The sequence below is a fragment of the Stegodyphus dumicola genome, chromosome 6 (genome assembly GCF_044657685.1).
Source record: "Stegodyphus dumicola isolate Sdum_Otavi_A_Nest chromosome 6, ASM4465768v1".
Taxonomy (NCBI): Eukaryota; Metazoa; Arthropoda; class Arachnida; order Araneae; family Eresidae; genus Stegodyphus; species Stegodyphus dumicola.
Genome location: NC_140773.1, coordinates 34,885,749 through 34,957,837, shown reverse-complemented (window position 1 = coordinate 34,957,837; position 72,089 = coordinate 34,885,749).

Here is a 72,089-nt window from a genome sequence, read left to right as displayed (position 1 = left end):
ATCGGGAATAATACCCTGTGCACCTGGGCTGTATCAGTAGTAACAGAGAAACTTTTAAGTACGCCACCTCGGATTGGGGTCCGGTGCGGTAGCATGATTAGTGTACATTTATGTTATGGAGAATTTTGTTATGGTGAAAACGTCATGGCACCAATATATTATGTAGAAATCATGGTACCAATAATGTTTCCTACTCTGTTCACATAACACTTAAGATTTTTTTAACAGTAATATACTAACATCAATAAGCCCTGTACATTTGCGTTGTGTTTTCGGATTAACCCTGAAATCAATTTGAGACTGAGACGGGTGAAAATCATTGAGCACACACACAAAAAGAAATAAATAAACATTGACAGATCTAGAAAAGTAAGCCTATTTATTAAAATTTTTAAGAGTTACTTAGTCCAGTAATTTGTAAGCAATTAATATTCAATCGGTACTGTTAACATATTGATTATTACACAGTGCAGAATTAACTTAGTAAGCAAATCAGATTCAAGCTGAACTGTAAAATATTGCTTTCAACAAAATGCATACCTCTACAGAGTAATATTACTTCTATCTTAGACTCAATAATATCAAACTATTATTGCTATTACATTCAGATAAATATGAATAGATAAAACTTTGGATAAATTAACAATACCCTCCCCGGAGAGAAAAAAAAAAAAGAATAATTAACAAGTTATACATTCCAAAAAAACATTTCACACAGAGTAATCAATACCAGTGTAATTCTGGTTATTGCACATAGTAACTTTCTATTTTCAAAAGAACGATTTAACCGGGTAATATGTTAATTAAAATCAGCTATTACATCCTACAAGCAATTTAACTCAGAATAATCAATACCAATGTAATTCAGGTTATTGCACATAGTAACTTTCTATTTTCAAAAGAATGATTTAACCGGGTAATATGTTAATTAAAATCAGCTATTACATCCTACAAGCAAATTTAACTCAGAATAATCAATACCAATGTAATTCAGGTTATTGCACATAGTAACTTTCTATTTTCAAAAGAATGATTTAACCGGGTAATATGTTAATTAAAATCAGCTATTACATCCTACAAGCAATTTAATCCCTAAGAGGAGCAAAGAAGCTCAACTAATGACACCTTTACCAATCAATCTTCACCAAGAAAGAAACTCACAAGTTCAATTAAATAATTTAATGAAGAATAAATTTCCTTAACCAATCTGACTAATTTACATTCACAGTTTCAATTAACTAATTTAAATAATGATATATTTCCTTGGCCAATCTAATAATTTACTTTATGGACAACAAAATGATTTCATTAGAATTAGGTTAGTTTACTCAACTACAAAATTTTTAATTCAACTAATTAAGTTATTTCAATCACTATTAACTATTTTAGTTGTTAGAATTACTTATTAGGAATGTCTAGTAAACTTTACTATAAGAATTGCCTATTATAATTTTTTTTCTTTTTTTTTTTAAAATATCCGACCAACAAATAAAAGAAAACAAATAAAAGGAACTTATCTTATGAAATACAAGCTGCAGATGAACAGGAGGAGGAGAAATGCCCTCATATTTAAAAATTATCAAGATGCCAAGGAGGACGGCTGCTTAGCGTAGTAGAAACAGAGAAGAGTTCAGGGGTGGATAGTTTTCCAAAAAGTCCGGCTATTTTTTTTGATTTAAGAAGCACTACGGAGGTTCTCCTTGATGTCCAATCCAATATTGAAGTTAGCATTTTTTCGTGGGACACCGGAGCTAGCGATGCAGAAGACTCTTGATGGCGGCAATTAATTCTTAAAGATTTGGATTATCGATGTAGATGATACTCTATTCATGGAGGAGAGGCTGAAATTTCTTCTTAACGGCACTAGAACTAGGCATCACTCTTCTTTGCATTTTCCTATTTTAATTATCTTTGAGTAACTTACATATTAAGGCACGGCAATGAGGAGCCTATAATTTAGTCGAGGTCATAATTAGTGCAACTAAGTCCCTCGTTCAAAACTCCAGGGCAAGAGGCCCGTATATCCAAAGGCGGAAAAATGCATTTTCCGAGATGAAATTCCGCTGCCAACGAGACAGCGTCAGATGGTAAGTAGAAAGTGCAAAAAAGTGTAAAAAAGTGAGTTCGTCCCCTAAAACAACCCGTTAAAAGGGAGAGCGCCGGACTGCCAAGTTGGCGCAACCCATTTTTCGCCGAAAGTTGAAATAGTTGCAACCACAGCATACCCTCATGTTATCAAACTCGCCAAAACCACTATTTTGAAACCTCAACGGAAAATCTATGTCGCCAAACCCTCGCCAAATAACCACCACCTGCGACCGGGGGAGATTAGGAATTTCAACAACCCTGCAAGGGTCCCAACGAAAGAACGCTGAAAACTCGCAAAAAGTGACTTTTCAACCGGAAAGAAGGCATTTCATCCCCCTTTAACTAAATCACAAGCGAAACGAAGAAAAATCTACACATTAAAGCTCATAACTGAAATGCAATTAAAGTTAGAAAAATGAAAGTTATGTCAAATTAAAGAGCTAATTTTTCTGCAACTAATGATATTAAATACTAAGAAATCAAATTAATTTTTGACATAAAAAACTGAGTTTATTACGTAGAAACAAAAATACTTATCCATTGTTTGCGTGTACAAGATTGAAGACGCAGTTCGCGTAAACTCGGAAAGCCAAAATATATTACACTAGAATTAATAGGCCCAAAAAGAATATAACCAAACTTGTGTAGCTCAAATTTTGAATAATTACAACTTAAAATTTTGATTTTTATGAATCACTTAATTAAATTAAATTCGCTACACAACAATTTAACTGGTGACCCACACTTTGCCTGATATGGGGAACTCTCAGTTTGGACTGGTCCGTATAGTGCCTGATAGGCCGAAAACGGTAGAAATATATCGTTATTATTACTATTATTATTGCCTTTTATGGTAAAGAATAAATCTCTTGCTGTAGGAAAGTGACCATGAACTGAGTTCATTATTATTTTGGTATGTGACGGCGGACCCAGCTAGGAATAAATACCTCTGTTTCAGCTAAGAAACGTTTTCAAAACCCAGCGTTGCTATAAATGTGGAGAAAAATCACAGAATTTTGTACACTGCAAACAGAGAACAAACCAGTTTATTGTTCCTGTGGAGGAAATCACGCAAGTAGTTATCGTGGTTGTAGTCGCTACCAGAAGAAATTTGAAAAACCCAAAAAAATGGAAGAGCCTTAGTAAAACGTAAAAGCTCTTAAACTCACCAGAGAAGATTTTCCAGCACAGATACTCACTGAAAATTCAAGACCCTACCCCGAAGAAGTTTTCGTATAGTACAACAGGAGGAAAGGGCACCCAGACCTGGTATTGCTTAAGGCAGGCTTCACAGTTAATTGCCTCAATACTTAGAGGAGACCTGAGGAGGCATAACCTTCCGATCAAACTACTAGGACGGTCTTTGCTTTACAAAGTCTGAGATTTTTACACAAAGTCAGTGGTGGATGTCACACCCATCCACTCAATTAAAGAACGCGTATTTGACATCGACCGTCACCCCAGTGCTGACCAAGGCTAGTCATTTCTCCAAGGACAACCTCCGATATCAAACCATGTTGTGTCCCCACAACCAAAGAGCAGACAACATAGTACAATATGGTCCCTGTCGAGCCCGAACCTAACACCGATTAGAGGATGATTCTAGTTATGTGAAGAATGTTTCTGTTAATTTTACCCGAGGAGTCGATTCTGTCCATTTATTGACCTATCCAAAAAGACACGATCTAAAAAAGGTCCCAGTCGACCCCGGGGAGAAGTTTTCGTACAGTCAAAAATTAAAAGAAAATTTGAACCCTCTCACAGAACAATTTTCAGAAGCCTTAGATTGGACTAAAGACAGTAAAATTCAAAATTTCTCCAGTAATATCTTTATGCACTTCGACAAATTACAGAAGCTTGGACAACAGCAGAAAAAATTCTTAGGATGTTTCAGAACCACACAAATGCTGATCAAGTTCAAGAAAGAAGAACAGGAACCGTTTTTACCGGTAACTGATTAGGCCCCCGAGGTAGAGTGTAGGACAGTTTTTCCCTTCCTATTTTAATAGTATATTATAATTTAATAGTGGAACTATAATTATAGTTCCTAAATATATTTAATTTCATCCTAAATATAAGTAATGTAGTGCAATATACTAGTGTGCTACTATCCTATAAATGTATATATTTTCCTTTTCTACAATATTTGAGACTTGCAATTGTGTGAAAGTGTACGTTTTTAAACCAATTTCGTTTTGAACGGAATCAAATGCTATACTTTTTCTATGCTCAGAATAGTTTCAGTTTGAGTGAAATATTTCACAAGATTTCGCTAATTACCAACGAAAAAATTTGATGTAATTCGATTGTATTTGGTTAACGATTAGAAAAATTAAAATCGATCTTTAAGTATTATTAATAACTCATTATTTCTTTTCTATTTAAATTTTTCTGAAATACTTTCATAAATATAAAATGAATTTCAGCTTCTGAGGCATCTTTTAAATAAAAAATCACAAGCACTTTGTGATTATTGCTCTGTTTGGTTCATTTTAATATAGAGCACTTTTTATTTTAATAGTTAAATGCGTTAATATTTCTGCTGATTTCCGTGTACCTAACTTTCTATGAGAATTTCTGAAAGGGGTAAAAAAGGGAAGTTGTTAATATTGCTTAAAATTTATAAATGAATTACTAATAAAATGTAAGAAAATAATTCTTTTAAGATATATTCAATTTTTGAACCCTTGATTTCAACAACACATAGTCTACTTCAAGTATGCATCGTATGGACTGTACTCCATACACCTTTATGTATGGTGGTACATGTTTACAATACCTTTCATATTAAATGGTAAAATCTAACAGATGTGTAATAATTTAGCGACTTCAAGACATGCTTGGGATAAGCAAAAAAATCTGTCATTCAATTTTAAATAAAAATTGAAAATCAGGAACGTTTTTAGTCCTTGTGCCTCGGATTTTGAAAGAACAGCAAAGAAGACACAGAAAAGCTTGATACAAAAAGCTAGCTACTACGAAACAGACAACTATTTCTTAGTTTATCGTAGTTGAACGTGAGAGATGGTTTTTACAATAATAGCCAGAAATGAAAAAAAAGGGCACAATGGAAAGGGCTGTCTTCTCGCATATCAAAAAAAGAAGAAAAAAAAAAGCACAAATATCTAAACCAAAGATTTTGATGATGCTCAATGTATTTTTTGTTTACTAATCACTTATGCACCATAAAATTGCACCTGAAAATTAATCAATAAATCTGTATTTTAATTGTATTAAGGTGCATTGTATTTTAATTTATATTGTATTAAGGTGCATTGTATTTGTGCATTGTATAATTAATACAATTAATTATTGTACCTTAATACAATAATTAATTGTATTGATTATTGTATTAAGGTGCCTTTTCGATTAAGAAACAGAATAAAGAGTGTTAGGTAGTATAACGTTTTGACTCTGGGCAATGGTTTCTTTTACATGATAATGCTAAGCTCCCATTCAGTATTGTCGTTATAAAAATATATTGCTAAGATTCAATTGCAATGATAAACAACCCACCATATTCCCCAGACTAATCACCAACTGATTCTCTACTATTTCCGATTCTTAAAATGGCCATTAAAGGACAGAGGTTTGAAAACGTCTCAGATATTAAATCAAACGTTAGACGTATTTTCGGAACGGTTAGGCTTTACACCGACAAACAGTGTTTTGATGACCTGAACAAGCGTTGGAACAATTGTGTAGACTCCTCTGGTGATCATTTTTATAAAAGGAAATTTTATTTGAAGTTTCGTAAGTGTTTTCGTATTAATAACGAATTGTTTAGTTACATTATCGGAGCAACTGGTATATGTTCTTATTCTCCGCTATTTATAATGAAATTCCAATTCGCAATATAAATAAAACTTAACTCCATTTGGCGGCTATCGGGAATATTTAGAAATGGCGAGACTTTCAGGACATTTAAACATTCCGCTGCTAAAATCTACGGCTCGAAAACTGTTTAAACACTGCGGAACTCGAAAATCTTATCTCCGATATGATAGAGATCCGTTAAGAGGATTATAACCGAATACTTCTTGAGACATATCGCCAGAAGCTAGGGAAAACATAAAAGAAATGCGTTCTGGTACAGAAAGCGTAATCTTCGCCGATCACCTACTGAAGTCGAAAGAGGATTACGGATGCTATGTTTCTTATTGTTGGCTTATTAATTACAGACCCTAAACTATAGCAGTCTACAGACAGACAGATATCAAAGGTATAAGATAAGTGGTTTTATACGCTTTGCATTAAACAACCACAAACAAGGTGTATCAAATATCCCCACATGTGCTATGAAAAGGAAAGATTCTGAAATAAAATATATATTACGTTGATTATATGGTTTAGTTCTCGAAATCGCTATTGGAGTTAGATTCCAATACAGATAAAAGGCAAACGCCATTGTAATTATAGAAGTGTTATGATAATAAAATATTCATTTCATAGAATATGCCACATTTCGATTAGATTTTGGAAGTGCAATAACATAATCACTGTCTTAAAACTACGATTACATGCCAAACTGTGGCTCTATCAGTGCCCAAATAGATGAGAGCAACGAAAATTTATCGTTTGACCTGTGTTCATATTTCGGCGAATGTGAAGTTATTTCGTGTTTTCTTCAAGTTTAAGGGGAATATAAGTCATTTTTATTTGAATAGCCTTCGCGAATGCATTTCTCTTTTTAGGCAGATGGCCCTCGAGTGCATTGCCATAAACAAGTAAATCGAAACCATGGCAAAATCTCAAGCTACACTGATCAAGTTGAATAATTTAAAAATAAAATCCAAAAGAGTAAAATAGTTGGTAAATCTCAACTCATTGTCTAGAAAGAATGTTCAAATGCTAGCTAGATACGCCATTGAGGGGCACAAAGTATAAATAATTAATTTAAAAGTAATTCACAAATATTTTAAGAATTATAAATGCTCACTCTGCATATTATTGCATTGTCGTTTTCTGCCAACAGTTTTCTTACTGGATTTCTTTTTAGAATCCCAAAATTAGTTTTAAGAGAAAATTAGTTTCACTACTAGAACCAGCAACATACAAGGGAAGTTCGATTCCACTATTTAGTACGTTTTGTAACGTAATGCGGATATAAACAGCTTTACAGATATGCATTACGGTTTTAACAGTTTCGAGAAACAAACTCAAATAAATGCCATTTTCACAGAAACTTAATTGGTAAAATAACGAACATTGCAGTAACTCATTAAGAATTCATTTATAAAAATTATCCTACATATCCCTTAATAAACGTCATTGCCTTCAAATGCGTGGTTCCATTTATGAGAACATTTCAGTGTTATTTATTCTTAATATCATCAGCTTAGTTATAAGATATATGGAACATGTTTGTTCCAGCATTTGATCTCACTGAGAAAGGAAGAAGTATAATTCCACGAAATGTTTTATTAACCAGCGAAAGAATGATGATCCTAGTAGATTTGTTTACTGATGATATAAGTATTTAATATCAAATAAATGGATAAAAAAATGACGTAGATAAAATTATCATTTGACACTTTATCTAATTTATGCTGAGAGCATATTTCCTTAAAAGTAGGAAGAAGCTTATAACTCAATTTGTAAATTATAATTGAAACTTCAATTAGATGGTAGAAAACTGATGATGAGAACCATAATTTTCTATCAAATCGTATTCGAAAAATTTAATAAAAGGTTCCAGTAAAAAATAATGAAAATAGTGAATAACGTTTTTGTATTCCTATATATCGTTCAAAAAGGTATAAATTTTTGGATCAATTTGCTTTAGCATTAGTCATGACAAAGCACACAATATTTATCTGCCTTAAATTAAGAAATTAAGGCATGTCTTCGTGGAACATTTAAAAAAAAAAGACTCATTTTCACATTACATATGAGAAAAACCATTTAAAGACCCATGCAGAAAACCCATTTACTTGGATTTGAACATAGGTTGAACTCCCAATGTTTAGTATCCTCTTACCGCTTGTTAGAGGCTTGAAAACCTAACTTGATCAATTACAATGGAAAAAAATCATAATAATTATAAATAAGCCCTTTCTTCTTCTATATCTCTCTGCCATACGTTAGATATTTTACAAAACTTTCTGAAATGATAATTTGTGCATCTGAAATCGTAAAAGACAGAGTAATAATTTACAATAAAGGTTGCAAACTGTCATGAATTTTTTCAACAGCTATGGGATACAATCCGAATGTTGTTTTCTACCTTCTACTTTTATCTAAAGCTTGTCAATAAATATTACACATAATTTATATCTAAATATTCTCGAGAAAGATACTTCCTAAGATGATCTTGGATATTTGCTTAGAGTTAGGACATTTCTCAAAATATCATTAATAATTTCTAAACATTCTTTAGGCACTAGAGGTATGGAATTTATGAAATACAAAAATATTATTTTTCTCTTTGGAAAATTCCAGTAGATAAATTTCAGTTAGTGCAAAAATCATAATGTTACACTATGTCAGATATAAGACGTTTAATCCATTTTGAAACATTCGTGGTGATATTAACTGATAAATGTAATGAGCTGTGGTGAAAATTAACAGTTGGGACTGTATTGCCCAATGAAAAATTATGAAGTTGTAGAGACATTAGGTATTTTGGAAGCAGGAAAGATGGAAAATTAGCAATGCCTTTGCCGGGAATCGAACTGTGGACCTCTGGAATACCGCCCCAGTGTGCAAACCACTACGCCGCGAAGGCACGCCAAGAAGGTGGGAGAAATACCTTATACACTAATCATGGAAATGTTTTTAAAAAAATGTTTGATTTGTAATTTCAGCCTAAATCTTAGCTGTACACATTTAGATTTGGAGATAAATGTAACCTAAATGAACCTAAATGAACAAATTCGTTGTGCTCTACGTTCATGGGTTTTGTACGCAAATATATATATTATTCGCTTATATATTTAAATTAACAAAGTGTAATGTTCGTTTAATTGCTGGGTGTTTTCTTCTATGTGGATCTTGTTAGAAGTTATGTTTCATAATTTCAGATCTCATTCACATATTTGAAACTATTATAAGAAACACTGAAATTAGAAATATACTTTTAGGTTCATTTGCTAAACAGAAATCACTGAATCAATGTTTTTCGAACACCTCGTAAATGTATAGAACAAAGTGTTCACATGTTCAGCATCTTCACAGCACAGTTTTCAAAGTTCACGACATCGCGCAGCTCTTATGCAGGAAAATTTCGGAAGTTCAAAGAAATTCAAATTAAATTTTAAAATTATTGATAACAATAAAATAATTCGAAGGGTTAATAATAATATTATTAATTCGAAGGGTATTGAAGTACATTGTACTGATATTAAAATGTTGAATTTGGACTTTTGGATGAGATGTGTTAGTTTCACATTTGTTCTTTGGAGCAAGTCTGTTGATAACCACAAAGATTTTCTTTCCGCATTGAACACTTTAGAGGAAAACATGGAAGCTTAAATCGACTATTCTCTTCCTTTTCAGATATACTAGTTCGGAAATCTGATAATGAATTTTATATAATGGTTTTTCATTAACCGTTTGCTCTGTTCAATTTTACAAACGAGAAACTGCAGCCTTTTATCTTTCTTTCATCGTGCAATTCGTTAATGTTTCACCTCTGTTATATTGGCAGATGAACTTTTACTGCTCTGAATGGTAAATTCTTTTCCTTATGATTATACTTTTATCATCAGTATCGTACATAAACAACTTTTCAGGGTAAGCAAGCACACACCGTAAGAGAAGAAAATGAACCCTTTTCACTAGCTTTCCATTGGTGAATAAAAAACACAAACATCAATTTTCATTGAAAATGATTTTGCTCACACATATTTTCTCACAGTTTGGATTTCCTTAGAAGCTTCATAAATGCCTATCCCTGTGTAGAATCTTATTAATAACGCACTTTTCATTCTCTTCCTGTTCAGAGGAATAAAAAACCTATTTCGGGACCAACTCCGCTCTTTTCAACAACACACTGCAGCTACCAAGTAAAACACTTTAGACCTTCTATTACATTTATCCCCGTAATAGCGGCATTGAAATCAGTGTTTCTTTTTATTCATCCTGTAATTATAATTTCTTGGAAGCATCTGAAAATATTCTACATAACAACCTTATCATTCAAGTAAATCCTATTCTTCTGCGGTGATAAAAGCTTGTTTTTATTATCACCTCCATTCGTTGGAACTATTAGCATATCTTCCTCTCGTAGCATAGTATCTTCTAAAGTATTGGCAATAAAAATATCATTTTAATGAAGTTGCAATCAGGGTAAGCAATTCCGTAATAAATTTGATGCACATTCTGCTTACGTTTAACATTGAATTTCTCATTTGTTTACTAAATTTACAATTTAGAGTTATTTCTTACTTATAATTGAGAAACACACATTAAATATGCATCGATGTATGGCATAGTATTGTAATCATATAGCATTCATCAATTAAATTCGTTTGTTCAAAAATGCTCCCAAAATTCCGTTTTTTTTTTCAAATACTACGACTGATGCAATGTACCTAATCTTAAAAAAAGTATTAGGATATAAACCTTTCTTTAACACTGATTATCAAATTCAGTTCACTAATATTTTCATGAAAACAAAAATAACGTTTCGTTACTGAGATCGATAAAGCAATGGACAAATTACAAAGTGTACATATATTTCATTTTATGGATATCAAAGGACACAAAAACAATTTGAATTTAATAAATATTTCAATTCCTAAGAAAAAAGGTATTTTGAGCATTGAGACATTACAACTGTCAGACACATTTATTCTAGCAGCCGAACACTTGTTGGACAGCATTCTCCGGGAACTGTCAGATCCATCCATCATTATGCCTCTCACCACTCAGAACATTGTCCGGGGTGACATAAAAGCCATAGAATAAAACTGTACCCGCAAGAAGGGCAAAAGGATGGGCATATAGAACCAATATTTACGCAGGAGTTGATTTCATACTCTTTCATACCATTAGTTTTTGGCTAACTGTAAGCCTTGCCCTAAACCCGCATCACCCAGGGCGGCCGAAAGTTTCCATATATATATATATATATGTGATGTACCAGCTTTAGTCGTAGCTTAAATTATCAGACGATAAGTTTAAAGAAAACAGGATCCATTTATTATTATTCAGGAGAAATAGCAGTTACAAAATCAGATATCCGGAGTAAATAAAAAGAATTACTAATAATTTTGTGTATGAAGTTTACTGCATCGTGACATTTAAGAAAAAGCCCCGATATTCCTTTGCGAGTCTTTTTATAGCCTCTGAAAAGGCGGAGCTTCCAAGAAATGACGTCAGCCTCGTCAGCCAATCCAATTCACTTTAAATATTTCCAGAACATTCTATAACTGTACGTGTAGAAAAGGCGGGAAAAACAACTTGACTGCGGGGCTGTGGATTTAATTCCACGTACTTTCAAATAAGAGAACGTCGCCATTAAAAATGAAAAGAGCATACAATTAGAATTTTAAGTGTGTTCTTGACTATGGAATTTTATTATTACAAATATATACACAAACTACATTAACATCTTGCGAAATTAAGAAATTCAATGCCCTTAATATCTAATAAAATTGAACATTTAAAATCTAGAAATTCATTTGAATCACTTGTTCCTAAATTAGACAAAATTAGTTAGGAGTGTTTGTTAATTAAAGGAAATGCGCAAGCTCCACTTGTGTTCTCTTAAGCAGAATTTTATGAATGCATTCCTGGTAAATGGGAATGATGAAAATTATAATGAACTCTCATTAACTGAATCTCCCATCGTTTTTTGTTTCAACAACACAAACGAATGAAATGGATTAATCAAGAGACTGATTAGCATAGGGAAATGAAAAGAGAGGCATTCATTAAAAGGAAGGACTAAATTATTTCCATGCAATTTTAACAGAAAAAATTTGGAAAACAAGGATTATTGATTGATATATGCTATCGTTTTCCACTGTTCTCCTTAAAGGCTTTTTTAATGTAGTTCTCATTCAACTCTTACATCTCCAAATCGATCCTATTGGCATGGGGTTTAATTCTTTATATTTAAAATTCGCAATTAAGCTTTAAAGCTCTTGTGCATTTTTAAAATGGTTAGAACTTCTTCTGTCAGTTAAACAACATACTAAAAAAATTTACTAAAAAAATTTACTAAATATTTAAAATGAAATATATCTTATTTGAATCTAATATCTGGCTTTACTTATACAGGTACAGATGAAAGTACTGCATGATCATGGACACCAACTGACTGCATGATCATGGGGCATACCCATCTGGAACTGTAACTCCCAAATTACTTTAGTAGCGAAGTGTTCGTGTTAAAAAATATCCTGAATGCTTGGTTATATGATTATTAATAAGTGCAGATTATATAAAATTTGTTACGTGGCTAGCCTTCCTGCTCGTAAATGTCCCTTCCTGAGGTTGATTTGTCTAACTTTGAATATTATTTTCTTATTAGGAAGCCTCTCTCGAAAATGACTTTCAAAGAAAATAAATATCAGCAAAAAATAGACATTTCCGTTTATTAACATTGACAACGGTAGTTTGGTTTAAAAAAATAAATATTTGACGTCGGCTGTATTTCTTAGAGTATTATCTGTGATTTTATGCAGATATGCTGTGTTTTTGTAGCTATACATGTTTTCGTGGTTGACGCGTAGAAATTATGAAAAGTAAAAGTGCTTTCAACAAAAACTAAGCTTAAAGTACTGCTTGATGATTTTCTATCTCTTAAGTTTATCCCGGATTTCGAACGTTTAGAAAAAAAAGGGTAAGTGAAATACTTTTCGTAAATTTAGAATTTTGAACCTGAAAATTTTTCTAGTCGTTTTTCAACAGCCTCTTCTTATTTTGATATAGGTGATGACTAGTACCGAGGGACAGCCAACATCGCAGGTCTTGAATGAATGAGCCTGCGAACAGGTATAGCTATCAAAATCACCTCTTTCTGTATAGACGCAAATACATTTCTTGCGCATATGTAAATAAGAAAAGGGCTGTGAGTTTTAATGATATGTACTGAGTGCAGTTTGGAGTCATCATCGAGGGGAATAAATGGATTAATATACTACATTCATCTCCTATATTCCACTTAGTCTGCTAGGAATGCTCTAAGGAAGATTTAAGCTTCTGTGTGCGACTTTAACTGCTAGATTTTAACAAGAGTACCATTTACATCCTTTACACTCTTTAAGTTAACATGAACATGTCTTTATGTTAACTTGACTAGATGTTAAAATATGACGATCATTTACATTCTTTGCAATACTTTGATAAGGATTAGGTTAGTTTATTTGAATATGGCAAAACACATGAAGGTTATCTGTCTAAACGTAAGAGTGCCTCCACAGAGCACTTTTTAAGGGAAACTGGTTCATATCTAAAGTACACATAAGGAAAAATGCGAAAATCATCCATGCAACCAGCAGGTTCCCTTGAATTCGACCCGGGTCGACTTACCAATATTAATCGGCCTTAACTTGAGACATTCGGTTAGGGTATCAGGACTTGTATTCCTCTTTACTTGCCTTGGAAACATGAACTGTCCTGACTCGGAACAGGGAGCTTACTCAAGCTATGTTCAATAAATTGTGAAGTAGACAATACACACAGGAAGGGTATACGAAACCCTTTATTTTTCTATCTTTACAGAGATTTCCGGAACTTCGGAATACAGAGACCAACCACTTGTGGTCTGGACGTAAGAATATAAAACTACTAACTAAAACTCTAACTAAAACTAACTTTGCATTAATATACAAGTGCCTAACTTTAAGATTGGCCGTTATTTAACAAAATCCGTATGTAGTACAGAGAGCTGCTAAAACTACGATACGTTTGAATTTATCAAGAGGACTAAACCTCTGGCCTTGAAGGCAACCAGCAACCGAGTAAAAACTACTATGGCAAGCGGCCTGCTTCTAATAACTCCTTCCTCTCTCTTGCTTGGCAAAAAGCCACAACTTAAGTACTTGGCGTTAGCAAGACAAATTTGCATAAATAAGTTAAAGCTTTTAATTCTGGCCGGAAGTAGAAAATAAGAAGTGATAGTAAAGATTTAAAACAAAATAAACGTTAGTAAAACTTAGGATCCTTACAAGGGAATCCGCATTGCCTTCATTCCCTGCATTGATTAAAGTCTGCTGTCACGCAAATTGTAGAAAGGATTTGCGCAAACATGATATTCGGAGATATTGGTAGACCCAGCAAAGATAACGAAGTTATTTATACCCCTACATATGTATACTGCAAAGTGAAACAAACCTAAAATATCGGTATGGTTATTGAAAATCAAATAAGCTGATCTTTTTGTGAAGTTCCAGAAATATGATATCATAAAATTTTCGATACTTAAGAAAAGCTTCGAAATTGCATCGCTCAAGCATCTTCCATTCCACGATATGGAATGTAAATACTATTCCCCGACATGTCCGTCGAAAGGTTTCTTCCAAATGCACGTTTCATGGTTCAAGATTTTTGAAACTGAAGATTCTCGGTTTCTTTTGTAGTTAGGGATCGTAGTGAAGTCCTTAGCTGGATCCGAATCAGTATTCCCTGGTGCTGAATTTCCTGAGTAAAGCGTATCAAAGGAAGAATGCTAAATAATTTTTAATTTCAGTTTTGATTGTTCCCTACGTTTTAATTGCGCCTTAAGTGTGTCAGCAGTATGCATCAGTCTGAGTAAATTTATCACTGAGTTGTCTTCCAATTATTGCTTCAGTTCTTCAGTCTTTTGCGTTAAAATGCATATTAATTCAGAAAAAACACTAATGCGGGTTCCTGGATTAATGATTTATTATATTCTTGTGTCTAGGTTTCTGAATTGAAGCTCCTGATTTTCCGAATTCTAGATGCTTGTGCTGTTGGAAGAGTTAAAGCATTACCTTTAGAAAACTTATTAGTTGGATCTGATGTTGTTTTTCTGCTGTCAATGTCTCGCGGTAACGCTGCCCAGAGAGAGAATTTCTAATTAAGTCTCAGGTTTACTTTTGATGATCGGTTCCAATATTTTAATCGTGCTACAGTTGTGATGGTAGGGAAAGTCTATCAGTCAATCGTTGTATACTTTCTGGTTCAATTCCTATGTGTTGGTGAGCTTTTTCTAAAAACTTAGGTTTCTGCATTAAAGATTTCTAGTACTCGAAATTTCTAGGTTCCTGCATGTTTCCGATAACCAGAACGCTTCTCCAGCAAACCTGTTAGCTGAGTTAGATGTTTCGTAGTCTGGAGTCGAAGTTGTAGAAAAATGCACCTTGAAGATGAAACAGCTAATTAATTCTTTGGTTCCATTATGATAATCAAGTCAGCGAACTCTCCTGGAGAATTAAGTTCCAGTTTTAATTGTATCATTGCCAGTAATTGCTCTGAACATTGGATAATGCAAATTCGTCATTTATTGAGAAAACTTGTTACAAATTTGTCAAACTCCTAAATCTTAGAGACTTGTTTTTAGTCTCCTTTTCATGAACAGGTCTCGCTGAAGATTGCGTTTTCTAGGATATTATCTCTTTAAGAATGCGAATGTTTAGCTTAATGAGCATTGTCTCGAATTTTCAAAATTTATTATTATAAGATAAAACAAAAATTAAATGCTTAGCCAGTTCAACATCTAGTTACGAAAATAGTTCCTTTGTAATTATGAGATATTCGTGATTAGAAGGTAATGGTTTTATTTTACTTGACATCTAAAAATTTTATAAAATTGAAACCAGATCACAACAAATTTATACATTTGCCATTTTTGAAAACTTTGAAGCATTTTGCAGATGCATAAATTCTACAGATGCACTTCCCATTGAATAATAAATATGGATCTATATTTTTTGTGTAAGTGATGTATAATTTTGTTATTAAACATCAAAACATTCACTCCAATCAAATGTAAATACATCAGAATTCAAAACCAGCAGAGTCCATTATTTATCGAGTCTCTCCTTCTTAACCTAGCAAGAATTGTTTTCGAATCTTTGTAAGAAATCCATTTGCGTTACCTCAGGTTATGTTCCACAATCATAATAGTAAGACCTAAATTAACTTGAATGATAAAGAAGGAAGTTTAATAAGATTCCCCACATCATTTTGTCATATATGCACAAAAGATTGCAATTAATTAATCGAAAAACTGATCAGGTTCTTACGAATTTGAAAGTTTCTCAACTTTTTAGAAGGTTTATACAGCGCGGCTTCTGTTGAGGGATTTAATACCATATTTTGAGTTTCAAAAGTGAAGCTGGTAGAAGTAATTTTAGCAAAAGTATTGATACCAATCTATTGTTCATATGATGGGCATAATTTGGTAGCAATTGGCTAGCATGATATCGGTTTCATTTCTATACATATAAAGTATATCACTATATCTATGAATGCAAATAAGAACTATGGGCTAATAAATAACACGTATGAACGTTCACTAGGCACATGACATTCTCAACTGACCACGAGATAGTAGGTGCCTGTGAAAAGTAATCGAAGTTTATGTTGACAAACAGAAACAGCTTTGTAATGTTACATTAATGTGTATGGAGTCTTGTCTGTACAGTTACAACTGTTTACACGCACCCACAGAATTTACATTTAATTTTATACGCGTTTTAGGTGTATATTAGATAAGTATTTGTTATTAAAACAACTTAATTTATTCATACTTGAATAGAAAAATCAGATATTGTTTTAGATAGTAAAAAAGTGTACTAAACATTCTAAATTTCTGTTTTTAATTGGAAACAAACTCGGTTTCGTATTTTTCATAATCACTCTGAAACTCCAATATATGTTGCATAAGAAATTAAAATTTATTCTGCTCAGTGTAAGTAAATAATTAATTGATGCGATGCTGGAATTTTAATTAACCACGTATTTAATTCGCAGCTACCTAAAATTAAAATGCTTTCAGAAGCGCTATTGTGTTCGGTATGCAATCAAGTCCGTACTCTTTCCTAATCGGCTTTTGCCTTTTAACATTCACAGTGAAAAAAAGTCAGACCTAATTAAACATTAGAATCCGGCCTAATTTTAAAGCGTTTCTCAGTTTGAAAGATGAAATTTACCTCTGAATCTGCAATCCAACAACAAAATTTGAAAAAAACTTTGCTGTCTAGTTCTAAATACAATTTTACTTTAAACAAATGTCTCTATTCTTCATATTACTGAATGTAACAAAAGTTTGTAAAGCAAAAGCAAATGGCAAGTTCCATTAAAAATATCAATTTAATTAGCGAAACACACACTTTTAATAGGTTTTTTTTTTTTTTGCAGGTTTTAAATCTGCTGGCTTTGTTCATAAAAAAGTCATTAAAATTATTCCGCAATTCAGAATTTAGCCTCAAAATAAACATAAAGGAAAGTTAGTTGCTTTTGGAAAATTTCTTACGAAAGTTTTTCGTAAGAAACATTTTGCGCAATATACCAGATATTTTAGCTACTCATTGAAAAGAGATTTATTTGCATGAAAATTATTTAAAAAGGGATAAATTTAACTGAAAATGCCTATATTTCTTTACGAGATTCTTGTAACATTTGGTTTAAAATGAAAGCAATTATGACTTCCCCCTGTTGTAATTAGCACAAGTATAGTCGATTACGAATCCTGCTTACGACATTGTCAATTTTGTACTTTCTTACTTCGGAAATCCCAAATGACTCAATAATAGTACCTTAAAAGAAAAGTTTGCTTATTATTCTTCTATAAACTCGAAAATGGTCGACCAATTATCGAATGCTTAAATCTTCCAAACCCTAGTAGTTTGTTCCAGTTACTATTTCCAGCAGGTGAATTAGTTTGCACCATAAGCTTTTGTAGTGTTCCTCAGATATAATGCATATGCATATCAATTTCAATATGTATAATGTATTAACATATAATGTATGTAACACATCAGTTTCCTTCATAAAGTCCTTCAGGATGGTACTTCTTCTCATGGTGCATAACACAATGCGTGTTGCCCTAACCCAAAAAATACAATATTAAATTCGTGACATTTTTTAAATAAAGATGTCAAAATGGCGTCTGTTGGGATTAAATATTACTATTACAATTGTTACAAACATCTTATCAGGTGTGTAATTTCCTACTTCCGAACATTTGAAATTCTTGACTACTTGAAAGCACAATCATCTATTAATGTTGGGGAATTTGGTGCTCTGCATGTTATACGTGAGATTTCTTAATAACTTGCATTACATTAAAACCTGAAGACTTTTCATTAACAATCTTATATAGGTCTTAATGTTATTTTACCTGTAAAAATGCTTACAAATATAATTTAAAATGATTTTAATTGGTATCTTGAGGTAACTTTTGTTCATTTTTTGTGCAAGGCTTGCTTCTAAATATTTGTTGTTTATACAAAGGTCATTTGCCAGTGGCATCAATATGTATTTTAAGATGTAACCTTAAGATGCAGAACTCCATCTCCCTAATTTAAAAGATTAAATGCAACGCCTGAGGGCATGGCTCTCCAAATACATATGTATATTTTGGGGAAGAAAATGTAAAATAATATCTTTGTATACCCCAAAAATATGTGTATATTTTCAGAACCACCCTTAGGTCTGCTTTAAATGTATGACTTTATTTTAATTAATCCAGTTGTCTTGTACTTTTGGTATTATTATAACTGCTGTTTTCGTCAACTACCACCAGAATGCTCGTTAGTTAAAATGTTTGCTTAGTTAAAAAGTCCGTTGCTAAGTTTTGAGTTTTTCAGAAAGTGCTTGACAACACAGTCTGACCGTCACGCTGCCTTAGGTGCCCTGCTATTGCAGTTTGTCCTGCCGCGGAAAGCTTTCGCTAGCCAAAATTGCTTCGCGAACACTTATTTATTGGAGTGCCAAAGATTATTTACGCATTATTAACTTTATAATTTACTTTATAATACCAAAGATTATTAACTTTATAATTTACGTTCTATTTAATTTGGACATGTATTTTTGTCTTCTGCAATCTTGCGCAGTTGTTTCTTTTAAACTTTGTGAAACTGTCAAATCGGCCACTTAATATATAATTTTACTTTAGTTCTTTACTTCAGCTATAACCCTCTAGTTAGATGGCAGAGAAACGAAAAGTCATCTGAAAGTGTCAAATGATTTAGAAGGAAATTTTAAAATATTAAGGAAAATTTAATTAATTCATTCCAGTTAACTTAAAAGATCTCTAAAAAGAAATTAAACAAAAAGGAGTAGCCTTTAAAGCAACTCAAAGCTTAGCAGAACTGCCTTGAACTGGGCTGTACAAGCTTATCTCTTAAAAACAATTTGTCACAACAGCATGAGAGAAAGAAGTGATTTTAATTTATAAGAGTTTTCCTAATACACTTAGGGCGACGGATATTTAAATTAAAAATAAGCATTTTATTGAAGTATGTTAATTTCAGTAAATTATTTAGATTTACAAGCTGAATATAAATATCGAGTGCGCTAACTTCATCTGAATTTTAGGTTATGGCATGTATTTTAATCTGCAAAGGCAATGCTTATATCATAAGGAATAAATTCAAGCTTGACATTTGCGAAGATGACGGATGCTTCAAAAATACAAAATCCATGAACACGATTTAGGTCACCGAACACAAAACTTAGTTTGCATTTTTTTAATTCCTCAACTCGGTTTTCCTTCTTTTTCAAAGATTATCTTTTAAAAGAACGCCAGCAATTTTTTGCACGGATATTAGTCCATTCAGTTACAGTCAAACTTGAATTCAGTTATACATTAATATTAAGTTGTGACGTTTTATAATTACAGTGTGTCACAATGAGATATGCGAATTGATGAAGAAGGATATTTCGGCTTTTTAGAAATATCAGCATTAAAGTCTTAAATGTTTAGTTTCGCATGATTTTACATTACACTGTTTTAATGAACATTTATTTATTTCACCCTTATATCCCAGATATATATTTCTTTTAAAAGGATGTTTATCAGTTTACGTTTTCTTATTTTGCGAAGCAAATAACAAGTGCTGAAGCAGCAGAAAATTAATGAGAATCAATGAAGGTTTTCTGCATGTATTACAAATTTTCAGATGAAATAATTAACAAGCATTCAAAATTCCGTTTAACAAATTAACTGAACGGAAAACTTTTCTCTGCAACATTTACTTTATGCCAGAAGAATAGTGTAACTGCGAAAAACATTTTGCTGTAGGAAAGCACGTACTTTTTCGTAAAATGTTAACATTTGAGTGACTTTATTTTGATTTTATTATCTGAAGTCAAGGAACCACGTTACGTAGAGTGGTTTATCTTTCATTCATGAAAATATGGAAGTTAACAAAGTTTTTAAGCAATGTACTTAAACTCATAAACTTTTAAATTTTTACGTAGGACTACGCTTCTCAATGACGGTCCTAGGAACAAAAGAATTTTAAGTCGCAAAGCATGTCTTAGGAAAATGTATCTCAATAAGCCCAAAATTTATAGTTTTGGTTTATATATTATTGGATAGTTAAAGGAGACCATTGAAAGTTAGAAAAGTTTTGGAAATTGGAATTGTGATTTAACCACAGTCGGATCTCAAAGTTATGCAAAAATACGCAATATATGAAGACCTCACAGGTACGCACAGACCAATTAGTTATAACTTGCTTCAGTTCTAAGTTGAGTCGATGGAGAGCGATTGTAGGAGCGACGCACTGATTTTGTTTGTACAAAAACAAATATAATAAAGATGCAGTAAGAATACAGCACAATAGACAAGCTTATTAAAGAAAGATTTATTGAAAGAAAATAATAAAGAATGTTTAGCTGTAAAAAGGAAAGAACGCAACAAGCGATGATGAAATTATTATGAAAATAAAATCGACTAAAGTTGTTTATTTTCAGCATCTATCGTTGCCTATAATAAGCTGTCTATCAAATAAAAAAAGTTGGGTCAGTTGTGTATACAATGTTTAAAAATCTTAGAAACTAGTTATACGCACCTAAACCCAGCGGACGTTTGTAACAAATGTAACAGACAGCCTTCTTCCAACATTTTTAATTATACCTAATGTATCACTAAACATAACAATCTAAAAATATACTGATCCGTAATTTCATGATCAGAAACATCACAAACACAGTTCAATTGCGACAAATGTGCAAATGGATACCACTGAATGTCGTTATCCTTCCAATGGCTATATATAAAATTTTTAAAAAACTGAGTATTCAGCAAGACATGGAATAAAATCATAAAATAAACATTAAAATGTAAAAAAATAATGCAGCTCAAAATTTAAATATCATTCCGATTAAGATGCTTTGCAATACTCTAGTATTCGCAATAAAAGTTGTGTGTTCTTTATTTTATGAAAACTAAAAATGTAAGCAAAGATTGCATTTGAAAGAAAGATAATGAGTATTCCCGTTTAGTTAATTTCTTAGAGTAAATAATTACAATTAAATTAGTTCTTTATATCAAGAGTTATTTCAAAATATTTCAATGAAAAAAATTAAGTTACTTTCATAACAATTTCAGCAGTAAATAATAATTGAAATTATATACCCCAACTTTGTAACTTTTTCAATCTAATAGTATAAACAATATAAAGCAAAGGTTGATCGTTTTGGTGCTAAGCAGTATAAAAGTGCAATTTATACATAAATACAACTAATATATCTGCTTAACTAAAATAAAAAAATTTGTTTCATGCTAAATCTGAACATAATCCAACAAAAATTATACTTTTAACACATAAATGATATAAACTAATATTTTAATTACCTGATAAAGTCTGTATCTAATTAGCCAATAATTCCATGGCAAATTAAATATATATTCATTGCGATTGAAAACATTTAATTGTACTATATAAATGCAAATTCGAAAACGAATATATAACATAAATATAATTCAAAAACAAGTTTTCAGTTTTCTTTCTTCTTTCGCCGGTAGGGTAAAAAATAATAATCAATAAACCTGCGAATGAATTTTGCAGTTGTATTTACTAGTTGAATGAACATCCGATCATTGCTTAAAAAAATTTCCATTATAATATATGCACTTTGAATAAAACTGAGAAGCGGAATCAATAGCATGCGACGAAACACTTTAAAATAGAGGGCCGAAACTTTTCCTTTGTGTTCATGAATTATTTATAAAAGTGCACGGAGTTCTTTAACGCCGCGATAATATCCTTAATTTAGAAACCATGGATGGAAGAATGGAAAGACGAACTGTGATATAAATTTTGTAAACTTTGAGTACGAGAATGAATGATTCTAGTCGAAATTAATTTCTGCTTTAGCAACTTTTCTCTCAACGGTATATTTCACAAAATTCCCTGCTACATCTCTTCATAACAGAATGATGAGTTATTATAATTTGTTGTGTACTCTCTCTAGTGGAAGATCCGAGAAGAGTAACTTCCGTGACTCTAGAAATACCTGTTCTGTAAAATAATTTATGCATATACGTATTCATGGAGAATAAATACATTCTAGGCAAAGAAAGTATATGTTGAAACAAGCTCGGTTTGATAAAGTTAGGTGTCAAAGAATATTATCAATCGATACAAGTTTGAATAGGTTTGAAAAATTACACAGATTACTTGGTATGTAAATGTATTTTCTAGGTAGATTTTAGAAACGTGGTTGTAAAGATAAGTACATAAAGTAAAAGCTTACCGTGATAGGCTGAAAATAAAAATAATAATTGTAACTTTCAGTTAGAAATATTTTAATGAAAGCTTTATGTTGTTTATGCGCTTCTGGCGTACAGTTTGGATTATCTACTAGATTATGTGTTTCTAAATTACTAATTTGAAAACTTTTGTACAAAAGTGCAGTTATTTTTCAGGTGTTTTACCCATATCCATTATGAGAAATTAATCACTATTCAAAATCATAGTATTATTTTTATATTTATTTAATAAGACACAATTTACAGAAGGACTGCATTTCCAAGAAGATGGATGTCTGATTTTTTAAAGACAACCTAGTCCATAGTTACATTGCACGTGAAATCGTAAAACCACACTGCAGCTATTGCGATCCCCATTATTCCAACCTGGAATCAAGTATCGAAGTTTTGTAATCTTATCCACTTGGCCATTAGTTCGTAAAATTACCAGCTATTTTAAATCTTTAATTTAGGGTTATAGTTTAATAGCAAAAACAGGTGGTTTTGTTTATTTAAGCTAACATTTTATGAGTTTCTAACATTCCCTAACAGTTTCATTTCAGTCTTCTAGCAGGAAAAGCCATTTACAAAATTAGTTCATGAAATGTGTAGACTAATCTAAAGGTCTGACAAAGTCATATCAGTTGCAGCACCGACGCCTACAGGTCTTTAAGAAATATTGATAAAATGTGTTGCTACGGTCATAATTAGGCTTTACGTATTAATTAGTATCTATTATATTATTAAAACCTTCATCTCTTGAAGATGAAAACGAAACGAACATTCAGCGGGTAAAATAAAATTACATAAAGCATTTAACTTTTCTATATGTAGGCGCTATATAGATATGAAAATAATTACAGAAATGTAAGGGTAATTGCATTTCATTCTGCTATTTTTAACTTGAGCTTCCAACAGTATCGAGTAAATTCCAAGACTGCCAATGAAAACTAATGCTTATGCTATACTTTAAGCTATTTGGTTACACGTACAGCTGTATTCTGTATGAAACTATGATGTACCTATCAGGCGCTATTGTTGTTGTTATTGACTCCGAGATTATTAGTTCTCTTCCGAAAACAGATCTACGAATTATCATAGCCAACAAAGGAAGAGCGCGCCAGTCGCCAGCGGTGGACCTAGGCACACGATGTATGTCCAGCTTACATCCCTGAGATCTGTTAACCCTCTTTCTTCTGCCATCATTCTTTCGGAGAAATTTTGGCTCAGTTGTAATTTATGTGCCCATATGCCTTAACGCCTAAAATATCTACGCCTCTCCAAAATGCAAAACTGGACTTAACGCAGTAGCCGGTCAAACCTACCATAATGTTGATTAGGGCGGGCTGTACTAGATGCTCATTTCTTACGCAGTCGGTGTGGTATATGTTCCAGGTGGTCACAAATATGTCTACGTATGATTTATTTCCTTAACTATTGATTTTGAACCTACATTTCCAATGGCAACCTTTTTTAAAATTAAAGAAGTAATTCTATGATATAATTTTCGACTCAGCGGATGAGAGATGTCTTGTGAAATAAAGATTAACGTTTTACATAGTCCTGTCAGAGCAAATATTTCAGATAGTCTAACCTTTATTATTCTTCAGTATGTTAAAAGGGTGGAGGGGGAAAAACGTTTTTTGCAGTGTGCAGAGGGTGACATAAATAGGTCATGCTAAAGAAGAGATATCCTGCTAAAACACGTAACAAAGGGTAACTGGTTGGCGGCACTTACGCTATACTCGGGAGGTGTCCGCCGATAACATCGCGGCAAAAACATCGCGGACGAAAACGTCGCTGAGAAAACAACGCAAGGCGAAAACGTCATGCTACAAAACATCGTGGGAGAAAACATCGCAACGAAAAAACATCGCAGTTTTAAAAGATCGTGGTACAAAACATCGTCGTCGAAAATAAAGTGGTTCAAAAACTTCGCAGTTTGAAAACATCGTCGTCGAAAGTTCGTGGTAAAAATAAGGTATCTACAAATCATCGCATGACGATACCATCGCAGACATGCTTTTCTCAGGCTTTAATAACTGTAAATGGATATTCCCTTAAAGATTTTTGAGCTCAAGATGTAAAGAAAGATAATTTTTACTTTCATATTTTTTATTAACTAATAAATGTTTGCTGAAAAAGTAAGAAGGAAACTTAAACATAGAAAATTAAATGCAACTTATAGATTATACTTTTCATGAAAAATTACTAGTAAAAACTTTATAAAAATGATTTATTAATGGCCTTTGTTAATTAACTATGTCGGTTTAAAATTCCATTAAGTGCTATAAGTTGCATGAATTTTCTATGCTTAAGTTTCCTTCTTATTTTCTCAGCAAAAAATTTATTAGTTAATAAAAAATATGAAAGTAAAAATGCCACGATGTTATCGTCTGCGATGTTATCGTCTGCGATGTTATCGCCATGCGATGATTTGTAGATACTTTATTTTTTACCACGATATTTTCGACGACGATGTTTTTAAATTGCGAAGTTTTTAAACTACGATGTTTTGTAGCACGACGTTTTTGCTTTGTTTTCTCCGCGATGTATTCGTCCGCGTTGTTTTTGCCGCGATGTTTTCTACTATAACCACTAGGGAAACCCACTAATGTACCAATGCAGCCAATCCGTTCATCTTTGCGAGACATACTTTATGATTTTAAAGATTTGATAAGAATATGCATTGTTAATCACTCTCAGTGTGATGTTCATTTAATTATACTACATTAATTACGCTTTTCACATACACAAACGTAAAAGTAATCACCTCAAAAGAGCTTGAAGGCGAAGAGTCACATGATAAAGATTTGAATGTTGTAGTAGAAATCTAGTTTTCCATTCAGTGCCTTGAGACAAAAATTCCTTATCACATAATATGATGGAGCTTTACGAGATGCCAACTCTGTCAATTCGGAAGGAAGAGCTCAAATAGCGAATAGTTCCGTAATGCTGAACAAAATTTGAAGAATATTGTTGTAAACGTTGTTGTTCGAAAGGCAAATCAGAAAAGTTAGGGCAAAGTCCGAGATGACTCCAACTGTAATCGAGATAAATTAGGAGATAAATTCTTAAAGACACAGAGTTAGAAAAATGTATACTCATTATTCATCAATGCTCCAATGGCATGCCCCTTTCTCGTAGAAACTGGATGTTGATAATTTCAGGTTTTGTGCATCGATTAATGAGTTTATTTCATTTCAATCAAACATATTTTACTTTCCAAAAGAATTATTACTACCAGACAAGATTAGTCGCAAGAAATCATTTCAGTCCTATCTTTGCTTATATTTTGATGCTTCATTGTACCTATATTAATTATTTATTTTCCAAGAAACGTATTACTACCAGACAAGATCAGTCGCGGAAAATCCCTTCAGTCCTATATTTTCTGATATTTTGATGCTTGATTGTAACTCAGTTATTTAATATATCAGTCTTCCGAATTTTATTTTACTCTGTTGATGATACATTTGCTCTTTTTGACGCTGAAAAAGAAAAAAAGGTGAGTTTTCAATAAAATTTTTATTTACTTCATTTTTAACTCGAAATATCTAAATATCTAAATCCCTTCCGTTCTTTGATCTCCTGATATCGCATAGTGAACCCATCTTCAGTACTAATGAACATCGTAAACTATCACCAGTGTTACTTTAGGCCTTGTACATCGAATTCTGTAGTCGGTTAGACAAGAGTCGACTTTATTTTATTCATTCGTTTTCCGTCTCCTCAAAGTTTGCTTCTCTGACTAAATTCTCCGTTATTATGCTTTAATTTACTTCATTTTTGAAATCGAGATATCTAAATCCCTTTCTTTCTTTGACGTTATCATAACAGGTTATGAACCTAACTTCAATCCTAAACTGTCACCAATTGCCTTCCTCCAAATCATCGGCACACAAGAGGCGGTTTTATTTTATTCATTTTATTCATTCATTTTTCGTGCCCTTAAAATTTGACTCGCTGACTCAGTTTGTCATTTGTACCTCAAATATTTAAGAGCGGCTGCAGCTGACAGGATTTCTCATTTATTATTGAACAATCAGGTGCAAAATCTGAATCTCAACACAAGAACAAGCGTTTTTGTTTCGACCAATATTTAGAGCACAGTTTAATAAATAAACAATGGAATCCGTCATTTAGTTGTAAAATTGCACCTATTTTAAATAAGTTTATTTTCTTCCATTATTTTTGGATATTAATTAAATTGAAACTCCAAATCTTCAAAAATTCTGTTCTAGATATGAACACCAAACAAATCTATAGTTTTCTCAGCCAGTGTAGTTTAATATACAGGATGGTCATAAAAACTTCCCCGATGCAGCAACCCATTAGCGGCCTATCCGCTCAAACGATCGAAATGAAATTTAAGATATTGTTATCTGAAGGTATGCGATCGAGATTGTGATGATTTAAAAAATAGATCCCTCACGGTTACGATTACAATGAAAACATTTTCGGATAGCAACATCTACATTTTTCATGTAAAAATTGAGCAGCGTATCAAAAAACATAAATGGCGTTGGAATAATACACATAATGAAGAAATTTTCCAGCTTAAAACATTTGTAAGAAACAGCATTTTAAAGGATGAATGACAACACAGAGGAGTGCACTGATGCATTTTACATAATTCACAGAGGTAGACAATAGAAGTACCAATTACAGAACACGTGCAAAGGATTGCTTGTAGTAAATCTTTAGTGAGCAGCGTATAATTGTTTCTTCTGTCAGGTCTTCGTATGTATTAACAATATTATACTTGCAGAGAAAAGTGAGGTTAACTGATAAAGTTGTTTTATCTGATTTCGGAATTTACTGCCGAAGCAGTGTGAGTTTATTGGCGAAATCATAAGACGAGTCCCATGTTCCATAAAACTGTAGATGATTTGGTAAAATCCTCTGAAGAAACTGGATGCACATGTCACTGACACTGAGTCATGTGACCATATGACATGTGACCGTGTGCTCCTGCTAAAGCTAAAGTACTGTAAATTACAACATTTAAGCTCAAAGCCTTTTAACCCATTCTTGTTTCCTGTAGAATTTAGTTCTTTAGCGTGTTCTTTTGTAGTTAAACAAGCCTGATATTAACGTTTCAGAAAGCTTTCGAATCGACGTATTTTAAACGTCCTTACGCTGAAAATTAAAACATTAATATGGACTAGTACCTACATTTTATAAGAAATTAAAAGTTAGCTCGCTGGCTTTGGAGCTGTCTCCGCTAAGAAAAACATACCGAATGGCTGCAGCAGTATTGTTAGCAAATGAAATAATTTTTAGAACTCTAACAAAAAAATATTAACCCTTTCGCGGTCCTCTCCTGTCCGCGAAAATTTCTCCCAGCAGCTGTCTGTTTTTCGTAGCGTAATGTTATTAGCGTAATGTAGCGTCGTGTAATGTTATTTTCTCTGTACATCATAACTTTCCATACATGACTTTCGTAGTATACGAATGTCAATAAATACTAAGTATAAGTATAAGGAAAATAAAGCATAATGGAAAAAAAATAATATCTCTGCTTATTTCTAACAGCAGGATAATTTGACAACATTTGATCCAGGCGATCCACTCCTCCCATTTTGTTGTTGTAATCTTTTAGAATTATTGTTTTTTACAGTTCTTTTCAGGGTTCCAACATCAATCATCGAGTTATTATGGACTGTACTCATCAAACGTATATCCTTCTTGTCTTTCCAATTCACAACCTCATTTTTTTCTCTTTTTCTGCTGAGTAGACGATGAAGCCATCTCTCACTGCCTTGTATCTTATGTAAAATGGCGCGAATATTCATAAAACCCGGGGCAAATTTAATTAGAAATAGAATGCCTGATTAGCGCTGCCTCTAGAACAAACAAAAGAACAAACAAAAATAAAAACTCAAACAAGTAAACATTTAGAAAGCATTTTAAACGTTTAAAAGTTTTAAAATGTAGAAGAACGCTTGAGGCGCGTTACGGCCGCCCTGCGGAAGTTTCACTTGAACGCGCTAGACGCGTTACGGACGATGAAGAGATTAAATAGCATTCTAATAAGTGTTAGGTATTTTCTCCCTACTTATCACATGCCTTTGTGGAGTGATTAGAAGCATGTTGGGTAGCAATCGGGTTATCAGGATTTGGAATCCGGTGGGCACTGAACATATTTCCTGTTTTCTACTTCAACAACTCTAATCACTCTAACAGAACTAATTTAACAAAACTAACTGTAGCAGAACCTGAACTAAATATAATTCTTTACTACAAGAAATTGATGTCCGGTCTCCGTCTCCTCAGTCCCTATAAGGGGACAGAATTTAAGGCATTTGCTCCCTCGTGGTGTCGCGGTGTAATTAAAAACACCGGAGAAGTCCGCAGTTCGATTTCTGGAGAAGACATTGAACATTTTAAAAATTGTCTGCTTCAATAAACCTAATAATTCTAACAAAATTATGTGCATTTTATTCATCTCAAATATACTTCACTATTTATTTTTAACTCAAATCGTGTATTTAATTAACCGTTTGAGAAAGTTTTCAAGTTTTCTGTTTAAAATTTCTATGCTTTAATATGTAAGAGAACACCTGTTACTCTAAAAATGAATTTCTAGTTCCTGCCCCTTTCCATAAAATTTCTAATTTGGATTTACAGCATAAGTGTGCATATGTGGATGGTTCACAATAAGCATAGTCTTAGATACTACTGGAAAAGTACTAAACTTAGTGCATAATTGTACATAACATTTAAAGAAGTACTACTAATGGCTGCCATTTATTTTTATGTATTCCTATATTACTTGGAAATTGGAAATAACAGAAATTCCATCTCCAGCAAGTAATTACACTTTTCGATCATTATTAATATGGAGAACATCCCTCTACTTTGAAGAGATCATAGTTCCTTTATTTCATACTTCTCTTTAAAGAGAGCTGAAAACTCATTTAACGGTCTTTTTCTTCAGTAATTTTGCTCAGATAGTTTCCTTCAACTATGTGATTCTCAAAATTAAAACTTCCATCAATCGATCCGAACGTATTTCATTGCTGGAGTTTAACATTATACGCGAATGAATTACCAAAGTTTAGAGCAAAAATATAATTAATTACTTCTCTGTAAAGGGAATTACTTAATTAATGGATAAGTTGGTTCATTTGCATTAAAATTTCCTCATTTAGTATAATTTGAGAAAAAAATTTAACTCAGCCAAGATGTAATTTTTGCCGTGGAAGGGTTTATTAACTTTCTTAATATGTCCTATCTCATTAAATGATTATTCAATTTGCAGAAAGTTTTTAATCTTTTTTGGTACAACTGCCTTTTCTTCCTTTGTTATGTATCATCATTATTTTCTACTTAAGCTCATTAAAATTCTGTTAGCAAAGTATTAAAGAAATATTTGGAAATATTTCAAATATTTTGAAAAGCAGACACGCTGAGTTTCGAATATTGATGTCTTATTCGCTTTAGGTAAAAGAGACATTGTAAGAACTGTTAGACTATCTTCCAAAACGCTACAGTCGTAGCGTTGACAGGGCGTAGAACTGGGACCGGAATACAATTGACGCCAGTTAACATCATGAAATCTACAAAGTAATTAAATAAATAAAATAACAAATGTTGATGATACAACAGTAATTGAAATAATTATTTCAATTTGTTCCCTGAAAACAATCGACTCTAGTGTTAAAATTGATCCTGCATAGCGTCGACATCGGCATCACGCTGTAAAATCTCCACTACGTTGTGGTGTTGAAAATGTGACTTCCTAATCTGGTGTGATACTAGGATTATCAAATATTATTGTTTTCATAAAATTAGCTAGTTTGAAAATTAGTGGAGTACATTGCGTTGACAATTTAATAATAGGAATATAAAAATGGTTGACTTCTCCAATAACCCCCATGCATGAGACTTGTAGAATCATTTAATCACACATTTATTTCATAAAAAAACTTATCTTGAATATTAATATATATCTCATAATACGAAAATCATCATGAAGATCTTAGAAACACAAAACTGATATGAGAAACATGGTCACGAGTACCGTCTATTTTGCAAATGGAGAGTCCGACTTATTAATCTAAGAACATCGGTGGTACAGTGCTCAATACTGATTTCTAATTTCGCTATTTTATGTGAAGTGGTTGTATTCTAAACGAAAGGAACCTTCTTTTATCATACATTTCTATTCTTTGAGCACATGGTCGGCTTCTCCCGAGGTTGACGAAACATGTCTACACATATTGGGAACGGCACAGTTCAGACATTCGATGTAGGTTTACCTTTGGTCTCGCATCACGACAGATTAATTTTCATCCAAAATACTTATCACGAAATTTTGCACTTTTAGAAAATGGAATATATCTTCTCATCCAACTCAGGGAAAAATAAAATAGCAGAGAGACGGGAGCGATGCTCCAGAATACGAGGACGAGATGTGTGAGGCCGAAATCCCCACACACTAGGTTGAAACGTCGTCAGCAGAAAGAGAGCAAAAAATCAGTCTGTCCAGTTTTTATGCATGCGGCGCACGTGGCAGTCCAACGATTACGATTACAGTAGCGATGAAGATAAGCTGAACGGCGTGAGAATTTTATGTTCTCACATACGTAAAATCCGCAGAATGATATGATTGACAGAATGTAGGGCAACAACGTACAGTCAATATTGACGCAAGCTTTTTAATTAGCAACGGTGCATAATGAAGAGCGAATTTATTTGTTTAATTTCATTTTAGAACACATGCTTATAAGATTGATGCCGGCGTAGATTAGACACTGACTTATTATCGAAATCGGTTTCCTAGCTTCGTGTCGATCGTGCTAATAGATGGATATGTCGATCATATGCAACCTTCCAATTATAACCTTACAATGTGTGCCGTTGTTTCGGCTGCGTAAAACCCCATGTAAATAAGGTGGGATTGGAATGCAAGCATCAAGTTAAGCAGTTATACAATAACTGTACAGTTATTGCTAAACTTGCTGCTTAACTGCTTTCAGTTGCTTAACTTGCTGCTGGAGAAAAATGCTTAACAATACGCGAAGGTGAACTATCTCAACCAGTTTATTTCTAGTTCATTTCATGTGTATTCTTGCACTGTGTTATCAACGATTAATCTCAACTTAACGTTAATTTAAACATCCACAAGTGCTGGAAATTTCGTTTCTAACAGAAGTTGTACCTATTCTGCTATATAAAGACAAAATGAAAAGGTTGTTTTAATCTTCCTCTGTACTGCATAAGTTGTTTAAGACGTAGCGATAACTCGCTATTTGTCTAGTAGGATCTGAAAGGATTTGTCTAGTAGGATCTGAAAGTCCAGTTATAGTAATAGCAATGAAGTTTTAAGATACAATTATAATAATAGCAGTTTTCAACTAGTTCCTAGCTCGAAATTCGGATTCAATTAAAGCTCTGCAGTAACCTGCGATAAAATATTTAGCTTTATTAATACTAAAAACTTGAATTAAAAATCAAATAAGAGCAAAAACGTTTTAATTTCTAAAATATTAAGAATTAATTAAGAATAATTAAGAATTAATGAATTAATGAATCTAATTAATTAATAATTAATGAATTATTAATTAAAAATAATATAAAGCAAGTATATATGCATTGTTTGGGTATTAGATAAATAATAAAATCATATGCAATTGTATGTTATCGATTTTTCCCTACATACCGCTATAGTCTACATACCTCTATAGACTTGCAGTGATATGTTTACAGTATAATCCGGATTAAAGGTTTTCCGCTTGATAATTCCCCCCAAAAAGTATTATTTTTATAGTTCCAAAATAAAATTCAAAGTACTGCATAATTTTTCCTCGGATAAATTTACTTTTATATCAATGTTCCGCCTAAGACGTCTAATTTCATAATATGAAAAACATACATTTTTGTGAAATTTTATTAAATTATGAACGATTTTTAAAAAACATGTGCACAAAGCTTTGATTCTCAAAGTATTAGTTTTTAAGAAGAAGAAACATTATTACTTTGAACTGATTTACCAACCTCTTCCATCTGATTATTGAACACCGCATATCTTCCAAAATGGAAGCAGTCTTTACTCACGCGACTAGATGATTAAATTTTATTTTTTAATTGATATAAACAATTCAGACAATGTAGTATTATGTTGATTAGGTAAAGTAACTGATGATGCCAAATGAATTATAAGCTTTGTTAAACTGTCTGTTTAAACTTTTAAAAATAAATAAATGGCATCATGATTACTTTACAAGAATTTTAGGCAAATAAGCGAAAATACAGGTACAAAATACGTACTATGTTAGTAAACAATATAATTTTTAAAATGAAAATTTAATTTTTTAAATCCTGTTTTTATTTCTATAGTAGTTTGAAAAAAAAACCCTCTTTTCCCTTATTTTTTGGAAATATTCAAATCTGATGAGCTCAAATATGGAAAAAATGCTGAAATTTACGTATCTTCCATTGCTATGATGCTAATAAATTTCTTATACGAACAGGAGTGCCCGATCTAACAGCTTCAGGAAAAACATGAGCGCTTTTCCCAGTTTAGAAAATTCAGCTGCATTCGCTTCAGAGTAGGAAAAACATGGTGTTCCAAGAATGTTGATAGTGGTATGCGTCAACAGTATGTTGCTAAGAGATTACACGGTAGAGTATCAGACTCTAGCCCTTATGCCATGCTACATTTGAGATTCTCCAGTTATGAGGTAGTTTTTTTTCTCCTCCCTTGAGAAAATGAATGGGTTTTGTCATTCACCAGGCTATTGTTTCAGTTCTGGCTCGTACCAAAACTCTAAAACTGAAACAGCCATTGAGACGAAAGCGATTTTACAGATGGAGAAAAATGCTTAACCGAAAACGATGGTGGGATTCAACGCCTTTCCGTAATGCGACACAAGGCGATAAATATTGGAGGAGTTTGCACTAAAATGGAGATAAATAAATTTGTGACTCTTCCGTAAAAGACAATTTTCTCTTTTTTACATATCAGCATGTTGTTACCATTTTATAACCAGTCTTCCTCATGCGTTTCCAAATTGCCATTTTAACGTTTATAAAAAAAGAGAAAAAAAATCAAGCTGGTTATTAGCGATAAAATATCTATAGTATAGAGATAAGTAATCAAAATTACTGGTTCGAAGGTATTTCAGGTCCTGCTTTCTCTTTTTTTAGCTTCTTCCTCTCTCCTTTTTTTCTTAGCCCAAAGGAATGTTAGCCTAGAAGGTCTATTAGAGTTGAAACGGCATTTTGCGTCCATTAAAAAGTTTTAGACTAAAGGTGCAGAATCACTTTTCAAATTCTAGCCACCCAATATTATTCCCCTGCATTATATTTAAAGAAATTAAATAATAAAAAATCTGCATGAAGGTATGTAAATTTCATGAATAGCGAAAACATCAAGAGTACCTTCAACCAACAACAGTACAACGGTACTTACAACGGTACTTAGGCCATCAGTTTCCGAATAACGTAATACTCCACACAAACATGCGCACCTGAAAGCTCGAATTTTGAATTTCAGATTTGTTTTATTACCTCTTTCACATTTTATTAAGCTTTAATAACGTTTTATTAACATTTATTTTAACTGAAAAAAAAAACATTTTATTTAAAGCTCGCGAGACTGTCTGTCGAAAATTCTAAAAATATCTTGTGTTTAAATATTTTGTGATTTTGAAGTTAAATCGAATTTTCTGCGGCGTAAACACTAAGAACGTGATATTTAATAAATAAAGTAACCACACAAAATGTTAATAATAAAAAATTGAAAAAAAAAATGTAAAGCTATCTTAGTACCAAAACTGAACATGGATATAATAAACTGAAAAAAGACAAAAAAAAAAAAAAAAAAAAAAAAAAATCTGAAATGTTTCAGATTTTAAATTACGTCCAAGGGGCGTTTTTTAACATTTTGTGTGTTACCTTTCTTTATTAAATATCATGTTCCTCGCACTTAAACCATAAGATCCAGTGCAACAGCAATATCGCAAAATAGTTTTAAAACGAGCATATCTTTAGAATTTCCGATACAGAGACTCACGCGCTGGAGATCAAAATGTTTTTTCTGCACAACGTTGCCATTGCTCGCTTTGAAATCCTTGAGTTTGTTAATCAAAAATTCGTCAAAGTTTTAAAAAATAGGAAATCGATCATAAAACAAATTTCAAATTTCAAATTTGGTCTTCTACATGCTCATATTCGTTGGAGGATTACGTTATTCAAAATTCGATGACTCTATCTACCGTTGTTTTATCACAATACGAGAAATATACATACATTTATGCAGATTTTTCATTATTTAATTTCTTCAAATATAATGCAGGACTCTAACATTTTGTGGCAACAGTTTGAAAAGTGAACCGACATTTATGAGTCCGACCCAAAATGCCAAAACGAAACTAATAGTCCTTCGGGATTCAAATCCCTTTGGACTAAAAAAACAGAAAAATCTATGCCAACACTTAAAGCTGACTAGAAATTCTAAACGTATACTGATATACTGCTTTTACAATTTTTGTAATTTTCCCTTAAACTGTATATGTTTTTTTTTTTTTGAAGCTGTTAGTTAAATGAAGAATACGTAATAATAAAGCTAAAACACACAAAAATGTGCGTTATTGTTATTGAGTGTCACAGCAGACTAACAGACTGCGATATGAGCGAGACAGTAAAAAAATTAACAAACCCATTTTGTGCTATCGTTAAAATCTGGAACCTTTCAAAAATTTTTTAACAAACTTGCTTGTTTAAAAACAGTTTATCCGATATTAAATAATTTTGAGAATTTTGATGTCGAATAATGCTGAAACGCCGATCCACAATGAATAAGAAATTTGGCAGTCAAGGTATTTTTAATTTGACTTAATTTGTTGGTATATTAATTGTGCCTATTCCAAAAAATTTACATTTTAGATAAATTTGTAGTAAGAAGACAGACTGTAGTACAGTTGGCCAAAGCGTAGAAAGCAAGTGCGTCATGTTGAGGGTGAAATCTTAATTCAGACTTAGTTTTGGTTCTCAATGCATTTTGATATATTGTTAATATTACTGTAAAATTACTATTGGCTGTTTGAGTTCCATTCACATCATCAGAGTTACGTAAGAATCATATGACATAGATTAGTCTCGAAATGACGCAGTGCCAGTACAGGTTACTATTTTTAGAATACAGAAGGGAATTTATGGCGCTAATTTAATCATTTACATGTTCTTTATTTTCCTTACATATTTACGTGTGTGTGTGTAAAATATAAAATAAAAAAATAAATTTCTCATAAATTACAAACTTAATTAGGAATAGCTGTTTGGCATCAAAATCATTTTCCGATCAATTCATACATTTGTTGATTGCATTTCACTGCATATGACGTAATAACGCGGATGACGTAAACTAATGTCACCGAACTAAACGTCAACCGAAACTTTGACGTTGTTAATTCGGAACTTGAACTAAAAATGTTGAGAACTGCAAACAAGTTTGCTCTTCATTACGGATTCAACATTCAAAGTTCTACGCCATGAACATTGCTACGGCTTTTTTATTACGTATATATAAAATGTAATAAATGTAAGGAAAAGCCGGAACACTGTTGATGCTTACGTAGATCCATATTGAACAGGGAGAATTCTGATTCCATAGTATGCTAATATGTTGACTTTGTAATATCTAAAAACAATTGGCAGTCGAGGCAGTTTTAATTCCATTTTTATTTTCCAGTTGACGTTTTGTGGCCGCAGTTCACTTGGCACTTCAGTTGTGCCTGTTCAGTTATTGCGATAGCAAGCAAGACAGCGAAATTACATCCTAGTAGGGCAGCGAGCGAAGCTGAAGTGCGTAGTTATGCAAGATGGGAGCACACGAAGTAAAAAGTGTTAGTTTGAGTTAAAAGTTCCAGTTCACAAATATAACGTCATCAGCGCTTAGCTGGTCATGCAAAAAGGAAAGGTCTAGAAATGACTCAATCAAAAGACTTTATTACGAATTTTAAAACAGAGGTGGAGAACTAAAGTTTTCCCATTAGTTTAAATTATAATTTTGATTTACATATTTTTATCTTACATATATATATTTTACCTACCCCTAAAAATAATACTAAAGTTGGTTACAAGCTTATTTCATCATTATCAACGGCATATTTCATCACTATTTCAAAGTTCCTCTTGTATCTCTCTTCCAATGATAATTCATTTCAAAGAGTTATTCCGTGAAACAGCTTTTAATTAAGCAGGTATATGATTACACCAGGAAAAAATATATATTCATTTCTTACAACAGCTATTAACAAATCAAGTGATACACCTTATATTTTATTTTTAATTTCAAACATACATTACAATCTCACTTAAGCAATGTAAAGTAAATTTTCTTAGTAAGACGCTTCGTTAACAAGAAAACACAATGTTGCCACAGAAAAAATGCTCTTAACATGACGAGAAAGGCTTATCTAAATTTTAGATAGATAGACAGGAAACAGCTACGACTTTTACGAGGTCGTTCTTTTAATTTAGTGCCTTTTTTTAGCTTTTCCTAAGTTGCGGTCCTTAATATATCGAGTATTTCTTTTCCTGTCAGCTCGCTGCGGCATCAGATATTTTCTTTTTTGAGCTGCTCTTTCACTGGAAGAATTTTTTTTTTCAAATTTAGTCAAATGCTATTGATGGCTTTCCTCCCAAGAACGGGTTTTATTTTCTTTTACTTGAAGAGCAACTAAGTTCTAAGTTTCGTAACTTGTTAAAAATTATTCGTTACGGAAATTTTGCTCTTTTTATACACTTGACTAGTGTTTATGTTTTTATGCATAGAAAATTTAATCTGACGAATAATGGAAATCAGTATAGTTTACTGAGCTATTTAACACTTTTAAATGCACGAAGATTAATCACCATTTTATAAATGAACGTGAGTAACAAATAAAAAGTAAAGCGATATAAGGAATGAATAACGAAATCAAACACTTAAAGTATTTTGCCGAAAACTGATCGGCAATGCAAGAAACGATTAAACATTTTACACATTGCCTAGGACTTCTATAGAATACCAGATGACAAACCGGCAAAGCATGAAATACACCTCCGATTCGTTTCGAAGAATCGAAACTTGTATTTATACCAAAACCTGACCAATATTTCCTACAAGAAATTAGTAAGTGATGCAGAAACACCAAAATGACAACTGAGAAGGTACCATGAGACGTTTGCTTGCTGAACTGCTATGATGTGATGTTTGTGGAAATTAAAATCTGATCATTCCTCCTGTTAAAAAAGGCGTCAATACTGTACAGTATCACTTCACAAACAGTGAGTTATTTCCCATAATTCATGAAATTCATTTGGCTATTGGACACGGAGGCCATGACAGAATGGTGAAAGAATTTTCAACCAAATACAAAAAACGTTATGTGTAATGATATTGACATACACCTTTGTAAGCCATGCCAGAAAAATCAAAAAGGTATGTTGAGAAAAGTATTATTTTTTTTTAATTAATTCCCGTTTTCAGGTAGATCTTTAGATATTTTTGATTACCAGTGTCAGCCACATAGAGAACAGAAATTTATTACTGTGTACCACGATTATCTAACTAGTGTTTTTACGTATTTTGAAAATTTTTTCCAGTGACAGTGTTTCATTATTTTCTTCAAAATAACATTTGTATTTTTTTTACGAAATGAACGTCCTTTAAATAATAACCTTATCATGACATTTTTTTCATGCTTTAACCAAAAAGCATTTGGCATTCCATAGAATGCCTAGGTTTGCTATGCCATTGCCTAGGTAAAGTATATAATGTTTCTCAAATTCCATACTTTGACTAAAAACGCCAGACATTTTTAGGCAAAGCCTGGCTAAAAACGCATGTACTTTACCTAGGCTATACCTAATATATATTTTACCTAGGCCATACCATTGCCTAGGTAAAGTATATAATGTTTCTCAAATTCCATACTTTGCCTAAAAACGCCAGGCATTTTTAGCCAAAGTCTGGCTAAAAACGCATGTATAGAATGCCGGTGTTTCATACATTGCCGGTAGCCAGCATCATTAACATACATACTGAAACACCTGGATAAAAATAATGATCTAAAATGAAATTTCAAACCAAAGGCTGATTCCGCATTACTCATTCATTTCCTCCTCGACCTCCATTAGTTAATCTTCTGAGTAGCACAGGATTTTAGATCCGTCCATAAAGACCGGTATTTAAACAGCATTTTATTAATTGAGTTGTATAATTACTTATTTTAGTCCGTATTTTCATAAACTTACATTCTTTAAGATGATATATACATTATTAAAGGAAGTAAGAAAGCAAAATATCCTAAATTATAAGTCAATATATGCCAAGTAGCAAAACTTCTGATGACCCGATAAATCCGGTCATAAAGCTCAGAGGGAAGTAAATTAAAAAGTTTTCATAGATTTTTAACATGACCTCATAATTACTGGTAAGGCGTTTATAATATGTATTTAAATTCTTAGTTCGATAGTGGTAGTCTTTAAAAATAAACTGCATGCACATGCTAGAAGTCTTAAACTTAAAAATGAGGTACTATTCGGTTTTGAGGGCCGTAAAAATCGCCAAACAATTGTTGATGCCTGTGCTGCCAAAAATAATTGCGGCAACCCTAATGCAAGAAAGGAAGTATAATAGTAAATAACTATCTAAAATTGATGTTTTAATTTAGATGAAAGGTTAATTTCATATAATACATTTTTATTATTATAGTTTATATAAAAAAGGCTAAACATGACTGAATGGAAGCATAAGAGCAAATAACTATTTCAGATCATTATTATAATTTATATAAAAATTGCTAAACATAACTGAATGGATGCCTGCATCGCTATTTAGCTACCGAGTTATCGCTAAAGCATGATTCCATCTCGTTGGTTGTTCAAACATAATTTTCTATAATGAATGATGCCTTTTCGTTCAAAAAGTTCTCGTTAAAGTGCACAATCGCCCACTTATTTATTTGCCGCTTTTTACAATGGTAAAAAACAATTGGATTTTTGTCAATTTTCTTTTACTTTTTAAGTGAAAATAGGTCGATGCGTACATAGATAAAGTGAAGGATATGCGCAGTGCCATTTTTGTGCAATTCTGGGATATTTGTTAAGTGAAAATAAGTCGATGTGTACATGGATACCGAGTATGTGCAATTCTTAAAAACGCGTCAAGCAGTGGGAAATTCTACACTTACCCAAAATTCTATTGCAGACTCTTCGTCATGGGCAATTCAGAAGTTGTTAAATTGATAGGATATCAAAATAGGATTTAAAATTAAACTAGTATTTCAATGGCGTCTTAATATATAATAAAGACTTAATATCTTAATATATATAAGAAATATAAAACTATATAAACTTACGCAATCTGAAATCAGCGCGTACGCTACATTTGGCGCGCTGTTAAATGGGAGCGTATCCTAGATTTGGCGCTTTTGCGCATACATTTTCGCAACAATTTTTTTACGGTCCTCAAAACGGAATAGTACCAAAAATAATGACTATTTCTAATATGATATTAAATATGCAAGCATTTGGGTGATGAAAAATTTAATAACAGTAATAAAAAATCGCGTTACTATTTTTATTGCTTGAAAATAAGTAGCTTCCCTATGAATTTATAAATGTAAAACTTTAACTGCGTATGTAGTGAAAATTATTTTTTATGCTTCCTCCAAATGAATCGTGATTTCTACGCCTACCTCTGAACAATTCGCAGAATTCTCAGATATTTTTTCTCCATTTGTTAAATATCGCCAACTTTTATTTCTAATACCACGAAATCTCTATATATAGCATCTACGGTCCTGATGAAACTATTTACATGAAATAACAAACAATACATATTAAATTGTTGATTAAGCAGTATAATGCATCAAGTTTGCTTATATGTTCCTGTAAATATTTATTATATTTACATATTTACCGACTCTCACAATAGCACTGCATATAATAATACACGAGCGAAACAGTGTATAAACTAAGCACATTAGGAAATTTCCGTAACAGAGTACATTATTAAGGCTATTCTGCAGTATGAAGAGTTTGAGCGTCAGAAAATTGACCATTTGAGCAGATATATATTTTCTAACGGATCTCTCCGAAGGAATGTGGAAGTATATCGGATTTCCTTCCGACAGATGCAGTAAGAAAGTTCATTTCGGATGATAACCCGTCTCTGAATAATGCATTTGCAATTCCGTTATGTTTCCGGAAATCAATAGTCAGAGAACAGTTATAATCAGTAAATATACTTCCGAGCAGCAAGATATGTTATTTCTAATAAGGATAGCGAGTGATCTCATTGCCTTAGTTGGAATTGGCAATAGGTATATAATAAGAAATATTACAATCGGCGATAATTGGCTCATTTTCTTCTTGTGTCTGACAATCTGAGATTGGATCGACTATGTCCTTTTTACTTCCTTGTATGAACTGAAGGAAGTATTGTAATCGCGAAAATTTTCAGGTATTACATCTCAGCGGAAATATCCCGAATCAATTTAGACGATTTTTTGCGTGACATTTGTACGTACGGACAGAATGAAGACTTTTTTTCTAAAACTGATTGTAAAATAGATTCGATAGGTATTTTTTCCATGACGTCTGCACATACGTATATATGTATATCGCATGACTCAAACACGATTAGCCCTAGAACGTTGAAATTAGTTTGTACATGGGACTACAATAACATCTAGCTGTACGCCTCGCGTTTTTATTTCAACAGGTAGTATCGAACAGATATATACAGAGCGTTTCCATCGAATCGGTTACAAACTTTTATGAGAGATAAGTGGTGTGGTGTATTTAATTATGGCAAAGCACACTAGGGCTATCTGCCTAAGGCGAGGGATGCCTTTCGTGGAGGACTTTCTAAGGGAAACTGGCTCGTATACACGTTACACATGGGGAAAACCACGAAAACGCCCATGCAGCCAGCCCGTTCGCGGGATTCGAACCTCGGACCGAACTACCAGTGTTCAGCGACTTTACCGCTCGGCCGCTGGTGGGCCTTATGAGAGATAAGAGTACACCTAGACGATGGAAAATCACATAGCAGTGCATTGTCGAAAAGGCTTTCCTGACGAAAAACAAATAACTATCGTCATCAAAGAATGTGTTCGAAATTACGACCCCGGACCATTACACATGTCTCACATCTCCGACACATGACAAATGTGACGTTCTAGAAAATACCGGTCATGTTCCGGATTTCCCCAACAGCTGCCACGCTGTGTGCAACAAGTTTCTCAGCACTTCTAGCGGGGGTTTCGTACAACAATGCCTTGATGTACCCCCAGTGGAAGTCATCAATGCAACTGAGGTCTGGCGATCTTGCTAACCAATGCACCGGACCACCTCTTCCGATTCACATAATTTCGAACACCTCTTTTTGTTCTTATTTCTTGATTTCAACTTCACTAAGCATAATAAACATAAATTCTCACTCTGTCCGTGTACTTCCTTTCTTGGGTTTTGCGTTGTCACTACCGCGCCAGGAAAGCGTTTCCGACCATGCATTGCTATATGTTTTTCCATCGTCTAGGTGTACTCTATCTCTTCTGGAATTTTGCAACCGATTTGTGGAATATAAAAACTCCACACACACACACATATATATATACACACTCACACCATTACCCGGCTAAAAAGGGGTTATCCGGTTTTTATTTTCGCAGTCGTTGGTCGTTGTCGTGTACTTCCAATTACAGATGTGTTTTTAGTGACAGAATATTCCTATTTTGGGAATTTCAAATTGAAAGAAATATCGATTTTCGTTAAGTAGCAAAATCTCACTTTTAATGCGGTCTTCCGGTTCCTATACTTATATCTGCCAAAGTTTTATGGTCGTTATTAAAAAATTAAATTATAAGAAATTTGGTTCCCGTACGACTAAAGTTGACGAGAATATGTAAGTCTAAAACTTACAGTTTTCGATGTCATTTCTTCAACTTCCCTTGAGGTGTCAGTTAATTTAGTTAGAATAATTCCGGGATTTAAGTTTAAAAGTGCAGGGAAAAAATGAATGTAATTTAATAGGTATTACAAGATGTGTATACCACATTAAGTTATGTCGTGTCCACATCAGAATTTTTATGTATACTATCAATCTGTTTTCCATACATTTCCTGAAACAAATAGGAATCTTGGTCAATTATTCTTGTCATTTTCAGTATTATTCAGTATTCATTTTCAGTACTATCCTTGATAACTGTCAATTATTCTTGTTACACACATTTTCACTTTAAATGGCATAGTTTTCAGCATGTAGAACGAAATGTAAGGGCTCGAAAATAATGTGTTAGATGTGTTACTTATATTTTACTTTCTTAAGAATGCCTTTGTTTAATATAAACAAATATTCAAAATGCAATTGCAAAAACTTTGCAAATATTGGACATTTTATAAGATTAATCTATTTCTCTTAATTAAAACCTATATTAAGGGTGCCATCTAAAACGAGAGAGAAAACGAAGTAAAATTTCTTTTAATCACCCTCTACTTCACTTTATAGATACATTCTGCTCTTCGCACAGTTGAATAATGTTGTATTTTATGATTATCGGTGAATTTAATTTTGTGGGTCATATTCAGATGTTCACATATTTGCTTTGTACGGAAAATTCGTGGTTTGATTCGTGTTGGATACTTATAAACGTAGTTATAAATTCTTGGCTGCATATTTTGCTCTTCGTTACTGAAATTTGCTGATGTGAAGTAGGTCTGAACACTACTATAAATACTCCGTAAATATTCCTTTCCTCAGTGCCTTCAGAGAATGAGTTTCCCTAAATTTTAAAATCGATTGTCATTTTCAGTATTATTCAGTATTCATTTTCAGTACTATCCTTGATAACTGTCAATTATTCTTGTTACACACATTTTCACTTTAAATGGCATAGTTTTCAGCATGTAGAACGAAATGTAAGGGCTCAAAAATAATGTGTTAGATGTGTTACTTATATTTTACTTTCTTAAGAATGCCTTTGTTTAATATAAACAAATATTCAAAATGCAATTGCAAAAACTTTGCAAATATTGGACATTTTATAAGATTAATCAATTTCTCTTAATGAAAACCTATATTAAGGGTGCCATCTAAAACGAGAGAGAAAACGAAGTAAAATTTCAGATGTTCACATATTTGCTTCGTACGGAAAATTCGTGGTTTGATTCGTGTTGGATACTTATAAACGTAGTTATAAATTCTTGGCTGCATATTCTGCTCTTCGTTACTGAAATTTGCTGATGTGAATTAGGTCTGAACACTACTATAAATATTCCGTAAATATTCCTTTCCTCAGTGCCTTCAGAGAATGGGTTTCCCTAAATTTTAAAATCGATTGTTCCATGTAATGAATGTTTTCGTCTTTCTAATGCAGATAAACCCTCGCAAACCACCTGCGAAGCTCACGCTGAACCTTTCCTTTAGAGCTATTAAAATTTATGCCAACATAATACAAGAACCAATCAGCCATAGCGGAGCAAACATGAACTGACATTCAGTCTGCTGCTTCGCTGAATTAGCTGCACATTCATCTCTAATTATTTATGGATGTTTTGAGGCCTAAGGAATAGCAGAGATAATAATAAGAACAGGCAAAATCCAAGTTACAGGAAGCATAAATGAAGATATCTTGTTTCAAATTCCAATGTTAATATTACTATGTGTTCCTATTGGAATGTAGGCTTCTTTTACAGAAATGATATTGTAATACTTACCTGACAGTAGCCAAATATAAGCGACAATTTCCTTTTAAGTTTTGATCTCTGTCTTTGGGTGATTACGGCTAAGCTTCGAGAGCTATCTGCCTAAGGGTAGGGATGCCTTCGTGAAGGACGTTCTAAGGAAAACCGGCTTGTATACACGTTACACATGGGAAAAATCACGAAAACGCCCATGCAGCTAGCCCGTTTGCGGGGTTCGAACCTCGGACCGAACTACCAGTGTTTAGTTGCTTTGCTGCTCGGCCGCTGGCGGGTCCCTCCGTCTTTGGTAAAATTTTCAGCGGTTACAAAGCTTTTAAAATTTGTCAAATAATGTTTACTATATGACTGTCTGATACTTCAGTCAAAATGCAAAACTTGAGTTTTCATTCTGTTATATTTTAATGAATTAAAGTTAACAGTGTATAATTAACTGAATTAAAATGCCAGATATTCTAACTGCCGTTGACTCGAAAATTCTTCCATAAGCCAGCCTTTCTACGGATCATTCCATCTCCAAAAATAACGTTTCTAAAATGCACAGTTATTTGTATATGGAACGCGTTTTAATATATATATTCTATATAGCACAAAATCGTCATCTTCCATAAAATAGATTGATGTTACTTAAATTAAATTTAGCAGTATCCATTTAAAAGAGTCTCTGAGAGTTCTGGGACTGTCCTTCATAATTTGATACATTCTAGTTTACTGTATTTCAGACATTAATGTGTAAAACCTGGGAGTTCCCATCATACAGAATTAAGGTAAAACATCGAGGCTTCTGCAGGGCAGTTCCGTATTAAAGTGTCCTCTTCATATTTACGATAAGTGCAGTTGACATGAGTTTTCTTAGTACTACTCCATGCGACCGTGTTTGTGAGCCTTATTGTCAATAATCAAATAATCCTGATTTCTAGATACGTGTTTTAGTGAACTCGAAATGTACATAAAAAGTGACTTATAAAATCGTTTCAATTCTAGCTGAGTTTTGTGTTTACGAAATGGTCAGTCATCTAAATAATTTTAAATGAACTACTTTTTAAAAATATTATTGAATGTAAATATGTGGAGATAAGTTGACCTTCTGAAAGAAAATATTTTAAGTGCAAAGAATAATTTTTCTGGTATAAAGTTATCTGTTGTATTTAAAAAGATGTGAAATTTTTCAATATTTAAACTTATCTGTGTATAAAGCTTAAATTAACTGAAATTATATGATATCTTTCTTTCTCGTAATCAAAGCAAAGATGTTTCTTTTTAATCTGTGTCATTCATTGATAACCGCACTTATTAACACAACATGTACTTCGATTAGAATGCCTGTCATGCCGAAAGTAGTAGTGGCACTAGTTCCGAGAGCATAAACAAATATTAGTATTGAACATTTTTAAATACTCATATTCTCTAATGTTACAATTTTGATATTAGATTAAAATAACTTTAAATTACTGTTTTGGTATTTTCACAATAATATGGATAATATACAACCTATTTAACAGAAAGTAAGTGAAAGATTAAGTGAATCATTTACGATTGCCATTAAATTTCTAAGTGCATAAAGAAAATTAAGAATTGAGAATTGAGCTTGAAAATGTATAACTTAAACACAGATTTTTCGAAAGAGTTGAATAAACCTGTTGGATGTTTCTGCCAATCATGCATCTTAATCACCCATTTTGTTGAAGTTTTTCAGTATTGCAGAGTCGAATTTTAACATTAATTATTAACTTTTAAACTCTTCATGACTTTTGCTATTTTGAAGAGTTTTTAGGTTATACTGATGCAGGAACGTGAAAAATGTGCAATGTCCTCGCCGGGATTTGAACTCCGGACCTCCTTAGAAGGCGTCAAGCGTGCTTCCAGTCAAGCGTCTTTCCAGTTACACTAGCGAGCTTCCAGTTACACGTTATATTCGGAAAGGAGAGAGAAAATTCCTTACATACTCCCTCTTTTAAAATGGAACTGGCGATGAGGACATTCAGTCGCTAAATCTTGATGGGGACGAATTATCGCCCGTCATCTTTTTAGTTTGGAAGACATTTAAAATTTTTTCGATGTCAAGAAACTGAAGAAATCCGCAATGTCCTCTTCAGTATTCGAACCAAGCTTCAAGCATGTTTCCAGTTACACCTCAAACGTACGCGGAAAGGGAAAAGAAAGTACTTTATGCCTTAATTGAAAGATCTGATATCCTAATAATTATTCATATTAAAATTTTTTGTTTTTCGGCCATAAAGTGGCTGCATTTATTAATGGGATAATTAAAGATTATACGTGAGTTCCTTTACACTTGAAAAAAACAACTTTCGATTTAAAAACATTTCACCTACCGCAGTTCTTTTATTTGTATTCCGTTAAAATTACTTAAAGGCTTTCTCTGTTCTGTACAAAACGTAAAAGTCTTCTGTTATTTAATTTGCGAGTGACTGGAAAATTCTTCCGTAAGCTTGTCTTCTGATTATTAGAAGCAATGATAAAATTAATTACATGCTTCCTAAATATAATCAATGATTGTATAATTATATAACGTTAATAGGAAAAGGAAACCTAATTGGAAAGGCGTTGTTTAATAAATTATGTAGGTGAAAAAAAGAACATAAACGTGAAAGAAACATAGCTTAATAAAGGAGGCGAATGTCTGAAAAGTCCTTCTTTAGAGAATTGGAATTAATTCATAAGTGAGTACCTTAGTGAAAATATTTACAAGCGTACAATATAAAGAAGATTCATTTAAGCATATAAAATCCTTCAATAAATGTTAACGGTTACATGGCAAATCTTACCATTCGACATTAAATTAATTAAATAAAGTTGAATAAACTAAATTTGGAACATGAAGTACATGAATGTTGATTAAATCTGAATTTCAATAAACATGTGTCTAGTTATTACCTTCCAGCCACATTTCGTTTTATTAGATGTGCAAGCTTTTCAACAAATAGTAAATAACCCTCTTCTGAATTCTTCGTTTGATATTTCGAAACAAAGTTATTTAACTAATTATTTAAGTCTTTCAGTGTTGGATTTGCATTCGGTAAGAATACTTTCACCAATTTTCTTTGTATCTTTCACCTTAATTTTATATTTCTGTCACATTTACTTTTCTGAGTTTGCGTGAAATATTTGCTTTTTAGCACAACTTTCTGAATAAAACTCATAATTTTTTTCTCAAACATTGTATTTTTTGGGAATTTCGCTCTGTATACAGATCTTTCTATTTTTAAGGGTTTGAACTACTGCCATTTTAATGAGTTAAATATATTTTTTAAACTTCGAAAAATTGAAAAATATATGAAACAGATTGTATTGTATTCCTAATATTCGCATAAACCGTGTTAAAAGCAAGAAAACAAAGATAATTAAGTGTGTGGCATTTTATGTGATTTTATAAAATTTTCAACCGGTGTATCGTCATAAAGGCTACAAAACATTTCTGTAGTAATTTAGTAGCCTATATGTGTAAAAGCTGCTTTTAGTCAATGATTATTTTAAAATGTTACAGGATCCCTGTTACTTCTCTGCTACCATTTTGGCCTTGCAAATTAAATTGGCCTAAGCAATTTCGACTATAAATTACCTATGCAATGTAGCTCAATGTTTTAAACTCCCAGTAGACAACTTCAATTTTTAAAATATAAACTTCACAAAATACACCACAAGGAGGTGGCTGTTGTCGAGTTCCGAATCTAATATCCTTCCGATTATCAAAATTAAAATTTTACACCGCACATTCTTTAATTTCATCCGCAAGATCACTTCGAGTTTCCACTCTTTTTCTCCTGATCTTTTTGCAATCGAAAATATTTAGTGAAAGCTTTTCGATCAAAATCTCCATACTCTTTAAAGCAGCAATCACAATAACTGATGCTGATCCATCTTTAACTCCAGTCCTAACGGATGCATGAATTAAACATTTTAATCCCATTCTCATTTGAGAAAGTTATTGCCAAAAATTCATTTTCCTGCCGTAATAAATTCAAAACCTTCAACTTCAGCTGAAGTATTTGAAGTCGATGAATCACAAATAAGAAATTTACACTCATGTCCATAAATTAAGGATAATGCAAAATCAGGCAAAGGAAGAGTTAGAAGCAAAATAAATTTGACTTCTCACTCTTGTAAAGCTTATTTATTAAACAAAAGGTAAAGAGCAAAAAAAGATGCTATATGTTTGATATTATCAAAAAAAATAGCGCTTTTTTTCTCCGTGTAGCAAATTACAAAAGAAAAAAAAAACTTATTTACAAAAAAAAAACAATATTACATGGTTGGTATGATTGTTAATACATTGTATGTCTCCCAGACGATGCAATACAGTCCATACAACGCCTAGGCATGCTGAGTATCAAATTATCGATCTGGTCTTGGGAGATATTACACCACTCAAAAAGCAATGCTCTCCGAAGTTCTGGTAGACATGTAGGAGGAGGTTGACGGGCTGCAACTCGTCGGCCAAGCATATCCCACACGTGCTCTACTGGATTCAAGTCCGGTGAGAATGCATATAGACCAATCTGCCCTAAGCGTATGTACACGGCCTGGCTTGAAATTGTCGTACCAGTGGCTGAAGAGAGCTGACGAGACAGGTCACCTGTTTCTTTTGGCAGTAACTGCCAAATACCTGTTGCTCTACCTGTTTCTTTTGGCAGTAACTGCCAAATACCGATCCTCATTCGGCGTTGTAACTCTGGGGCGACCTGTGCTGTAACGTGTACTCACATTACCATCATCTTGGAATCGTTGCCAGGCGAGGCCATACGGGTTGCTGGCCAGGCCATACGGGTGATATCCTCCAATTGAAGGCATTCGCTTACGATGTTTGCACGGTGAGGACGGGCGTTGTTATCCATAAACACAAATTGTGCGCCCATGGCGCCCCGAAACAAACGTACATGTAGTTCCAGAATGACGTCCCGATAGATTTGGCTTGTCATGATTCCAATTTGAACATGCAAGTCAGTTCTGGAACCCAGAATAATTCCATCCCAAACGAGCACTCCTGCACCAACGTAACGGTGTCGTCCAGTGAAGTTTTCTCGGTGGTAACGGGTACCCGGAGCTCTCCATATGAAATTGCGGCGAGAATCAGACTGCAGGCTTAACCTGAACTCGTCGGAAAACATCACACAAGACCATTGTTGCGGTGTCCACAATGCATGCTCTCTACTCCAGGATAACCGCAGGCGACATTGAGTTGCAGTACGTGGAACGCATCTGACAGTTCTACGAGCATATAGACCAATCTGCCCTAAGCGTAAAGTACACGGCCTGGCTTGAAATTGTCGTACCAGTGGCTGAAGAGAGCTGACAAGACAGGTCTGAGGCTGTGCTCTACCTGTTTCTTTTGGCAGTAACTGCCAAATACCGATCCTCATTCTGCGTTGTAACTCTGGGGCGACCTGTGCTGTAACGTGTACTCACATTACTATCATCTAGGAATCGTTGCCAAAGCCTGGAGATGACACTCTTGGCAATTCCAAGTTCGTCTGATACTTCCAGTTGGGTACGCCCACATTCCAGACGACCGATAATTCTACGACATAAAAAAATCACCCAAATGCATCCTTTATGTCATAACTATTCGGTTATTGCACTGAAATGCTTATAAAGCGCCTGCAAGCAATTTTACTTCTTTGCCTGTATTCCTTATATATCACTCTCTTACACTCTCGTCATTGTGATGTACCATCGGTGTCATCTGGTTACTTCCTGAAATTTGCATATGATTCTTGAAGATGTGTGTAGTGATTTTACATATAGTGATTTTACATATATTTATTTTAGAGTTCGATTTCCGCGTGACTCCGAATTATCCTTAATTTATGGACATGAGTGTATTTACAAGATGTATAATTAGCAGACGATATTTCACTCGCGCTGTCCTTTGTTCTTGCAAGTGAGATAGTTAAAAAACTCTTTCTTTCGTCTTCACCTTATTCTGCAACCTCTTCTCAAAAATAATTTTCCAGGTGAATGTTCTAATGATCATTTTTTAACATTCATTTATGGTTTAAATTTCGTTTCCGGCTGTGTACAATTTATCTTACAAGTTTTTGCATTTAATCAACAAACTATCCAAAACATTTCCTTTTGACCTACACTGTATATGAGACAACTGTTTTTGATTATTTAACCCTATCTTCCTTTATAAATGTTTTAGTAAAGCGATATTTACTATGAAATTCTCTTATTTTATGGAATATTTATTGATTTAAAACAACAGGAATAGAACTCTTTTCCCGTAAAGCTTTAAGTTGTCTTATGAATGATGATTGCGCAACAGGTGTGTGAGCAACAACATATTGTTCGTTGTTTACATTTTATTGAACATTCTTTCCGATTAAATAAATAGCACTTATTAAACCCCATTAGTCACACATTAGCACATTTTCAGCAAACGAGTTTCGTATCCCAAACATAAGGCATAAAGCATCAAATCGTGTTGGAGACATTTGTATAGATTACGAATTAAAACTAATTAAAATTGTCTTTCTCTTAAAAATATTAATCAAAGCAGCAGATTTAATGCTCGCACATCGAATAACAAATAAAATGCAGTAAAGACGAAGTCACCGGCTGCAGCGGAGCTCGCTCATGGCAGAGTAGGCTCGGTGCGGCTGGAGGTTATTGTCTGGTGGTTAGCACAATACGGCTGGCATGCTGAAGGTCTCGGTCTTTATTCGCAGAAAGCTTGTGTAGCTCAGTAACTTATAAAGCTTTATATAAAATTCAGATTGCATAGCCAAAGCACAGAATATTAATATAGCAACTTTGAAATAATTGGTGTAATGATGAAAATTATAGTAAGCTTTTGTCAGCTGACTATAAAATTGAATTAAAGAGAAATTTCACACGTTAAAGGCGCATGCCAAAAAACAACGTTTTTTCATATAAGATATCTACATTTAAATAAAAGAAAGATATGTTTTTATTCCACATTATTGTGGGATGGCATCGTTCATTATAATCAGATGACGCGACAAGCTGTGAAAATAAATCTTTTACTTTTCCGATGATAGAAGGCAGACGATTCCGCCATTAAGACGATGACGCGATTAAAAGGTGTTTGCAATGTAAAGATGATTCCTTCTCTTCATCTGTAAATAATCTCACCTATTTCCTTCTACGTATGTAATTACTTTGTAGTTTGTTGCAACTATTCATGTTTCATTAAATATTCAAGTTATTTGTAAATCGGACTAGTTTATTAGCCCTGAGACAGCCACATCGGAAGTAAGTTTACAGACATCATATTCCAAGAAAGTAAGTACCGATTCTACATTATTATCCATGCCCGTGCGTAGTTATTCTATGGCCGTCTCAAAGTAACCGAAATGACAACACTGGCAGTAAAGAATGATATTTACATTAGTAGCTTACCCCACTTTCTTAATATTTTTTCATTTCTACTAGTCCGTGGATATTATAATCGTAGCAGTCTTCATCTGCCATGCAGCCGTTTTGGAATCTAGAAAATTTCCTGCACATTTGTGATTTACTTGTAAGATTCCAACCTGCTTACCTTTAAATTACAGTTAAAATTGAGGAAACTTAAGAAGTGATAAGCGAATAATCGCTTGAATTCGTGAGACAGAAAACAAAACGTGAGAAGGGTTAATTACCCTTTATTATTCCAACTAAGGTTTAACAGATGACTCCTTTCTTGGAGTTACAATAAAGCCTCCACTAGGGCTTAAACTCAGGAAACTAAGAACTAAAACTTAACTATTCGTACTAAAAAGATATAGCCGAAGATATCAAGATTCTAACAGAGTTAGCCCGCTAATTAACGGCGAAATATCAAGGGCCTAAAGTACGGCTGAGAGTAGTAATAGCTTAAGAGAGAGAGTAGCCTAAAAAGGCGAACGCGCTCTAGTCAAAATCACTGGTTCTCTCTAACGAAGTCAGTAGAACTTCACAGTTAAATACTTCTCATTTGCATTCAAACGCGATTCTGAAAAGTAGTAATAGCTTAAGAGAGAGAGTAGCCTAAAAAGGCGAACGCGCTCTAGTGTCAGAATCACTGGTTCTCTCTAACGAAGTCAGTAGAACTTTCTCATTTGCATTCAAACGCGATTCTGAAAAGTAGTAATAGCTTAAGAGAGAGAGTAGCCTAAAAAGGCGAACGCGCTCTAGTCAGAATCACTGGCTCTCTCTAACGAAGTCAGTAGAACTTCACAGTTAAATACTTCTCATTTGCATTCAAACGCGATTCTGAAAATACGTTCTGGCCGGAATTTGTAAGCTGAAATTCAGGAACATAGGAAAGTAACTTTTAACTAAAGATTAACTGTTAGAAAAATTAACATAAAACTTACAAACTCATATTATTATTTTTAAAGGTTTGAAGTGAAAAAAGTTCTCAGTCGCAGTTAAAAATAGTTCACAATCACTTTTTATAATTGTGGTTGCGCATCTAAAATTTACCAGCACAGTAAGTAAGAATACATCAAAATCAGCACCGAAGATGAATGGCTCTATTTTCCGACTAATGTCACGTAGCAAATAAGCGCAGGAAATCTTAAGGTAACAAAATTTAGAGCCATTATTAGTAATCGTGAAATATTAGCCTGCAGTGTTTTCATTCTGGTTATTTTGGAGTACCCCACAGTATTCACATCCGAATTGAAAATTCTTCAACTTTAGCTGTTTCGAGTACACTTCTGTGCCTTTTCATCATTACATACAAAATTCAACACTGGTGTCTAGTTTAAAACATAAAAATATATCTCTTCGCGCTAAAATAGTTTTTTAATCTTTATTTTATTGATTACGTAACAGCGCAAAAGTTTCGTACTTTGGAAATAAAAAAAAAACAGTTTTAGGTATCATTAAATATCTAAAGCCGAGTCGGTACTCATGTAGTTGTCGATAAGAAGATAAATAGCCGAAGAAAGATAAATTGCCCAATTGACTAAGCTGAGGCAATTGCATACTGTTAGTCTTCTTTATTTGTGCAATACTAGGAAGGAGGGAAAAAAAACGATGAGCCAATAAACTGCTGAAAGCAAATGATGTTCCCAAAGAAATGGAGTTTTATTGATGATATTTCTCAAATGAAAAACTGACAGAGACTGCAAGCAATTCTTTCAGTTTTCTAAGCTTAAAAGGTATCATTACGTCACTTAAAGTACTTCTGCTATTTTTCATTCAAAGGGATATATAACTAAAACACACCAATCCTTTTTTCTGAGTTACAAACAGTAAAGCTTTGCAAACCGATGAAGAAAAGTGTAAATAAATATACTTTTCTCAACAAAATACACCAACTTGAAATATTAATGCACACAAAATATATAACCTTGTAGGGTTTATATTTATTTTAACTAACATTTATTTTAAGTTTAAACTATCTTTCCTGTCAATCCTTACTTTCCCCTGGAACTGCCAATGCCAGAATATGTAAATTTGAGTAGAACGCGCAAGCATTCAAATTATCAGCGGAAGTAGTATGATTTAAATAGAAGGAAACGAGTTCGGTGAGAGAGTTATTCTTACTTAGCGAGCGCGGAGGTAGTTATCGAGAATTGAAGAACCCCGCGTTGCGGCCTATGTGCTTGGCGGGAAGTAGTTGCAATTGTTCCAGTGAGCTTCAAGTCTGCTGAATTAGCTGCGGCATTTGTAAAACGCGGTGAGTTAGTTATTTTAGAGAGCCTCGTAGTTAGAATATTGTCTTTACTTTCTTTTCAGGTTCTTATTTTTATTTGACTGCCTAGTGGGCACAGTCTGTAAGCGTCAAGAGGACGCCATTGTAATTTATTACGTTGAATAAAAAGGGACTTAAACCCTTTATAAGACTCTGTGGTTTATACAATCTTTCACAGTCACCTCGTGGTTGCGTGCAAGTTAGAGGCGCGCAACGTTATATTGGCGCCCGAACACTTATCGAAATGATATGGCCGAAAACTGGATGGAAGCCGCTGGACAACAACAAGAAATGACAACTCAGTTAGAAGGATTTGGATACTTGGTCCAGACTTTGAGAGCATCAATCAAGCCAAACGTCTATTTCGACGGAAAAAATTCGGTGTCCGTATTTTTAGAAGGTATAGAAAACCACTTTCAGCTCTACCCTGTGCCTGAAAGACAAAAAGTTGCCATCGCCACATCAGCACTAAGAGGACAGGCCGCGCTATGGTGGAAAAATATAGGCAAATTTCTTCTAGGTGAATTTGGAAGCTCGACGTATACATTTGAAAATTTCAAAAAATCGTTAGTAAAGGCCTTCCCCATAGTGAAAGATCGCGCACGGCTGGAAGCCGAGCTATATAGTTTCTATCAACGGGATACAGCACAATTGACGGACTTTATTTTACGAAAAATCAAGCTAACGGATATGCTGTATGGGAAAAAACCCGATGCGGAGATAATTGAAATAATATTACCAAGATTGTTACCCGCTGTCCAAGACTACTTTGAAATTAGAAACCCAACCACATTGCAGGAACTTTTCGAATTGGCGGTGAAATTTCAAAATCGCAGAATAGCGGAAAGAGCGAGAGGGGAAACATATTCTCAAAGTACCAGAAGGAAGGAGGAAACCAGAAATGGATATCGCTCGTATGGGGGAAAGAACTATCAAGCTAACGCATCGAAACTCGAAGATCAAGGCCCAAAAAGAAAATTTGAAAATAAGCATCCGCGTACCCAGAAGACACAGATTGAAAGGAAAGCTTTAAACAACTAGAGGGGCCTGTGAAAGGGAGGGTCCAGACCCCGGAAGTTTTAGAAAAAAACCCTCAAATAGACATCTAAATACAGTCATCGTAAAAAACTCACAGCTACCAATTATACAAGTCCTGGTTGGCGATGTACCAGTAGAAGCCCTCATCGATACAGGGGCAGAAGGAAATTTCATGAGTGAAAAGTTATTCAAAAAGAATTTTTATAGGATACGACTCTTTAAAACCAGAAATACGGAAATTATAGCGGCGCAAGGAAAAACATGTCACTGCATCAGGAAAGTATCATTAAACGTACAGGTAAAAGAGGAAAATCTCAAAGTATTAATTTTTGTGGTGAAAGACCTCCAACACTCTCTTATTTTAGGTATGGACTTTTTAAGGGCCGCGAGGGCCAAATTAAATTTTCAAGATAGTTCCGTGGTGCTGGAGATGGACCAGAGGGTGGTGGAACCGGTGGAGACACCTGAATTGGACCTTAGCCATTTGAACGACCAGGAAAGTAAAGCAATACAGCAAGTGGTGAGTAATTTTTCTCATTTGTTTTCAGAAAAACCGGGAAACTGTCAGATCGTGACTCACAAGATTCAATTAAATGCCGAAAAACCTTGTAGGACTAAACCGTATCGCTATGATAAACAAAAAGACTTAATCATCGAAGAACATATTCAGGAGATGTTAAAGAATAAAATAATAACGCCCATAAATAGTGAGTACGCGAGTCCAGTCGTACTGTGTAGGAAAAAAACGAGTTTCCTCCTTCGGATAAAAGGGCTTGGAGGTTTGCTATCGATTATAGAAAACTAAATAGCATAACTAAATTTCCAGTTTACCCTTTGCCGGTTATAGACGAGATCATTAGACAGATCAAATCGACGAGATATATGTCTACTTTGGACTTAACGTCTGGCTACTATCAAATAGCTATGAGACCCGAAGATATACATAAAACCGCGTTTATAACAAAATCGGGCACTTATGCATTTTTACGCATGCCTTTTGGGTTGTGTGGGGCCCCATCAACATTCCAGAGAGCTATGGACATTGTTCTAAAGCCTGTCCTAGGAAAATCAACTTTAATTTATCTAGATGATATAATTATAACGAGTAATACGTTGGAACAACACATTAATGACCTCGAACAAGTTTTTAAATTATTAAAAGAGGCCGGTCTTACAATTAACGCCTCAAAATGCAAGTTCGCAACTAAAGAACTTAAATATCTCGGTTATAAAATTTCGCAAAAGGGTATAGAAACGCAAGATTCAAAAATAAAAGCTATTAAGAATTTCCCACCGCCCAACACCGCCAAGAAACGTTCGTCTTTCCTTGGACTATGTTCTTACTATCGATCTTTCATAAAAGATTTCGCTAATATTGTTGAACCACTCTTAGTAATCAAAAGAAAAAAGAGTAAATTTACGAGGACAGCTGAAGCTAACACAGCTTTTGAAAGATTAAAAGAAGCGCTTATTAATACCCCTGTTTTAAAATTCCCTGAGGGGGACGAAAACCTGGAAATTGCGGCAGATGCATCAGACTATGCGGTGGGTGCGATTCTTATGCAAAATAACCATCCGCTGGCATTTTTTAGTAAAACATTGAATCAAACACAAAGGAATTATACAGCTACAGAAAGAGAAACATTAGCCGTATTAATGGCTGTACACAAATTTCGAGTTTATTTCGGCAAATCGCCAGTAACAGTCTTTTCGGATCATGCGGCTGTTGGTAGACTTTACTCGGGAAAAAACCTAACGCCCAGGTCAATAAGATGGGCTTTAAAACTCCAAGAATATAATATCACAATAAAATATAAACCGGGTAAGGGAAACAATGTAGCTGACGCACTTTCTCGTATAAAACTGGACGATGAAGGTAATGAACTTAAATGCGCTGTGTTGACTTCAAAAATTTTAGATTCTAGAGATACGGTTATTACTGAACTGAAAGCTGATCCTGAATTTGGAAATATCTATGCTTATTTGAAAGACCCCGAAAGCTTCGAGCACACAGATATCGATGCGATAAGAAATAGAGCAAAAAACTATGAAATAATAGATAATTTATTATTCTATACGAAAACAACAAACGAAAATCTTGAGTATAAGCCAGTCATCCCAGCCTCGCTTCGATTAAGCATTTTAAAGGAGTTGCACGAAACAAAAACAGCGGGCCACCTCGGGGTCAGAAAGACTATAAAAAGGGTACGCGAGGCGGTATATTTCCCGCAATTATACAAAATAGTAACGGCGTATGTCAGGTCCTGCAATCAATGTCAGTTAATAAATGATATTAATTACAGCCCGGCCGGGTACTTAAATAGCATTCGCGCTACATTTCCGAATGAAATTTTAGGCATAGATCTCCTTGGTCCCTTCCCCCAGAGCGAGTTAAATAAAAATCGTTTTCTTTTAGTAATAGTAGATCATTTTTCAAAATGGATAGAAATTGTTCCACTTAAACGCGCGTCAGCCAAAACAGTCGCAGATGCTTTCTTACACAGATACATTTCAAAATACGGTGCACCGATAAAAGTCATTAGCGATAACGGAAAACAATTCATTAGTCAAATATTTGAAAACATATGCAATGGACTTGGTATACGCCATATCAAAATGGTTCCGTATAGACCACAGGCTAACATAGCAGAAAGAGTTAATAAAAACATTGTAAAAATAATTCGCAGTTACGTTAGCACACATCACAAGCGCTGGGATGGCTACATAAATGAATTAGCTTATGCTTTAAGAACGGCACATCATGATACTACGGGAAAAACTCCAGCAGAATTATTTTTAGGCAGAAAGTTAATTACGCCTTTAGATAAATTATTCTTTGTGCAACAAAGAGAGCAGGAATTTAGACAACAAGACGTGCAAAAGTTGATTGACCAGGCGCTTAAAACTTCGGATACGGCAAGAAATAGACAAAAGTTATATTATGATAGAAAACGCCGTGAAGCAGATTTTAAAGTTGGGGATAAAGTATTGAAACGGAAATTTTCTTTATCAAATGCCCCAGACAATTTTATGGCAAAGCTAGCTCCAAAGTTTGAAGGCCCCTATGTAATTCAGGAAATCAAAGGAGTAGTCTTATATCTTAAAAACGAGAGAGGGGAAATCTGTAAAGCAAGTCCCGACCAGGTGAAAAAATACTATAATCCAAATGATTTTGAAATCCTTAAAAGTTTCTTGCAGGACTCAAGTCTAAACGAAATAGAAGGGCCAGAGACTGCAACAACAATTCCACCACACAAGAAACGGAGAACTGAAGAGAGACCTAGCACTTCTACAACCCGGACGTCGGTATCAAAAAGAAAAAATGATTTTCAAACTCCGGCGTTTAAGAAAAACAAAAATACAGATGAACCGGGTAAAGAAACCGTGGTAAAGACGAAAACACCACCTACAAAAGATGGCAGGAGAAATTACACATCAAGGAGAACGCGCACACGGCCACAGAGTCAGGTGCCAGCAAGGCCGCCGTTCCGGAAACTGAAACGCCAACAGGAGGCACAAAAATACGACGAACAGAAGAAATTCAAGAAGGACTCCAGACCGGAGGACGTCAAGACCAGCCGTCCCAGGCAGAAACGCAAAGGCCAACAACCAGACGATTACTCCGTCAAGAGGCCAGCATGTAGAGGACGCAAAAGAAAAAGCAACGGGGACGACACTCGGAGATCAATAAGGAGAAGATTGACATCCATGAAACCTCTAACTTGGGATCGATTTTGCCAAAAACGGATGACGGAATTTCAAGCATCGAAAACTCAAAGATAAGTTAAAACCTTCTATAAATATTTTTCTCTTTTGTTCCGAAATGTTATGCATAAGTACGAAGTTCTATGTTTTGACGAAAGTCAATATGTCTCGGTTGAGACTTAGTTTTGTTTTACTTTATTTAGCTAAGGCAAAAGTATTATTTTCTTTAAGTGTAAAAGCTAAAAACAAGCATTTTCTGTTGGTCGAAAGACTAATTCTGTTATGTTAAAGCCAAAATTTGGCCGGAGATAAAAATAACTTCGTATTCTTGTACTAATAAGACTTTTAGTTTCAGTGCCGCCAGCTTGGCGAAGAATGAGTAAAGTAAAAATTTATTTTCTCTTATTCATTTTATGGTAAATTGTAAAAAGCATATGTATTAAACTTTTGTAAATGTATGTAAATACTTGCATGTTATGTAAAAGTAGAATTTAGTCTAGAAGCATAAAATTGTAGATGCTAAAAGTAAATGCTTAAAAGCAATGAAGTCAAAATTTAAGTATTAAACTGTAAAGTCATGCTTTAGAGCGAAAGCCTGCATGTTTAAAGATGAATGAGGGGGAGGTTAGAATGAATGTGTTTTGTAGGGTTCTCCACCTACATTTGAATTTTTAAGAATATTAAAGTAGCTCATTGAGTTGTAGAATGTCGAGTAAGGTGTGTCTATTTGGTTGTTGAATTCTAACAAATCATGGTGGTTAGGGAAAGTGTTGTAAGACTAAAACACGAATATTCCCGTTTGACACCACACACGGTGGAGAGCCAGGGTAAAGTTAAATTAATGCTTGAAAAATTGAATGAATGTGAAGTAAGCAATAACTAAGAAAAACGAAACGTTAAAAACAAAAATTTATTGTATCAAGAAAGTGTAAATTATGATGTATGTAGAAAGATACTGATACTTATTCCTTCCAGATGCTGGAAGGAAAGACCAAGATTGATTGATGAAGTCCAGGAAAAGTTGCTGTAAGAAGAAAGCTTTGTAACGAGTAACAGAATTTTAATATATAATTGTTACATAAGATTTTTTTTGTGTAAACGAAGCTTTCGCCAGTTAGTTCAGAATTAGATAAACTTACAACAGGTCGTTTGTAGGACCTGCTTCCAAGTTTTCCAAATTCTGGCAGCGGCAAATGTAGGGTTTATATTTATTTTAACTAACATTTATTTTAAGTTTAAACTATCTTTCCTGTCAATCCTTACTTTCCCCTGGAACTGCCAATGCCAGAATATGTAAATTTGAGTAGAATGCGCAAGCATTCAAATTATCAGCGGAAGTAGTATGATTTAAATAGAAGGAAACGAGTTCGGTGAGAGAGTTATTCTTACTTAGCGAGCGCGGAGGTAGTTATCGAGAATTGAAGAACCCCGCGTTGCGGCCTATGTGCTTGGCGGGAAGTAGTTGCAATTGTTCCAGTGAGCTTCAAGTCTGCTGAATTAGCTGCGGCATTTGTAAAACGCGGTGAGTTAGTTATTTTAGAGAGCCTCGTAGTTAGAATATTGTCTTTACTTTCTTTTCAGGTTCTTATTTTTATTTGACTGCCTAGTGGGCACAGTCTGTAAGCGTCAAGAGGACGCCATTGTAATTTATTACGTTGAATAAAAAGGGACTTAAACCCTTTATAAGACTCTGTGGTTTATACAAACTTTCACAGTCACCTCTTGGTTGCGTGCAAGTTAGAGGCGCGCAACGTTATAACCTCAAAAACGTAGGTTTAAAATTCCCTAAATGCAACCCAGAATTTTTGTCAACGATTGAATAGGGAATACATGCTTGAAAAATCAGTCTTGTCACAAACGTAAGTCATAAATCATACAAAATAAATCTGAAAATACTAGTATCTCTTTTTGACTTAGTACTTAAAGACGCGAAAATTAATTTAAAAATTATGCCTATTTTGTACTGCATTACTAAAATTTCTACAAACAGTAAGCATATTTTTGTACAATAAATATAACTAAAAATTATCCATTTTTAAATAAAATTAGACACGGTTTTATAAATACATCGAAGTCTAATTGGTTGTCCTGCAGACTATTAATTGCATGGCGCTTTTTTCGTTTTCTCGATGAGTAGCGTGAATATGAACCAGTTTCCATCAAAAGAACTCAAAAATAAAGGAAGCATTGTTCTACTGTTAGGCAGATAGCATTCGTATGCATTATAATAATCGAAAAATCAAATAAAATGATAACCGGATTACAATAATAATTTTACAATTTTTTCTTACATCATCTCGTCGGCCATACAATGCTGTAATCGAATAAACAAATAAGCTGATCTACAACAGCTTTGCCTATTTTTTTTATATCATCGCTCTTGTCTAAGTTTTTGTCATAATCAGACAGGCAAGCTGGGTGGTAGACATATTTTAGCAGTACATTTATCGATTTTCTTTATATCATCTATACTGGTTTAAATACGATAATCTGAATTGATTTCTGTAAAAGCCCTAAATTTTATGTTTAAAAATTCTAAATTTATAAAAATATATTTTGATGTTGTTTACAAAAGAGTAATAACGAAAAACTAAAAATACATAGAAGTCTAGTTAATCGATGTAAACTAAAAATGCATCGACGTTTCTGCAGGAAGTAGTGCTTGAGTAAAATATTTGTAATTTGGATGAAAATGCAAAGGCATTTAAAATAAGTCAAAAAATTATAAGTTGTCGTATATTTTGAATAAAAATCTATTGATTTTCTGTCCCTCTTCTTCAGGAATAACACATGACATTTTGCTCCTGAGGAAAAGAGATCTTCGTCTGATAGCACTAAAAATCATTAAATTCAAAATCTGCAAAAGCCTTTGTTTTAATCTAAATTTTAAATTGCACATTGTGTTTTTTCTCTTTCAATTAAAGCAATGGCTCGATTTCATAATAATTAAAAAAACCCAAGGAAACGCTATACTGATTTTTTAAGCTTCTAACAAAATTTAACCCTGCATTACAATTAAATAAAACTGCAAATTACACTATTGAATTCACATAGACCTCTATAACCGAAAAGCATTTAAAAAATATTTTTCAATACAATTCAGTCTGTATGATTAAGAATGCAGCGGCTTGTGGGAATTATGAAACTGCACACGCTGGGACAGTGATGAATTTACGTCTTAATTTCAGCAGATTCCCTGAAATATGCTTTTTAATCATAAAAGTAGTAAAAAAAAGAAAATCTTCCTTTCAAGCGACGAAAGCCAGAAAATTTGAAAAAAGAATTTTTTTAATGGAAATAAAAAGTATAAAGAAGTTGAATAAAAAACTCAGAAGATGCTATGGCGTTGAGAAATCTGTCATAAATTACAAAAAGGAAAAACATTAGATGCACCGTGAAGCGATGGAGTTTGGAGAAGAGTTCCTAATTTATTAGTAATAAAAAGATTAAAATTTGAACTCAGGCTGCTTGAGCCTAACATAAAATGACTTAATATACATCTGTGTTTTTTATATTCAAAATAAAGTCTGTAACTCTCAAATCTAGGAAATGTTTCCTGTTTAGAAAGGTTATTTTTGTTATAAGAAGTAAATCAAGAGAGTCGTTTTAAATCCTCTTAATATTTACTTCTAGTTTTGCACATTTATTGAAGCATTCATTCAAGGCAAATGCGGTACAGGCGTAGCTAGGTAAGCACTAATTCATTATATTGGAAATGATTATTGCAAAAATAATTCATAAATTATAATTCTAATAATTTGATTGAAAACAAATCTCTCAGAGCAAGTTAGAATTCCTCAGTGAAATCAACAAAGAAATCCTTTTTTAAGCTTTTTCCCGAATAGGAAAAAGGAAAAATAATACTCTCATTTACAATACTTTGTTAAAAGTATTATTTGTTAAAAAAGTTATTGAAAATGTTAATTCAGTAAATGGGCTCTTCCTCGTTCTATCAAATAATGTCATAATGATATCTAATAGTTTAAATACTGCGATGCCAAACTCTGTCTGGGATACTCTGATGCGATCAGTTAGATTCTTAGTAATTTAAAGCAGCGATCTTGCTGGAGAATAACTCTTAAACTACAGCTTGAGATCGACAGTTAATTCAAAGTACAAAAGCTTCATATAAAGTGAATGCAAATAAAAGAGTATTAATAAGATGAGAAGATAAGCAGTATACATTTTTCTGTATCTTGGTAAAAAATAGATAATATCCAGTTTGAAAATCTCGAGCAAAAGCCATTTAAAATCCATTTTTAAGTTATGAGGAAAACTAATTAGATTTTTTAATCATACGTATAAAATTCACAGAAATTTCTTTTCAAGGACTACATATTTTCTTATGCTGGAAAAGAACATCTAGAGTTTTCTCACTTTAACTCGTACACCACATAGAATATTTTTATTAGAGTATTTTAGTATATCTGAGTCCTAATACTATCTTAAACATTATTTGCCTACCGAAATGGTTTATTAAATAAACAAAGTTTGTTTTCTTTGTGTGAATAAACTAGAATCAGACTCCTAAGAGACATAAAGCGAATTAACGCTGTATCGGAAACGAACTACAATGGCTTGAAAAAGTTTAAAACAAATGTTTTTATTTAAATCAGAAACTGAACATAAAATGCACATCTCGTGCTCTTATAACCAATCAGCCACCACTTCTGGAGACGCAACTTAAAGTAATAGTTAAATTCAAAATTTAAAATCCAAGCTAGAAGACTAGACGTCAATTTATATCCGACACAAAGTTGGCTCAAAACGTCAACCGGCGTAACAATTTAAATGGCGACAGCTATAACGCAAAGCCGAATAATTACCCTCTGATCAAAGCTGGCAAAACTTAGTAAAGTGCCTCTGAGAGGCAGAAAAGTGCTCTCTCAGTCCGAAAGCTTCATATTAGATATTCCCCAAACACATTTATATTTGTAGTGAGAAAACGGAAGGGAGAAGTTGTAGTAAAGGATGAAATTATAAATAACTGGTTAATTCATTTAATATTCTCATAAATAATTTCTCTAAAATGTGCTGAGTGCTATTTCATACAGGTGTATTCCTGCCTCCATGTAAAGAAAGATATAGTGAATAAAGATACAGAAAAAATGTCCCTAGACGTAAAAGCAAAAACAATATTATATTTTCAAACAGGCAATATCAAGATCTTTAATTAGGTACTATTAATGTTTTTATTCTTTCGAACCTGCTCCTGTTTCATAAAATTATGAGAACTAGCCGAAATAGTATAAATAATGTGCAAGGAAATTCTACAATCTCCAGCGTGCCATGTTTAGTTACTGAATGAAAACAATAAAAGAAAAGATTCTAATGAAACATTTCTGTTAAACACTGGTCATACCTCATCGTCGAATTCTATAATAAAAACAAAGACTAAATGTTAAATTGCAGATTGGAAGTGCAGTAATCTAAGTACCTCCAATATGAACTAAAATATAAGGTAAGGCACTTAAAATAATATAAGCATGTTAATCTTGGTCCGTTTTTAACTTTACATTCCTAATTATGAAACAACAAAATGTTTTTTATGAAAGAACAAAACAAATTATGTACCTAATATCAGTTATTTAAACGGAAAATATAAGCAAATTATTGAAGTAAAAAAAAAATAAATAAAATGCATAGAAGATGGAGCCCAGATCATCTTATAGCGTTTTCCTGCTCTTTGCCACTGTACTACATAATTATAACTTCGTAACTAATAACTGTAGTTTGCTATGAAATAATTCTGTTTTGCTCCTAACAAGAATAAGACTTATTAGGAGTATAGACTGTATGACTATGAAATATTGTTTTAAATACAGTTAAAGCAAATCATTAAAAATGGTAAATAACTAAAAGCTCATAAACTGAAAGTAAAATAACTTATTGCTCAAATCTTAGCCTGAAATTTATAAATTTTGAAAATCCGTTTAAACGGCACGAGTCTATATTCCTCTACTCAATTTTAAGTCCTTAAATATGAAACTAATCTTTACTTTCTGTATTCGCCAATAAGTAATAAATCTGCCTTCTAATATAAAATTATGTGAGCATTCCCCATAGCAAAAACTAGTCTAAAATCCAGATGTTAATATTCAAAGAGATATAATTTCATTTTCTGCTTTTTGTAGCTGGTTTATCCGCCTTCTGTAAACTGTTTGAATTGCAGTTAATAAACCGCGTTATGAAATATTGTAAATTATCGTTTCAGCCAAATTTAATAAACTTATATTACTTCTATAAAATAATTTCTTTCAGTTTCTTATATTAAAGATATGAACACTTCTAACTTTAAACTCAGAATTCAGAATCCGAAGAATAAATTCAGAGGCAAGACACGTATTAAAGCTAAGAAGAATTTTGCATAATTTAGTGCGCTAAAAAAGTTTACCCGAAAACGATATTGCTTCCTTTTATATTGATATTATTTCAAAATATATGACTATAAACGCGACGTCTTTGTTATTCTTTGTTATAAAAGATTTTCTAGTAACTTTTCTTGAACAGAATTAATTTTCTTGAATTACATTCTTCAACTGGAAATTTGCGATAAATGACGCAGAATAAATTTTTTCAGACAAACTGTCTAAAACGAAATGCAGAATTTCTATTTAATTTGGTTTAACTTGGAATTGCGAAAAAGATTCTATTTGAAAAGCAATTATGTATATCTTTAAATTAAATATCCTTTTTTCCTTGTATAAATGGTGAAGAGATTTGTATAGAAACATATTATATTCACATTATATACCGATGATTCATATTAAATGAAATATATCATATTTCAAATCCAGATTTTCATATGCACTGAGGTTCTTTTCTTCTTCCGTTTTTGCAAGTAGAGGAAATATCTTCACGACCACTATAAAGCATTACGTTATTTAAAGAACACATCCGCTAGCAATTTTCCGTGTCTATAATTAAAGGAATGACATTTAGTATACACAAAATTTAATTACATGCAACATACGTGTTTCACGTTTTACGTGATTTACGAAGATGAATGTAATATGGGAAATGAACATAAGAATACATAATAGCATGAATAGGTTTGCATACCCACTTTCGCTAATGAAAATACCAAAACAATTTTAAATATAAGAATAAGGAGCATAGGAATTTTGGACCTTTAAAACTCGCTCCATGGCTAGGGTCCGTTTTAAGCAGTAGCCTTACTAAAACAATGCTGAAGCTTAATACAGAAGCAGTCGGAACTAAGCCATCATAGACAGGACAGGCTTGCTCTGTCTCATACGCCTTGGTAACTTCAGAATTCAGCCAAAACAAGTATCAGACAGCAGTAACACTTGTAACAATTTAGTTTATTTTTAACAAGCTGGTTTTTTAATTTGTATCTTTTCTCTGACATCCGATCTTGTCATGCAGCTAATTCTCTCCAGACGGTTACGTAGATTTTTTATACGAAAGTAGGAATATAAGTAGGTTAACTTTTGATGTTGTCGTTATTCGTTGTCTGATGTCTAAGCCTATCGAAAGTTGGTTGTTATCTGACAAGTAAACCTTCTCTCCATTGATACTGGTTTCGTTGTCTGATGTCTAAGCCTATGTAAAGTTAGCTGCTATCTGACAAGTAAACATTCTCTCCTTTAATACCAGTTTCCTGTAAACCCATATATTTTCTGAAAGCTTATATTACAAGCAGAAAACTGTGAAGTTTTACGGGTAGAGGAACAAGCGTTTAGGAGCTATAGAACCCACAAAGTATCATTGAAATGTGTATAAATGGACATATTTCCGTAATGGCGTCTCTGTTTCTTGCATGTTAATGCATTGTCTGCTTCCGAAGTACCTGTTGGTAAAGTCCTACAAAAAGACCTGGTACCTGAAAGATTTATCAGAAAGATCTAGCCTCTGAATATTCATTTTATCAGACACAACAAATCTTCTGTTCGTTACATAGAGGGCACAATCATCGCGACACAGGAGCATATTTGGCATCGCAATAGTTTTCTGGCCCTACAGCCCTTTTTAATATATCAATTTAGCCCTCCTTATTTCAAGAACTTGTATTAAGTATGCTTTATATAAGGGCACATACTTGGACAAAGAACCTGGAATGTGGATTGCGCCAATGAATTACTGCTTCAATTCATTGACGAATAATAAGTGTGCAAAGTGTGAGGCTATCGCTTTTATGAAATGTGCCCATTGTGAACTGTCCTTCTGCCTGTCTGTACTATTTATTTGATAAATTACACATTGATTGTCTCTTGTGATAGATTTTGTTTGAAGTCAGTAAAAGTCACATTTTCAACATCCCAACGTAGTATAATGTTTCTTCCTTTACACTGATATCACCGCATTCTTACCATAATATTAATTCAAATAAATGCGTAAAACGAGGATTCTAGCAACTTTTGGTCTCATGTTTCCAACACTTTTCTGATACATTGTGGGACCTATAGCTCTGAAACGCTTGTCCCTCTGCCCCTGAGATTTCACAGTTTTTCTACTTGTGACATAAGCTTTCAGAAAATTTTCGGGAAACCGATATCAAAGGAGAGAAGGTTTACTTGTGAGGAACTTCACTCTACGTGGGCCTACGTGTGACGGAGCAACCTGAAAAATGAAGCGGCGAGAAAGTAGTTGTTACTGATTACTGGCTGCAGAAATTAGTTGCTACTGATTACTTACTGGTTTATTCCTGGATGGAGAAGCTGACTCCGAAGAAGTTCTGTCCAAACCGGTGAGTTAATGTTGAAAGCTTAGCACGTCAAAAATTAGAACTGTGTTTCCACTTAGAGTAAAATCGAAGAAGTGGAAGATAAAATTAATTGGAAAAAACCCGTCACTATGAATTGATCTCAGAAATTTTCTCAGAGCAAAAGAAAGCTTTCTCAAAGATATATATTTAAAAGAATTCTAAACACATCGCTCTTTAATCATTATTTTCTATAAAAACTAATTTTCGACGCGTTTTTAGTTAAATATTTCAAATTAAAATATATTAGGCAATAACTGCGTCCACTTATTTTGCATAGTATCTTTTTACATTCTTTCTTTTCCAAAGCCAGTTTTAAAAATTGTTGCAATAAATCTCAAGGAACGCGAAGAAAATGTTTTTGGTTTTATGCAGTTGCTTCTCTTGAAGTTTTGAAGCGTTTACTGAATGAAAACAAATGCTGTTCTGGGTCTATGCCCAATTATGATAAAACGAAACTTAATGAAGCACTGCACACATTACCTTAATGCATTAAGCTTAACGAAGCATATTTATTCAAGTAAACAAAAGTATCAAAAGTGGCTTCCGAAATCGAAATTGATACAAAAGTTTAAAACTTGTTTTAAATATTTTATTTCTTTTATTATGTAATGCACCATATAAAAATATTTAAAGGTTTAAAGTAAAAATTATGCTTTCTTTAATCAATATTTTTATTCCATGTGTTTTGACTCGAAATTCTAAACTTAGTTTAATACTCCGGTTTATTTTCACTTCACAAATACACAGAGACAAATAAAACTATTTACATATGTGTTTAAACCTAATATGATCAAATGGTCCGTGCATTAATGATGAATAATATTCAATATTTCTGTAGCGTAAATTAAATGCTGCATAGTTTTGAACGGTAACTTCCCAGTCACAAAATTCCAAACAAAATTGGGTTACTAAATTCATAGATGAAACAAATTGGAAAGCAAATGATTAAATAATTTTTGCTAAACCGAATAGCAGTGACGACATCCTTCCACCTTTTGTATTCCGGACAAATTTGCTTCAAAGTAATACAAAATGAAGCAACAAAAAAATATCCATATATTATAAGTTGTAAGACATGAAGAGAAATTGAACTAAAAACCATAAACGTATGAATATAATATTAAAGAAAAATAAACACACAGATTTACTTTACAGTGGCAATACTAGGCAAAAGTAAACAGCAGTTCAAAAGTCCACGCTTTCACAGGCACTACTCATCAACTACTTCGAGTTACTATTACATCCTTCGGAATCTCGTTATCACCAGGTTCTCTTTACGGGTTAGTCCCGTTTTTCTGAAGTATTTCAATGAACCTGTGAGTAACACGTGCATACGAAAATATCCCTAACATTAACTAGGAAAGCCGAAATCTTAGTTAAGATAGACATGTTACAATTAATAATCAAATTTAATAAGGAAAAGTAACAGTTGCCGGGTACATTATAACGGCTTAAGAAATTCAGAGCACAGTACAGATGCGAGTACACAAGTTTACATATTTCGGCGAAGCAGAGACGCACACATTTGTTGAAGTAGTTCCACTTGACTGCCGGGGAAAAAATCTTCTCTCTCCGTCAGCCTGTAGGTTTGCTAAACGGGTTTACTGTTTCGCCAATTGGCGCTTTTCTGTACAGTTTTTAAGTCCGTATCGCCTGTTTGGCGCTGCCGCTGCATACTCCCTCCGCAGTGTCAACGAAATGTAACATACCGATGCGGGGGTCGGATTAATCGTCCAGAACGGGTGATACAATTGTCCGAAGTTTTTTCACACTCTTGGAAGCAACTTGAGAAGAGTCCATGGTTACAAAAGCGGGTTTCAGTCTATCTATGGAGATCGTTTGCTTAGTCCCTTTTATTTCGAGATCAAACGTTTTATCTCGTCTTTCTAGCACCTTAAATGGTCCATCATAAGGAGTTTGAAGTGGTTTTCTAACTCCGTCGTGTCGAACAAACACATATGTGGACTTGTGAAGGCGTGGATGAATGAAACATGTTCGCTGGCCGTGGCTAGAAGTCGTGGTCGGGCGGACACTGGCAAAGTGAGATTTTAAATCCTCCACAAACTGTTTGGGGGACGCATCCGGAGGTGTCGGATTGAAAAATTCTCCTGGGAGACGGATAGTCTTTCCATACACCAGTTCAGAAGTGGTTGCTCCTATGTCCTCTTTGAGAGCGGCGCGGAAACCCATCAGCAGCGTTGGAAGGGCAGCCACCCAGTCACTGGTATCGTGCGCTTTTAAGGCAGCTTTCAAAGGACGGTGGAATTCCTCGATCAGTCCATTCGCCTGTGGGTGGTACGGAGACGTCCTGATCCTCTTGATTCCCAATAATTGGGAAAGGGCTCGAAATAAGCCGCTTTCAAACTGTCGCCCTTGGTCGGTAGTAATAACAGTCGGACAACCAAATCGAGTAATCCAGTGGTCATAGAAAGCCTGTGCTACTGTGCGTGCTGTTATGTCTGGTAAGGGTACTGCTTCGGGCCATCTAGTAAATCTATCTATCATAGTTAGACAGTAATAATTATTTTGAGAAGGAGGTAGGGGACCAACAAGGTCAAGGTGGACGTGATCAAACCTCTGTGATTGGTCTGGAAACTTCATTAACGGGGTTCTAGTATGCCTGCTTACTTTTGCTTTCTGGCACGGAATGCACTGCCGTGCCCATTTCGCGCAATCTTTGCGGATGGAAGACCAAACAAACCGTGAACATACTAACTTTGTTGATGCGCGAATGCCGGGGTGAGACAAATTGTGCAAGGTGGCAAAAACTTTCTCACGGAATGCCGGAGGAATGTAAGGGCGGGCGTTACCTGTTGACACATCACAATATATCGGTAAGCTACAATTCGGTAAGGTAAGTTTTTTGAGATGTAGAACTTTTGACTCTTTAAGCAATGTTTGTAATTCTGGGTCGATTTCTTGCATTTTAGCGATTTCCTCATAGTCGATAGGGTTAGGCATGCTTATTGCTTCTATACGCGAAAGTACGTCGGCAGCGATATTCTCCGAACCTTTTATATGGCAAATTTCCGTGGTGAATTGTGAGATAAAGTCTAACTGCCTAGCCTGACGAGGTGAACACTTATCCAAACGCTGTCGGAATGCAGACGTGAGCGGTTTGTGATCGGTGATTAAAGAAAAGTTCCGTGCTTCCAACATATGCTTAAAATGCCTAATAGCAGCATAAGCTGCCAATAGCTCTCGATCATACGTACTATAGTTCCTTTTCGCCTGCGAAAGCTTTCGTGAGAAAAATGCGAGAGGCTGTAAATTTCTATCAACTATTTGTGATAGCGTTCCACCGATCGCGAAGTCTGATGCATCAACCTGTAAAACCAACTGGGCATCTTTCTTCGGGTGTGCCAAAAGAACAGCATTAGCGATTAGCTGTTTGCACTTTTGAAATTCACTCCGCGCTTCCTCAGACAAATTCAGGATTGTCTTATCATTTTTCTTAGCCCCTTTTAAATACGAAGTTAAATGTATTTGATTCTGGGCTACGTTGGGTAAAAATCGACGGTAAAAATTTAAAAATCCTAAAAATCTCTGCAAATCTTTTACCGTTTTAGGAAGTGGGTAGTTAAGTATCGGTTCCACTTTGTTCGTCAGAGGCTTGGTACCATCTTTATTGATTATATGGCCTAAAAAAGATATTTCCGGAACGCCGAAAACACATTTCGAAGCGTTAATTGTCAATCCATATGAAGTTAATCTTTCAAAAAGAGTACGTAGGTGAGATTTATGCTCATCTTCCGTATCACTAAATATCAAAATATCATCTAAGTAGACGTAGGCGAATTTTAGATCTCCAAGAATTTCGTTCATAAACCTTTGAAAGGTTTGAGCTGCTCCGCACAGTCCGAAATTTAAAAACAGAAATTCGAAAAGACCAAATGGGGTGCAAACTGCAGTTTTCGGTATATGATCTGGATGGACTGGTATATGATGATATGCCCGAACGATATCAATTTTTGAAAAAATTGTCTTTCCGCTAAGCGTATTATTAAAGTCTTGTAAATGCGGGATAGGGTATCTGTCGGGTTCGGTGCACGCGTTTAGTTTTCGGTAGTCTCCTACTGGCCGTATGTCGCCCGAACTTTTAGAAACTACATGAAAAGGTGATGACCATGCTGATTTTGATGGTCTACAAATACCTTGATCTATCATAAATTGAAATTCTTTTTTTACTGCTTCGTATAACTTAGGGCTTAACCTACGCGGTTTACTGTGCACAGGAGGACCGTTTGTTTCGATGTAATGAACCGTACTATGCTTTACTCTACCCGAATCGGATTTTAACTTCAGTACTTCCGGAAAATCTTTCAAGATTCTGTGATATGGTGAATCACCAGATATTAACTTTACCGAAAAATAATTTTTAGAATCGGAAAGAGAACCAATACGAGTTAATTTCGTAGTATTATCGATAGGCCTACCTCGTTTTAAATCGATTAAAAGATCAAAATGCCTTAAAAAGTCGGCTCCTATTATAGGCACTGGTACATCGGCGATTAAAAACTTCCAAGAAAAGTTTCGTCTAAGTCCTAAATTCACAG